Raw genomic sequence first — 72,089 nt, 5'->3', positions numbered from 1 at the left:
CTGAATTTTGAATTAGGGCAAAGCAAACACACAAGTCAACACAAGATCAGTGGTCCTCAACTGGTTTCAGTTCAGAATTCAAATTTAGCATTAGACATCAAGTGGCGACCCAACACAACAACTATCTTGAATAGTTTTGTTTTATAAAGGTAAGAACAGTTTTGAGTATGTCACTCATGCAGCCTTCTCATATTGGCATCTAATTTGTCAACCATGAATTTGTGCAAAAATAACGTAGAATTTAACTGAACCGACAGCTTTTGACATCCACAGCAAAATATATAAAATGTGCTTTCTACTTTCTCCAGTTAGATGCATTGCATTATTTTCAGTTAGCATTGTTAGTATTAGAAACCTGTGGGACCTACAATGGGTTGCAAACCCACCAGTGAGAGCCACAATACTTCATAAAATATTAAAATCTGAACATCCAAAAATGAAAACAACGGTTTAATTTCAACGTATTTTGACAAATGTAACATGTTTGAGGACTTAATATACAGATAACACCCGTTGATGAAAACATCAGTGTAACATGACACCATGACATATATTGAGTAAAAAACATGGTGAAAGACAGCATGTGCAGAAAGTGTACATAAATGCACTGAGGTCTACGGTCAGTATACATGAATCCAGTAGGAGTCAGTCTGTAGAGTATGTGCCCCATTGTGCCCCACTGCTGCTTGGCCAATCTGTCTGGCCTTTTCGCTTGGTTTTCAGGTCATAACACGCCATGGAGCCGGCTTTATTAGGTCACGCCGTGGCATCAGCCTGGCATCGCCTGCACAAGCAGGGTTGTCCTGGCAACCATCTGCCCTTTGTCACTGTGGCACCCGCTGCGCATGCCTTGATTTTCAAACCTGGTGACAAATGTTCTGGCTCAGAAGAAGAGAGAGCAAGTGGTATGTAGACAGAAAGAAAGAAAAACAGACGATATCATCTTTATTTATTTATATTTATTTATTTTGCACTTTTATGCTTTTGTGGTCTCATGCTGAAATATATTGTGCTTTAATTTCCTTACTAACTATCTCAATATTGATCTGATAATGAAAAAAAAAAATACAATGGTTTAAAATTATTAATATTGTTGTTTTCATTATTATTTAGGGCTTTAATTCATTTCATTTATCGATAACTATCTACAAACCTTTTGACTTATTTTTTTTTTCCTCCCTCAAAGGAATTTTATTATTATTATTTTTTTTTTAAGCTGCTGGATTTTGTGACATTTTTTTGGTGAGATGTACTGTAGTAATATTTAGGCCTTGCTCATGTTTATTATGGGAAACCTATGTTTGTTTCCTGAAATAGTTTAATTAAGATTTTATTATTTTTTTCAAAGACAAATTTTTATTTAGCATAAACGTAGAATAGAAAGCACATAAATAGTGACAATTATTCCATACATTTTTCAGAAGACTTTATATGGAAACTTATTCAGACAGAATCCATTAAAACAAACGTGCAGTTGTCATATAATTGTTCCTTGTAACTAACAACATGTCAGGGAGCCCCTTGCACCTCCTGACATTTTGGGAAACTGTCCACCGGTTATACGATCATAAAGGACATCTGGCTAGATCACAGGAAAATGCTCCATCTTTAATAGCCTAGATGTTTGTGGTACAATGTTTGTAAACAGCTGTTCTTGCCAAAATGTAATCGATGAACAAAGGTTATAAATGATGTAATCAGAGCTATACAAAATATCAAATAGAGAGGGATTTTTTTGGTTTGTTTGTTTGTATATTTGTTTTTTGCCTTGAATAAATAGGCTTTTAAGTCTGTTCAAATGTTAAACTGTGTTTATTGTAAACTCATTCAAATTGAACATTATTTTGATGCCAGCAAATTTAGCTGGAATTGATTGCTGGTAAATTGTAGCATCTGTCCTAAGTGAGCTACAAGGAAAATAAGTTGTAGAATGGGGTCACAAACAGCAGTACAAAAAAGCTCAGAAATATAGAGGTTATGTTTGAGATGCCAGCAAGAGTGTGTTTGAGTGTGTGCATTTGCAATACACTCATTACACATGCTGAATAAGTAATTGTTGTAAACTTAAAGGAATAGTTCCCACCCACAATAAAAATGTCGCCCCAAACATCCTGGTTACTTCCGTAACCTCCGTTCCCTGTTGGAGGGAATGAGGCATTGTGTCGATGAAGTGACACTAGATGTCACTCTTCGGAGCATGGGACACCTTCTGATTTTTGATAAAAGGCCAATGGGAATTGGCGAGTGGTATTTGCATGCCACTCCCCTGCAGATACGGGTATAAAGGAGCTGGCGTACGAACAGCTCATTCAGATTTTGTGCTGAGGAGCTGAGAGAGAAGGTCCAAGGGGAAGACACCGTGGAGACCACACCAAATCCAGAGAGGGGGATATTTTGAGTCACATGGTCTTGCCGACTCTTTTTCGTCAGAAGTGAGTCATGTGGAGAAGTCCAATGGTAGGTCCTTCCCAACAGGGGAGGAGATTCTACAAACATGGTGACTGGTGAAGAAGGTCCTCTGCCCAAGGAAGACTCAGTTTACCAACAGGGAAACGATTTAGCAGAAGATACACATCGCATGGGGTTACCTATTGGGAACCAGCACCTACCCAGTACAGGGCTTAGTTAGCACGTGTACTGAGCCGGCAGCAAGTTTCACCACAAACTCGTCTGCAACAGGGCTAGGAGGAAGTCATCCAGGGAACACATCTTGTGAACACTACTGGGAGTCTTCTGCTCAGTGGAGGTGAAAGGCGCTATGCGCAAGCGATACACTCGGCCAACTGTCCCGGACTTACCTGTTAGTTCCTGCTAAAACCGTCTCAACCCGGAGATTGTAGAACCTTGCAAAAGTGTTGGGTGTTGCCCAGCCCTCTGTTCTGCAAATGTCTGTTAGAGAGGCAACACTGGTCAAGGCCCAGGAGTCCGCCACACTCCTGGTAGAATGGGCTCGTAGCCCTGCTGGAGGCGGCACGTGCTGGGCATGGTATGCCATAGCTATGGTGTCAATGATCCAGTGGGCGATCTGCTGGTTGGAGACAGCGCTTCCTTTCCACTGTCCACCAAAGCAGAGCTGCTCAGAGACTCTAAAGCTATGCGTGCGATCCTAATAGATGCGTAAAGCGTGCACCAGACACAGCAACGTCAAGGCTGGGTCTGCCTCCTCCTGGGGCAGCGCTTGCAGGTTCACCACCCGATACCTGAATGGGGTCGTGGGAACCTCGGGCACATAGCCTGGTCGGGGTCTCAGGATCACGTGAGAGAAGGCAGACCAAACTCCAAGCATGTTTCACTGACAGAGAACACTTGCAGGTAACACGTTAAGGCATATAGGCGCCTCATAGATGGGCCCTAGCCTGAGTGACTGTGTCTACCATTGCGGGTGGTATGCCACCTAGGTCTTCTGTGTCCCATCCAGGGGACAGACATGGAGATTCCAGAGGTCTGATCGTGGATGCCAGATTGTGTCTGCCGCTCTTTTAGAATATACTCTTTTAGGAATTATACTATGTACGCATATGTGTGAGGGAGTGGCATGCAAATACCACTCGCCAATTCCCATTGGCCTTTTATCAAAGATCATAAGGTGTCTCAGACTTTGTGGCACTCATACCAGAAAGGGTCTGGGAGACCGATAAAAGCAGCTATGACTGAAGGATGCAAAGGGAGTTTTAACAACCTAAAAGCTTGTCTGACCACAGCACCAGTTTTGGCATATGTACACTTTTCTCTCCCTTTTATTCTGGAGATTGACACCAGTTATAGGGACCTGGGAGCAGTACTCTCCAATGAACAAGAAGGGAGAGTGAGGCCAGTCGCCTATACCAGTTGCCAGTTGAAACCCAGAATGGAATATGTCCAACTACTGCTCCATGAAGGTTGAGTTTTTGGCCTTGAAAGGAGCAATGACATAAAAGTTCTGTGAGTATCTGATTGGAAATAGATGTGTTGTTTGGACAGATAACCCGCTTTGTTATTTGAATACTTCATAGTTGGGGGCCACCAAGAAGGAATGGGCAGCCCAATTGGCTGCCTTTGATTTTACCATGCTATACCGTTCTGGCTGAACACATGACTGACCACAGCACCATACATCGAAAGTTTTCTGACAGCCCAGAGTCTTTTGAACTGAGATCAGTTGGTTTTAAAGAATTTAAATGATGTGTTTCGTATAGCAAGGCTAAAATACAATGTCCATGCATGTGTAAGCTGGGTCTCACAAGGTTAAAAATCATTGTTAGGTTCAGGTTTTGTGTTTAATAAAAGGTTAAACTTTGGAAAAACTGTAATAGCATCATTCGTTGGTTTGTTTATTTTTCGCTATGGTAATAAAAGTCGTATGCTTTTGTATGAGCCAACTCGTTACAGTTTCTTATGATTTTGCCATCTCATACTGATTATTACAACTTGTCATGAGATCAGGTTGAATGTAGTCTGCCTGATGTTTAAGCCCAATAAATGTATATTGACATAATTTGAGGAAAAAGTTCCTCTATCATAAATTAATCCCAAAACTACATACAAGACACTTCACTTATCATCTAAATTAAGCAAAACCCAGTTGTCATGACACTGCTCTCTGGACTCAGAGATAGACAGATTGGAACCCTCAATCATTTCTCAGTCCATCTATCACTCCCTATCATGCCTCCTCTATCATTTCCTCATCTCTCTCTTGCTGTCTCTGGCTACCGTGACAGCTTGAAAGGTGTAGACGATCAGAGCTTTGGCAGTTCGCTTCCCCACGCTTTTGCACAATGAAACATTACTCTCAGATACATCTTCCATGTTCAACACTCAGTCCCAGGGCAGGCTTATCGGCTCTTCCCAGAAAACCTCAAGTCAAGCCATGTTATGTTGTGGGGCTTCATGTCCAATGTCTTTTTTTTTTTATTCAAACACTCGCTTTGTCCAGTGTCTTTCACCAACCTTTTATTACAGATGCCTACATGCAACAAAAAGTAATGGTATGAAGTCTTGTATGAATATGACCTTGTCTTTTCCTCTTTGACCCTAATGGTAAAAATTTAAGAATTACCATATCAATAAATAGCATTTCAATATCAATACTGCCTTTCAAAGTTTCAAATGAATAAAGATTATAATAAATGTAAAGGACATTGTAACATTGTTTTTTAAAGTTAATAAATCTTACATAAGGCTTAGCATTATAGCTGTTGGGCAAATAATTGAACACAATAAAACCACAGTGGGATACATAAACACAAGGGCCAATTGTATGATGAAGGTATGTGTTAAGGTGTTGACACATTAATGTCAGGAAAAGTCATCACTTGTGTTTTATTTTTTGGAATTTTAAAAGTTGATTAATTAAAATATCTGTTGGCCAAAACAATGGTTTTATGTTTTTGTTTGTTACATTTTATACGTTTGCTATTTCATGAATAACTAAGTGCATCATAATTGCCTCACTGTTTGAATTTGGCTAAAAAGTCATTTAAATGTCTTATATGCTACATGAAGGTGCAGTATGTAAGATTCAGAAACCCTTGTTATTAATGACACCTGTGGCCATTAAGTGAACTGCAGCCAGCTACCTGTTGCTCGTGCTCGTGCTCGTGCATGCACTCCATAGGGACTAGAGCGAGTGACTCTCCAGTGCTGGAACAGGGCTAAAACAATATGTGGATATAGGTCTGACAATACGAGACTCTAGTTTGAAGTAATCACTTTTCTTTGCATGATTCATTGACTGCATTTATAAAATAGCCTATGTCAGCGTTAGTTAGCTAGCCAGCTTTAGCTGTTAGCTGTTAGCTAAATTTGGTGGATGATGACAGTAGCTGTTTTTACATTATAAATATGTTGGCACAATTTATTATTGATGTGATTTCCTCACAACTGTCATTTTGATATATTGATGCACTATTGTTTTATAATAATAGAATGTATCTATTTTCAGTATAACCAAGTTACGTTACAATAATAAATAGAGATTTTTGAATTATCTTGAAAATTGTCTAGCATTCATTTCATGTGTTATTGTAGTTTAGCTAAAATTACACAGATCAATCCTTATGGCACTATATTTTCACATGCTTTATTAGTTAACTGTCCAATTAAAAAGAATGCCAATTCAGGGACGGTTTGATCCCCAAAAACAAACAAATGTCTCTCCAGGAATCAAACGCCATGCCGATGTTCACTCTAGATTTCGCTCGACCACGATCATGGGACGGGATTCAGTAGATAAATGTTTTTTTTTTGTTTTTTTTTTTGGCTTACTCTGAGTTTGTGTAAGAGTCAGTGTTGTTCTGGGAGCTGGACGTTTGCTGGATTCCATCAACATTACCTAGTGTTGCAGTTTGTTGTTGTCGTTGAATAGTGGAAGAGAAGCACTGAGGAAATGCTCTCGGTAGCGCACACAAACGTCATATCGTCATATTTTCCCAGCAAAAGTGACCCACTCCTTTCGCATGTAAATCAGTCAACAGGCTTTAATAGACAACCTAGGAAGTCTGGGAAGGTCTCATTTTTTCAGTTGCATTACAAGCCGTTCATATGTTGGTAAAAAAAAAAGGGCGAATATGACATGAAAATTGTTACATATTGCACCTTTAAACTCCAAATAAAACCAACGTGTATTTAAAGGAATATTCTGGGTTTGTTACAAGTTAAGCTCAAGCAACAGCATTTGTGTCATAATGTTGATTACCAAAAAGAATAGATAATGGTAGCACTATACATTAAGGTTCCATTTCTTAACCTTAGTTAACCACATTAATTAACATGAACTAACAATGAACAATAATTTTACAGCATTTATTATTCTTGGTTAATGTTAATTTCAACATATACATTTTTTTCAATCAAAAGTTGTATATGTTTACATTAGTTAATACACTATGAGCTTACATGACCTATCAATGAAAATTTGTATTTGTATTAATGAACATTAGCAAAGGTTAATAAATGTTGTAAAAAATATATTGTTCATTGTTTGTTCATTATACCTAATGCATTATCCAATGTTAACAAATGGACCCTTATTGTATAAATTTAAGTGTTAACAAATGAATGCAGGTAAGTGCTTTTATAAAATTATAAGCTTCACATTTCTCCCTTTAAACCCTCCAGAAACTTTCATTGTTGGTGCATGCATTGAACCTGGAATATTCCTTTAATAAAATTTGATATTTCTTCCTGGATAATGGTGTTATTGTTAAATAACTTTAAATAAATAGCCAAGGCTTTAAAGTATGTACTGTACATATACAGGGAATGACCATTTTTTGGTCATGTCCAATATAGTTTCTCAGTGTGCAGGCTAACACTCATTCACACAGACAAGTGGATGCACCCACTCAAATCAACTTTCATGTACACACACACATACACATACACACACACAGCTCAAACAGTGTTGACTATGATGAAAGTGGTACACAGATGGCAACTCTGGATCATAAACTGGAAAGGAGCAGAAAAATAACTGTATGAATTGAACTGCTCTATTGCTTTGTGATCTATCTTAATGTCTTCAACACAATATTATATAAGCCGACTTAGCTTTTTAATACCACTATGGAAAAACAGTTATAGAGGTACAGATTTTAAAGCCAGGTAGAATTGAAAAGATGCAAGAGGGGGTTGAAAAAAGAGAGCAGTCGCCCACAGGAAGAAATTCATTTCCTGTGGAACATGGCGCAAAGAGTATCAGTACGAAAAACCTGGCAAGCCGATAAGAAAGATTCCCTCGTTACACTGATAACCATTTGTTCATTTCCTGACAACAACAAAAAAATTATAAATCTCTGAAAATGAAATGGGGAGGGGGGGGGCAGTTTTTTCTGCTTCTTTTCTTCCTTCTCTCCTTCACACTGGGCTCATTCCATCCGCAATATGGCAGAGGAATGATAATCAGAACATCAGTTATCGCCAAGGTATTTGTTCCTTGTGGGAAGAGGCGGTGACAGAAGGGGTGCATGGTTTGACTCTCTCACTTTTGTGTCAGGGCCCTGCACTCTGGACAAGGGTGGATTTGCATTTTAATGGATGCAATTTATAGAGTTCGCCATCGCATTCAGCACAGCACAAGTGGCATCATTAAGTTAGCTAAGCCGGATTAGTCCTGATAGGGGGGGTCAGATAACAGCAGTGCAGAGAGAGAGAGGAGTCACGTTTGAGATGCCAGCAAGTGTGTGTCTGTATTGATGTGTGTGCACTCGACTATGTATTTGAAGGCCACTTATTAGACATTTAAAAATATAATTAAGGGTAATTCAGTCTGATTCCTCGATTCAAAATGAGTTAAATCAACAGAATAAAGCGTATAGGGCTTAATACTGCATGTATAAGTGTAATGCCTTGTATCTTTAGGGTGAATATGGGTAAAGTGGGACAGTTAAGCTTGATCCCATTTATATCCATATGATGTTGTAAATCATTACTAAACGGGGCCAGTACTAAGATGCGTATATATATATATATATATATATATATATATATATATATATATATATATATATATATGTATGTATATTATACATTTCAAATGATTAATCATAATGGATTTATTTTTCAAATATTGAAGTGGACATTTTAATCTTTATGTAGGTCAATAAGTTGCAAACAAAATAAATACTTACAATGGTAACACTTTACAATAAGGTTCCATTTGATAACAACAACATTAGTTAACAGAACTAACAATGAACAATACTTTTACAGCATTTATTAATCTTAGTTAATGCTAACATTTAACATACACTAATGCAGTTATAAAATCAAAAGTTGTATTAGTTAACATTAGTTAACGCACTATGAACAAACATGAAATAAAAATTAACTATTGTATTTTTATTAACTGACATTCACAAAGATGAATACATGCCGGGGAAACAAATATTGTTAATTGTTTGTTCATGATGGTTTTTAGTTTGTGGTTTCTTTTTTTGCTTTTGACCAATGTAGACAGCTTAAGCGTTCTATAAAGGCATAATGTCAGGTTAAATGACATTTGGATGATAACCAAAAGTGCCAGGAAAATACAAATTTCCTAAAGTGTCCCACTTTACCCATATTCACCCTATATATTCACTTTGTCCATGCGCTGATTATCTTCTATTGCAAAGCAGTAAAAACTGTTCGCAAGTCTTGTAAGGAGAAAAGAGAGAGATTAACAGAGGAGACAGCTGCCTGGTTCTGAATTTACCACTGCATTGTGGGTAAAGAGGTTCAGCCTGTCAGTCGAAGAGTAACGGACTGTGGAGGACACACCTCAACGCCCTCGTAAATAAGAGATTATGCATCAGGCAATAAAACTGCAGCGTGTGTTTGGCTCTGTCTGTTTGTTTGTCTGGGTGAATGTGTGAGAGTATGTGTATTTGTGCAACTGTGCGTGTATGGTATTATTAGAAATGCAATATTCATGGCTGAGTTTGCACTTTCATAGAGGAGCCTCATAATTTGGGATGAGACTATGAAATTGTATGTGAGAATTTTGCAGCTTTTATTAAGTCATATTTATTTGTGGCTGTAGGTGTAGTTTGACTTTGAGAATGTCTAACACAAATAGATAAATACATAATAAATACAATTTCCTGAAATTAAACAACAATCACCCTTTAGCAGTGTTGGGCAAGTTACTTAAAAAGGTGATCCACTACAAATTACGAATTATTTATCTAAAATTGTAATTATATACCTATACTGATTACTATATCGATAAAGTAATCAGATTACCAATTAATTCATTTTTAAGTTACTTTCTAAAAAACATTTTCAGCTCAACGAATTCAAAATAATGTCTATATTTCCTCCATTGTCGCACATCCTTCAGCTGTCACAGAAATACAAACAGATCTACATATGAATTCAGGTTAAACCCCTTGAGGGGCAGTGGTGGCTCAGTGGTTGAGGCTCAGGGTTACTGACTAGAAGGACAGGGGTTCAAGCCCCAGCACCACCAGGATGCCACTGTTGGGCCCTTGAGCAAGGCCCTTAACCCTATCTGCTCCAGGGGTGCCGTATCATGGCTGACCCTGCACTCTGACCCCAGCTTAGCTGGGATATCTTAGCTGGGATAAAACTAATAAATTTCATTGTATATATGCAAAAAAAACTGTGTGTATAATGCGTGACCACAATAAAGGATTCTTCTTCTTCTTAAACTCTAACGAGGGAGCTATATGGCGAAACATTTTTATGCTTAAAATTATAAAGTCCCCGTATACATAAGTCAGGTATCATTTAAGAGCTGAGAATCTGAACTTTTCAGAGATAACCATCACTTCTGCACAGGCACTTCTGCAATATAACTAGCTGTATTCCACTACAGTTACAATTTAAATAATTGGCATTTAGAATACAGTTACATTCAAAAAGTATTTTAATTACTGAAGAGACTAATTAGCATTTTATTGTCATTTGTTTAATTTAATATTAAATCCTTTCAGATGGAAAACATTTATACATATAAATGGTGCGATCCAACATGCATTTGAACAGCAGTGAAACACTTTCTTATGATGTGTTACATTTATAAGAGCAGTCAGAGAATTTGGAGCACAATAAATATAACTAAACCTTGTGTTTTACGGTAAGCTAAACCTTTATGCTAAGCTAAAATGCTATTTCTAGACATTTTATATGCACATGTTACAAGGCACGATCATGTTTTTTTATCAAGAAAATTCACGTTGGATCACAATTTCTTTGATATTAGGGAAAACATCACATTCATGATAATATTTTTTGTATTGTTTTCCTGTATATATATCTAATAATCCTTCAATTTTATTTATCTTGTTTTAGGAATAACACTGCATAAGATATTTAAGTTTTTCAGAGAATGTGTTTTTAACGTGTATTTTGTCTTACTGTACTGGCAGCGTTTTTATAGTCAAAACAAGTGAAAAAAATCTACCAGTGCTGAAGAAGTAATCCAAAGTATTTAGAATACATTACTAAATGCAATTCCGACCTTCTAGCGGAATACATTACAAATTACATTTTACAGCATGTGTTCTGTAATCTGTACTGGAATACATTTCAAAAGCAACCCTCCCAACCCTGCTTCTGCATTTCTGTTACATAAAATAACAAAATAAGGCCTAAAATCATTCACGTCGGAAATGAGCGCCCCTAGAGGTAATGGGATAGAAATTTTTATGTAAAAATAAAAGTCTTTCACATAGTGCCTAAATGGACAAGTCATATATCTACTGAAATCCTGGAATGTGACAATACAGTTTATTTTGTTGCCCTATACCACAGTTCAAAAGAGTTTCAAAAGAATCACAGAGTGAAATATGATTTCTGTAAGTCAGCAAATATTAACGTCTCTTTTATGTGCCGATTATTGCTGTAGTAAGCCCCAAGCAGCCGAAAACTTAATATCTGCTCTTTTCTAAAAAAAAATTTTTTTTAAAAGAGAGCAATTTTAAACATTGAGCTTGCTTGTGGGAATAATCCAATGTCATATCTTAGATATCCAGAACAAAATATGCCATCGAGAAGGAAAAGCTTGCCTAGTAAATCATCAGGAGAAAATATGTTATCAACCATTGATCGAGGAGGATCAGGGGAACTCAGGTTTCAAATGACATTTAGATTGAGCTTCTAGTCCACTCAGATGCCAAGATTTTCAATGAAAAATGTAGAGTGGTGCATGAACTTAAAATTATACTGAATGTCTATGGACGGGCACATCTGCGAGGGTTAAAATGCATTAGAGTGCCACATATATTTTAGATCTGTATATTGTGATGGAATGTAATACAGAAAAAAAAATGTTTATCATAGTGCTTGCTGCCATTTAGTGGGATACAATTAGATTTTTCAATGTCAGTTAGTGCGAACAGAACCAGAATTACAGGTTTTTAAAGTTAGGATAACAATTTATTTATATATTTCAACAACAAAAAACAAGTTATGTGCTTAAAGGTAATCAGATTACATATTTCAAAATCATTTAGTTGCACAAATTTTTTACTTTAAAAAGTAATTAAATTAATCAGATTACACAAAACACTGTCCTTAATATGAATGGTATTTGTTTGGGTTTATAAACGTAACAGCTATGTCTGAAATCTGTCATAACTTAACACTATTGTACGATACAAAATCATTTTGGCAAAAGACAGAACTGGTTTAGTCTTCTCAAAATGTATAAAGCATATTTATGTATTGTTTGAGTTCATAGAGCTCATAAAATACACCACAAATTAAAACAGTTTTGTTCAATGAAAAAAAAGTCATACAGAGATCGCTAATGTTTTTTTTTGTTTTTTTCCAAAATCCAACTTACTGAACATAATAAATCAAAGTTTGAAGAGTTTGCATGCATCTGACCCCCATACTTTGGCAAATTAAAACCTTACACATCCCTCATTATGCTCATACAAATGCTGGACCCCTATATTCTAATTATATGTATTTTAAAAGCCATTTTCTGTTAGACTGCACAAATCCATTATATCTGTGACTTTAGCTGCAATAATGCGATTGTATTAATGCACCAAAACAGATTCTGCAGCCTGCAGAGGAAGACAATGACAGATGCCCTTATTGCGAGGACACCACCTCTCTTCCCCGTTATCAATACTATTAGTGCTGGTGTTAATAAGGGGGAAGTATTAGCCCTTGTGTGTGTCAGTCAGTGAGGAGATGTGGAGAGGGACTCATAGCTGCTGATAAACCCTGACACCTCACAGCAGGGTTAAAGTGTCAGACAAAGCATGTACAGAGAGACAGACAGGAGGGGGCCCTTATCAATGTGTTGGAAGGGCCCAGATTCCCTCTAGTTTTTCTAACAAATGGAGGGTCGCACTATTCAGCTTTTTTATTTACATGATTTTTGAACTGGCCTTTTTGACCAACGCAAGTTTTGGGATGCCAAAGTCTTTAAAGCATAGATATAACACAAACGATATTTACTCTGCAGCTATTTGCTATTTCGTAAACAGGCAAGATACCATAAACGATAGGCGTATATGTAAAACCAACTTGATTTATTTACAATATGAAAACATGTTTTATTAAAAAACTGTCTGTCTCCTTGCACTGACTGAACAAAGACAATCTATTCCAGAATATCAAAATAGGCAAGCTATCAAACACTGTGAAATTAATTTCATTACAATATCTCATAGCTATGTATAGGTCATTAATTTAATCTGTTTGGCCATTAATACTATTTGCATTTGTCTTACAGTAATATCCAGCAAGAACAACCAAACACACAAACAAACATGTAACAAACATTGCAATACTGTATTTCAGTAATTAATTAACAGTTATTTACCTATAATTCTATATTGTGGGAAAATAAAACGATTTAATGAAATAAAAAGACAGAAAGCATCTTAGTAAGACAGTATTTTAATCATGAATAGTTTTGGTTGACACAATAGTCAACACAAAGCAAAATGTGCTTAAAAATCAAGATTCATCACAGACTGCTACGGTTTTATGAAGCCACACAAAATTCTACCTATAACAAAATATACTTAAAAATCAAGATTTTTTAAATCTTGTAGGAAAAAATTAAATACATAATCGATCGCTTGGGTTGCTGAGGATTTAAGTAGATATATCCAAGTAAGTTCTGTATGCTCTTTTTGAAGAAAATTGTCTTTTCCCTTAAATTTAAAACAAGTATAATGAATTAAATTTTTCCTCCTTATCTTTTCTTTCTTTGTCATTGTGTTTTAATGTACTGTAAGCAAGCTTGACAAAGTATAAACAAAAGAAAAATTGGACAATTCTATAATCTTTAATCCACAAATGGCACAATTACTGTACAGCAATCAATCAGAGAATGTTTCCTGAACTTAAGTTTACCGTGATATTTAAAGGTTCTAAAATGTCCCTCCTCACGCAGAGAAGAAATTTCTAGTTAGTCAGCAGACATTAAAATAATTTTAATGCATGGACTGTTTTGACAGCCGCTGCGGCAAAGGGATTAATTTATGATTGTGCCAAATGAATATCAAACAACATGTTTATTCTAATAGCCAATCATGACTAATAACATTTCTCATCATGCCTATATGAATATTTAATGAAATGAATATATCTGTGACAGCATATTTAATTTTACCTATATTACAAATGTGTAAACACACTGACTGCTGCTGAATGTGTGTGTCTGTGTGTGAGTATGTGTGTGTGATATACCCGCCCCTCTCACAGGGCCCTTATCTCCAGGCTAGTGATCACAGAGTTTATCTTTTTAATTATGTGGCAGGTCTCTTCTAAAGACAGACGGTGTGTGTGTGTGTGTGTGTGTGTGTTGCGTGCATTTCCATTGTCAGCAGTAGCGTCCTGTTCCCTTCTCATTCAACATCAAAATCAGCCTATTCCCTTTGCACCCCCTTCACCTTTAAAGCAGGACCTCTGTGTTAGGGGAATCGAGGGTCCCTGTTCGGTTTGCACTGGGAGACAAAAAAACAGATAAGATTCCACCTTCTTCCCACCATCAGCCATGCTTTACATAATTTATTTCTTTATAAAATGCATTCACCACTATATACTGGCCACATATGTCTTAAACCACAGAACCTACTAATACACTATGAGCAATGCATCAATATTTTTTAAAAGGTTCGGTTTCGATATAATTTTGAGTCAAAAGTCCAATTGCACAAATAGAGTTCTCCCAGCAGTTGTTTTATATCTGTTTTGTATTTTTGTAATAGCTGCTGGATTAACAAAGAAACTAAATAAAACTACACTGAGATAAATACATTAGGGAAAGGTTCAACAATATAATGATAAAATATAAATTGTGTTCTCAGGACACAAATGTTCATAAATGTTGCTATACAATTCAATAATAACAATTTATGATGCACTGTTAGCAATTCCTGTAAATTTGACAGTATTTTACAGTAGTATGTACAGTTTGGGATTAGTTCAGTTTACTTATTAAAATGAACTATAGCATCACAATTCTAGAACGTTTTGTCACATCTTGATTTTATTGTTTTTATTTTCATGGCAAATACTTTAAGGTATGTGCCTGTACAGAAATATATTTTGATAAATATACTTACTCTGAGAAATAGTAAACAAAAAAAAAACAAAAAAAAGTGTGATACCTAGCAGCAGTTTCCCTTAATCAAAATTAAAATATTTGGTGTCTGTTTGTCTGTTTTTCATTACCTTACCATTTAGTCTCTAGACTCTAGACAGAAATATCAGTGGAAAAACATAATGTAGGAAGGTTTGCAGTGAGAAGCTAAAAGGAGCATTATTATCAGTCATCTTGATATCATGTGTCAAGACTACCTTTAAAATCTGTGCCTTTAAGGAAGGGGAGCTCTGCTGAGGTTTGTACCCTGACATCCACTCAATATATCGTCTAAGGTCAAGCCTATACATACTGCATCATGGAATGCTAAGACTGTGGATTTTGAAGCTTCTCTTGATTTAGCATTCAGGCTGGAGTTTTAACCTCTCCTCTTAGAGTAATGTCAGTTGTACACTACATTTAAGTCACAGGAACCCAGACAATGCTCAGACACTTGGTACCTCTGTAATCTCTAAACATGTTTCACACATACAGAGGATGCATGTACATGTCACGACAGGCAGTGCTGCATTAATTCAAGAAGTGTTCGCACTCTAGAAATGTCATTGTTTGCCACATGATCACAATGTGTCATGTTAAAATACTCAGTGTGTTTATTTTGATTTGGTATATTTTTTTTTAAATCCAGAATTTCCCACAATACACATTTTATGATAAATTGGTCGAATTGATACCACAATGAAGGTATAAATAAAATAAATTGCAGCTGGGGTTTTATCTATATAACGTATCTATGTATCTATGTATCTCTCTCTAGCTCTCTCTCTCTCTCTCTCTCTCTCTCTCTCTCTCTCTCTATATATATATAGGATGCTGTATATTAACAGTATTTCAAAGTCATAGCATCACACTGTAACAGTTGCCTTTAGGGTTTACATTACACCATTAACCACAAAATGGAAAGTTGAGAATTGTAACCCCAAATTGAGTCACTCAAATTAAATTAAATAAACAATTAGGGTTAATTTAAATAAACTGGGCCACCTCACAGGCAAAAGTGACCTAATTCACCCTATAGGCACAATGAAAACAATGCAAACACATATTCAAAGGTACAGTTTCAACAATTGCTTCAAGTAGGCAGACCAACTCATCTGAATAAATCAATTTTGTGGCCTCTCAAGGAGCTGTCAGCTGACCCTGTGTTGCAGGTTAAGGGTTAAACGGCTGTAAATGGTGATGACTAAAGGCGTAGGCGGTGGCTCATTGGAGATAACCTCCTGGTGATGCCTTCTACCTTAATATTAACCCTCACATTGAAGAGAGCCAAAACACCAGAAAACAGCCCCTAAGTAGCTAAATACCAAATAACATTGTAGTATGATAATATCTTATTAAACCAATGAATTCCCTTTATTAGTAAAAATTGTAATTCATGCACATGCTTGATGGATCGTAGAGGCATGTTCCAGGTTCAATACAAGTTAAGCTCAATTGACAGCATATGTTGCATAATGTTGATTACCACAGAAAAAATTATTCTGGCTCATCTGTCATTTTCTTTATAAAAAGCAGAGATCGAAGTTAGCGTTAGGCACTTACAATGGAAGTGAATGGGGCCAAATTTTGGAGGGTTTTAAGGCAGAAATGTGAAGCTTATTATTTTATATAATATAAAATTCTTCTGTTAAAACTGTTAAATATTTAAGCTGTAAAGTTGTCATTTTTACAATCATTTCAGGGTTTGTTGACTACATCGTCATGGCAACGAGGTTGCAAAATCGGCTATAACTTTACACAGAAAATGTTGGTAAGCGATTTTAATCACACTAAATTCATGTCAAAACGCATATTGTTTATATCTTGTGGCTATACTTTTGAAACAGTGAGTAAAACATATTTTAACGTTTACGAATTGGCCCCATTCACTCATATTGTAAGTGTCTCACTGGAACCAGATTTTAGCTTTTTTAAAGAAATTGAGGAGTGAATCAAAATAAATATGTGTGTTAATCAATATTATGCCACAAATGCTGTCGATTGAGCTTAACTTGTATTGAACCCGAAATATTCCTTTAAAGATAACATGAAGGGGCAGCAGTGGCTCAGGTGGTAGAGCGGGTCGGCCGCAAATCACAGGGTTGGTGGTTTGATTCCCGGCCCACATGACTCCACATGCCGAAGTGTCCTTGGGCAAGACACTAGAACCCCAAGTTGCTCCCAATGGCAGGCTAGTGCTTTGCATGGCAGCTCTGTCGCCATTGGTGTGTGAATCACAGTGTAAATGAGTCACAGTGTAAAGCGCTTTGGTAACCTCTAAGGTTAAAAAAGGCGCTATATAAGTGCAGACCATTTACCATTTTACCATGAATATGAGTCAATCTCACCACCATAGTGTGAATACATACAGTACATTTTGCCCCTAATCATAACAAATTGCACAATCCCCATGGACCCTTATTGAATATTGCCCCTAGTGTTTAAGGTCATAATGACCATACTGTATGATTTTGTTTCTCTATAAATAAACTTTTTATCTATATAAACTAAATTATGTTTATGTATGCAATTTATGTGCTTTAGGGTGCAGCGCTGAAGCACATACAGTATTGCATAAATAAATATATACTGTACATTTCATAAATATGAATTCTTATTTTGTAATTTAATGTGATAACTGAATTTAAGTGATCTTCTGGCATGACCACTGGCATAATTACTGTAAATATATTTACAAAATAAAATAGATACAAAAGCATAAGTGTGTTTTTCCAAACCTACAGTTATAAACTTCATGGCTAAAGAGAATTTCTGGACAGATGTGATATTTCTGCATAATCATAGTTACATACCTCTACATGGTCCCTGATAGTGAACTATCAAAAGGTTACACCGCCCTGGATTTTTCCCAGGGTGTGAAAGCTTTAATGATGGTTGTGGAGGTCTGGTACTGGAGTGGTTCACATTATCTATCCAGGACCTGAGTTTTTGATCTAACTCCCTCACTAGACCTCCATGACTGCAACATCATAGAGGTTATATGGATGTCAACACTGCAAATCATGCTATAATGACTATCCCACATGCTTCGCTCAAACTAAATGCTGAATCCATCCATTGTCTTTTAACTGTCCGTTTCCATCTCCCTAACCCCATTACGATGATGTGGTCCACATATGATAGAGTTTGGTCACAGCTGTCCTGCTTTGCAATAATAACCAAAAATATACAATGAAAGGCATATACTGGATCCAGCCACCAGGGTCAAGAAAACATAAGGGGATTTTGTGTAACAATATACTATTTGTCCATGAGTAGAATGCAAATTGTTGAAGGTGGCCCTAAATAATTTTTATTTATTTATTTTACTGTAAATGTAGAACCATGTTTAAAATTTACTCTCTATCTTTCTCTCTCTCATAACAACACTCAATGAAACATTAATAGGCTACAAAACGTCCTGGCATAATGTTGATAACTGAAAAAAATAAAAAAATATTTTCAAATCATCCCACGCTTCTTTAAAAAAATAAAAAATGTTGTGGTTACAGTATGCCATTTATAACAAAAGTGAAAGTAGCCAATAAATTCATGCTTTTTTGTATGCTTTTTTGTATAGTTTTTGAGTCTTGTGGCAATACTTTTGAAACAGTGTGTATTTTACTGTTTATGGACTGCTCCATTCACTTGATTATCAGTATTATGCCTCAACTGTAGTTGATTATGCTCAACTTTTTTGCTTAAACATGTGAAGTGAAGTGAAAAAATGGCTTCAGCAATAGTATGAAGCATAAAATAGAAATAATCTTTAAATATGTTTTTTTCAACTACTGAGATTCGCATTGTTTGCACAGTTAGACATGTATTTTTAACTTTTTAAATTGTAGATTACTGAAATTGCTCCAAGTGCTGAATTTGGAGATTAACTTTATTTATTTTTTTTATCACAATTAATGTTTTTATATCAAACATGATATTTTTAAATCTAAATATTTTGTACGACGTCTGTTTTTTCCAGTGTGTGTTCTTGTATTTATGCAGCATCTGTTTGTGTGATATCTCAGTGATTCTGAAGGCTGTGGGCCTCCCGGTGCACCCATGCTACAGTGATCAGCTTTCTGAAGTGTGACTGCAAGCATTGTTCTGCCAAACAAAGTCCTCACATTAATGTGTAGAACCTGCTTAGCAAACAGAACTTTTGAACTTTTTGCTATTAAGCTGCAAAACACAGATATCAAGATTTATGTTCAGCAACACATACAAGATCAACTGTACAATTCACCTTTGAATCAAAGACTACTTGCCACTTACTGTACATTTTGTGCATCATTAGGCCTAAACAAAATTAAAAAAAATCTATAATGTTATCTCATTATTGTATATATTCTATTGTTACATGCTGGTAAAATTTTCCTTAGCATGATGGGTTTTTTATGTGTATTCACTAGCTAAACTGTAATAAGTAATTAGATTGCCAGGGAGTGAGAGTTGACAACCCTTTTGGGGGACACCCTATAACATGTCCCTTATTGTTCTCTTCCTAAGGCAACATGACTCATGATCAAATCTTTGACTGGCAGGTCCATGGTATTAGTAGGTCTACAAAGGGAATAGGACAGCAATAGGAAGTCCATCTTTCTGCAATTACCAAACACTGTCTCTTAATGAGGTATTCTGCCTTTTACACTTGCCATTCAGTGATTTAATTGTATAGATTAATTACTAATATTTGAAACTAAAATGCAAAACCGTGCAGTTAGCAAAACAGTAGGAAAAGGGAGAGTTGTGCTTATTTCTGTGATGCGTATTTATTTTAATTTTCTTTTAAATTCAGAATTAAATTATAAATAGATGTTTTACAAAATGTTACGTTTAATTACCCTGTGCACCTAAAGGTCTTTTTGTCACGGGTATAAATACCAACAAAAACCTGCAACACAAACAACTACTAAGTTACAGTTTAGTTTAAAAATCAATAAATAAATAAATCCACTTGTTAATAAAGGAAAGCCAAAATGCGCATGTCAAACTTACCATTCAACGGCACCCCGCAACAACAGTGCAAATTCCAAATACTATCAAATGTGAGCGAAAATAAAATTCTGGCCTGATTGTAAAATTCACTGAATAGTGTCTGCCTGAGGCAAGACCACACACACAAAAAAAACCCTCCTCAGCTTGATCAGCCTATATGTAATTTAATTAGACCTTAACATGGCCGAGATCGTCAAAACAGAGCTCGTGAAAAACCCTTTTGACATATTAAATATAGTCTTGAGCTGACAAATATTTTAGCTTAGAGGTATTCTCCTTTGGAAACTGTGACAGTGAAATTTTAATTAACCAAACACGAAAAAATGGCATGCAAAATTTTTTTCATGACCAACTAAAATAATTATAATATTCTAAGAAGAGCCTATAAATATTTATGTGAACTTGTTACTTTTAAGAGATGTCGCAAATGTGGAACAAAGGCCAACTTACTGCATTAGGCTGCTTATCATTTGTAAATAAATACAATCATAATCCTACTAACAACAAAAACTTAGAGCAATACATAAACAATATGAGTAGCTTTTAATTATCTGGGAATTCGGATTCAATTCCCAGATAATCTACGTTTCAGGTTCTTGTGTGTACTATTCTTAACTCATATCGGCAAATAAAACTGATTTTAAGGTATTTTGAGACTGAAAATTGAAATTAAAAATAAAATGAACGCATTGTTTTTTACATTTTTTCCATTTTCGTGTTAAATTCCATGTTCATAAATGCCATATATTAGCAGTTTTTGACATTTTAGACAAATATATCATTTAAATAATATAAAATTGATTTATTTATTAGCCTATTTGTTTGTGATTCATTTAATTTATTTCACGAGGTCTCATCTTTTGCTTCAAATAAGATTATCAAACTGTATAACAACTTTGAGCAGCCTAAAAATGGTCGCAAAGCGATTGTGCAACTCAAATGCATGCGCTCCCTCTCAAAAACACGATTAAAGATACAGGCCTAACTGATCTGAGATCTGATGAATAAGGCATGCATTTGCACGTCACCTTCAACACACCTTTAGTTCCCATGAAACAGCACCGGTAAATCTGTTAAGGCAGAAATTATAACCGAATGTGTCCAGGACAGGGATCCGTACGGTTTTTTTGTAAATAAGTGACTTTGCGCCACCTCCTGGGCATCCAGAGAAAATGTAGTAGCTGAATTACATTAAATAGCCTATCTTAAAATTGGCTTTGTGGCCTTTTAAAACCTGTCTGTAGAGTGGCAAAGATTCCAGAAAGATTGTTGTCTTTCAATAAACTCCAGAAACATTTAGTGATTGGGATTAGCCTGCAAGAAACCAAAACACCACTAACGCTAGAGTGTACCCAACTGATAGGGCCTAATTTCATTTTCAGCAGGGGAATATATTGTATATTCCAGGGGCGATGGGGGCGAGGTGACCCCCATCCCCAATAATCAAAACAAGCAAGTACAATCCCCCCAATATTTATACCATGATCAATGGAACATGTGATAACGTAACAATGCTTCATGCTGCAACCACTCTAGTGTTCAAGACAAATTTACGCCCTTGAATTTCAGCGTTTAAATAACTACAATTTGTCGTCAAAACGCATCAAATTTTTTAACATTTGCTTCAGGAAATGTCTGTGTTGTGGTTTGAATTGAAAAAGCACGTCGAGTTGTAGCCTACCAGAAGGCCTTTTCCCTGGTTGAGCTGTGGCATCACAACTCATGGATAAAGATTGTAATTAGTGCTCTTTGACGTTGTGGGCTTCTAAAATGTGGCATGTTCATTACCACACTTCTACCGTGGCCACTCTGAATTTATCTCTTCTTATAGGTCTTTTTCACTGCAAAAGCTCATCCCATATGGTTGTTAAAATGAGAGAGAGTGGCTACGGACTATTCCAGTTACCTTGACACTGTAATAGACCGACTTTCCTCAACCGGCTAGTGCAATCGAGCAAACCAGTGGAGCAAAAATCATTAGTTAAGCAACATAATCACAATCGGATCACTTTCTACTTCCCTATTCCATCTGTGTACTTTTGGCCCCGACAAGGCATCGCTCTCTCAAGGATACCACTTTCGCTTAGTCCCCTTTTTTCTAAGCTGTATATTATTTTTTGCCTTTTGCGTCACTCTGCTCGCAATCTTGTCACTTTCCCTTCATATATTAGGCTACATCCTCCAGTTAAAAGAGATGCTGACTTCACCGCTGTTTAATCTACTCAAGGTAAATGACCTCTTGGATGAGCCCAGGTCCCTATCTCCGGCTATAGAAGTATGTTATCACCGTTATTAGAGCACGTTAAACAGTGGCTGAGAGTGTAGAGACACCGGGCGAAATTGGAAGCTTATTGTGATTGATGGGTTCCTATTAGGCGCTCGCTGTTATCGCGGCGGATGGAGGGGAACGGGGCACTGAGTTGTAACACAACAGATTACCTGAGCCTGTAGTCTCCCGAAGGATGTTTAAATAAAACATAGTCGGTCTTTTTCTCTTTCTTTTCATTTTTTTTTCTCTCCACACCTTCATTTTCACTTGCGGGCCACTCCACCTACCTAACGTCATGTGCAATTTGGCTGAGCCTCTCCACTCAATAAACTGACATCGTGGTCATATTACCTTTTATTTCCCCCACGATAAACGAGTAGTACGGGGAGGGAATCGTATTTTGGTCTACACGCCTTTCCACTAATATTTTTTTCTTCTCTTTTCCCCCTTTTTGTCTCACTGTGCCAACATGATTGATTGTGACTCACAAACCAGGTGTCCAGCTCTGCCCAACAAATGACTTTGGCCCCTACCAGTAGACCTTGACCAGACAGAAATCAATATTTCACCATTAAAATCTATCAAAGAAGAGTTAAGGCTGCAGCAGTCCAAGGCGCCCTTTTGGCGCACTCCGAACATTAAATCCGACACTTGTAGTACACGGGAAATCAATATATAGTGGTTCACAGATCATTTGTGGTCACCATTTTGGTCATGATGGATCCTTGGAGGAGTCGTGATTCATTTTGTCACCCTATTAAAGCGAACAGTGTCAATTCATTCCTTCATTTCATCTGGAAGAGATTCCTATTCCTCATACTATAGGCATGAGGAAAAGTACTGGGGGGCTAGATGAGGATGGTAAATGAAGAGCACTAGCCTCTAGGTAACCATTTCAATGAGAATCTATAGGGATTTTGTTTCTGGCAGAGTGTGAAAATATCTTTGAGCTAGAACAAGCACTTCTTTGATACCACACCACACAGCTGATATATCTAAAGGAGGTGACAATATATTTACAAGCCATTACAGATTAAGTTTAACCTGGTCAAACAGTATTTCAGATGTAAAAGAAGTTGAATTAAAAGGTAACATTCATATGTAAGTTTCAGCAGAGCTTATATGAAGTGCATACTTATTTAGTTGCCTTAGCAGATTTACAGACTTAAAAAAGAAGTATCGCATACTGAAAATGTAATCCACTACACATTAAGCATCTAAAATTGTAATCAGATTGCCTTGATACTGGCTTCATTGCAAAAGGAATCACATTACTCATAAATTTAGTTTTAAATTACTTACTAAAACACTTTTCGCCGAAATCTTTTTAGTTTTTTCCACTCAACAAATTCAAACTAATATCTATATTTCCTCTTCGTTCTTCGCTGCATGCCCTGCACCTGCTTAAATGTATTATACACTCACTGAGCACTTTATTAGGACCACCTGTTCACCTACTTATTTATGCGATTATCTAATTAGCCAATCGTGCGGAAGCAGTGGAATGTATAAAATCATGCAGATACGGATCAGGATATCAGTTAATGTTCACATCATCAGAACCATCAGAATTGGGAAAAATCTGATCTCAGTGATTTGGACCGTGGCATGATTGTTGGTGTCAGATGGGCTGGTTTGAGTTTTTCTGTAACTGGTGATCTCCTGGGATTGTCACACACAACAGTCCCTAGAGTTTACCCAGAATCGTGTCAAAAAACAAAAAACACCAAGTGAGAGGCAGTTTTGCAGATGGAAACACCTTGTTGATGAGAGGTCAACGGAGAATGGCCCGACTGGTTCGAGATGACAGAGAGGCTACGGTAACTCAGATCATGTCAAACCTTGAGGCGAACAGGCTACAACAGCAGAAGACCATGAATACATGATTATTTGTACATGAATATCAGAGACTGTGTCCTCTCTTAATTGTGGTCACTTTCTAAAAGCGGTACAATGGCTAGAGTGATCTTCCCAAGACATCTCAACTCATATGCTACATCTTGCCTGCTGTGGTGAAGATTATTATTTACAAGCAACTGTAATTAAAAATGGATTTATTCACCCACTGCAGGGAGCAGATCTGCCCTCCTGATCATGTGTGTGCCCTCACAGTATGATGGGTTTTCTCACAACAAACCCTGTTAAACACATATGCCACAATTTATCTCACGTTTGCTTAGTTCATACACACACTACTGTCAGAAACAGTCAATAACCATAATAATAAATAATAGAATGCTGCATCTGATTAACGCCAGCTGAGATGATGCTGATGAACCAAAGATGTCCAATATACTGAGGATCTTTCAATGTACCTTAATTGTTAATAATCTGTACTATTGATTTAGCAATTTTTTAAGATGATTCTTAAACATGTTTATTCTATACATTAGTATTATATACAGCTGGCCTGAATATTTATTTTCTCATTTATTGACATTTAAGACTGATAACTGGCTGTAACATCAGCAAAATAGTTAAACGCATATGGATATGATGCATTTTTAATTTTGCTTATTGATTCTTCTCTTTTTTGCAAAAACAGAAAGAGACGCAGACATATTTGGCACCATTTGTCAAATGAATGGAAGCGCAGCATAGTTCTAGCGGGAAGACTAGCAGCTGTACATCATCACATCATTAGCGGGGTAACTCCTAGCCAATGGCATGTAAGCCATTCCTTCAAAGCCATTGAAGTCTGCACACAATCTATCACATTGCTGTTTCAGTGCGCTAACCGGGAACCTCCACCACCCCACCACCACCAGTTGAGCCCCGTCTCACACGGGGTAGGCCCCTCGCCCCTGCCTGCTATCTCCGGCAGGATATGATGGTTCCGAGTACAACTCCCTCGGACCGCCAGACGGGGCCTACGCCAAAGAGAGACATTTCTTTTCTGTTTTACATTCATCAAATAAATGGCATCTTAAAACTCACTCAAGCCTTCGTGTCTTCCCGATAGAAATACATTTCTGGTTATACACAATTCTCCTAATTAACAGGTTAACTCCATGTTCATCATGCATGGAGGAAGATGACATCTCTGAATACAGTGCTTTTTCAACTCTCATACTCATTGTAAGATTCATTGCTGCCAAGATAAGGAGATCTTGAAGAGATGGTGAATATTTAGGCAGGACAGGGCAAAACGGCGATGGTACTCCTGTCAAATAGAGGAGGAGAAGAGGCTAAAACGATAAGTGATTATGGTCAGGCGCACCATTCATCATCTGCTGGTGTGTGCAGTTTCAGGGTCTTCACTGTTATCAGCGCTAAATAGACTGAATGTCAGTGCCCCTGAATAAATCTCCCTCTCAGCATCTACCTCAGACGGATCTACCATTGTGGGTCCTTGGTCCTGCTTGATAACCACATCAACCCCTTTTATGGAAACTAAACCTTAACCTTAACACATATGGTGACAAAAAAGGTAAAAAACAACAACAACAACAAAAAGAACAGTATGCAACTGTCCAGTGTTGGGGAGTAGTTAACTAAAAGAAGCGACGTTACCAACTTAACTAAAATTTTCAGTAGTGTGACAGTAACTCACATTTTATTCTTCTTTTTAAAATAAGTAAAATATTTTGTTTATTGTTGCATTTTATCACAATATTTTTATTCAGTTATTTCACCCTACTTGTTTAACCATTATGATAAATAACCATAGTTTTACTAATAGTGTAGTAAACTTGACTGTAGTGACACTATGTGTCAGTATTTTGTAGAATATTAATTTAAGCAATTTACAGAAAACAACTTACAAACAAGTTTTTTTCTTTTTTCTTCTTTTGACTTACAGATTAGTAGGCTAATAATGGACCAAGGCTGTCACACTTTCACACTGAAAGTAAAAACCACTACATGACTTAGTACTGCGGTCGCTTCATCTTTCACAATGTGTGTTTATATGCAATACGTTTAGGCTTGTTCAAGGTTACTGCCTTTACATGTGTTGTCAGCGACCCAGTGGATAAACTAATGAGCTAATACCGACTATGTCCTGGCTTTGTTGTTCCTCCGTGCTTTCTGCTCATTTCTCATGATGGACGATATGGTTTGCAAGCCCATTCATTGTTATAAAGTAGCTTAGTGTCCTGTCACTCTGCATCAGCAGTGCTGCATAATGATAGAGGTGCTAGCATGATGTATTTCTAAGCCTCATAAATCGTCTTCGGAAAACCACCATAACGGTAGCAAGAAAGAAGTATGTGCAATATTAATATATCAAGACTAATGGATAAACGCTATGGGAGAGAATAGACAGTTGCATATATTATCCACATGAAAACATGTTTTAAACAGTTTAGAGAGCATTGAACATGATGACCATCCTCATACATGGCAGTGCAAGAGGGGAAAGCTTGAACAAATACAAGTCTCATAGAATGAACGTTTGTATAACTACATTTTTGCAAACTGAGTTTTTTACACGACACGTTCTCAGTTTCTCCACAGTTTCCTGCTGAATATAACACTAGAGGCGCTACAACAACTGTGCAACTATGCATATTCACTTTCACACAAATCATGAGTACAACAGCTGATTATGACTTTATAAACACTTATTTCTCACACACTGCTATCTTATGATATTGAATATTTTAATGCATATATTACAGAGTCAGACCCACCAATATTTACCCCCTTATTCCATCGTGATTAGCTTGCGCAGCAGCTCACCTGATAGAGTGTTGGACTTTGGACTCAGAAGACCTACAATTGAGCTCAGCCAAACATGTAAGCTTAAACGTGAGTCAAAATCGTGCCAAAAGGGCGCCTTGGACTGCTGCAGCCTTAACTCTTCTTTGATAGATTTTAATGGTGAAATATTGATTTCTGTCTGGTCAAGGTCTACTGGTAGGGGCCAAAGTCAGTGTGCGCCATATTTGATTTTTGGCGGGAATGAAAACAAGGCTGTGAGGGATAGACTTGCAGAATATATAAGGAAAGCACATGAATTAGATGAAATCTAGGACCTTCATAGTATACAGTGCATATCATTGAAGAGACAGTATGCCTTTTCCTCACAGCCGCTTTTTCAAAGATGGCGCTACTCTGAATAGGTTTATAACAAGGATTTCGTATTACAGTTGTGTGAAAGCTAGGGTATTTTAGTCACTGCAAAAGAGGGTTCTGCTTGCCTGCGCATCCACTATCTGTTCATTAAGGTGAGGGAGAAAGCAGTTACAAGATCTGTCAGTGTTAATCAAGCCTCATCTCTTAACACAAGGCCCGCTTTGCAACGAGCTGAAGATTAATATTCCATCCGAAACAGATGATAAATCATTTGTACATAATTAGCGCTAGGCAAGGTTATAGCTGACACGAATTTTTATCTTAATTACGAGGGAAATTTGTTCCATTAATTTAATTTGTCGCGCACGGATGGGTCCGCGCCTAACAAAGTTAATCTTACACCTGTCAGCCCGTTGCTGAGGTAGGCTTGTGTGTCTCCAAACCTGATACTGTAACTCGCTTTCTACTGCATCCCAAACATCATCCTAATCGAGTTGGAACTTCATACTGTATGTGACTGATTTTAGAAGCTCAAGCTCGTCAGAAAGCAACTTCTGCAACCACTGCCGCCATAGCTTTGGGGGTAGTCATCTGGACTCTGTCTGTTGATTGGTCAAGAATCGCAACTGACTCCACCAATGGGATCACGCGTCGGCATTTCTTTACACCAGATTTAACAGTATGGGCTTCTGTATTTTGATAGGTCACAGCGTGGTGTTGTGCTGTTTGGCTTGTTAAAAAACATAATGGCACAGTGCCAAAAACGGCTTGTATCTAGACATTTCTTCACGCTGAAGCCATCTTTCAGCGTTCCTTGTGGGGCTTTCGTATTCGGGTCACAACAGCAATGTAATTATCAATATAACTGGCTTATAATCATTGAATCATGAATTTCGAAGACATTTCACTCGACAAATTCCTCGTAATCTTCGCAAGAGTATTAACATATTTTCACACCTCAATTGAAGATACTGTTCAATATTTTCTCAATTAAAAACAAAGTATGACTTGATCTTTTTAATAACTAATAACGTACGAGTTGTTCACCATCACGCTTGAAGTCAAAGTGTAGGTCAATACTGCCCCCTGCTGGACTTTCTTACTAGCGGTCTTTTTTTTTTTTTTTTTTACAAAAACTCCAAACATATTGTTCTGTTCTTACTTGTATCCATTTACTCTTTAAAGGAAAAAAAATTATAAAACTGTGTTGTGGTGCAAAAGCTCTAGACTTCAGTTTTCCGCGATTGGTAGAACCCCCTTCACCAACTGCTTTGCCCAGTTCTTCACGTATGCAATGTTGTGTCGCCCTCTCCTGGTGAATGTTGCGCTTTATGTTGCATTAAAGCTCTCGAATATAGTTGGACTTCTCGATGTTCAGTTTAATAGCAAGTTAGGTACATTACTTTACAAATCTTCCAAATACAGGGTCAAATGAGAAAAAAAGCAATTATGAAATAGTGCAATACAGATTTAGTACAAACATGAAATAATGGAAAAAATAAACACTATTTGTATTCAAAAATGCAGATTTATGTCTTTTCAAATACAAATGAAACCACATATATTATGAATATTATGTAGTAAATTAACACTTTACTACATATTGTAGTAACATATGGTAGAAAACATATGCTGTATGTAAATTATTGAACTTAAAATTGTTATTATTGTGAGTACTGCTAACATTGAAACTAATAATTTTTTATTAGTCTTGAGACAGAAAGAGATTTTCACCTTGAAATGAGGCTCTTGATAAGTGTAATTGTTCAGCAAGTATATATATATATATATATATATATATATATATATATATATATATATATATATATATATATATATATATGATATCAAATGTACATATGGAAACCATCAAGGATTTGAGCCAGCCGTTTGCTATTCATTTGAAATGATTCTGTATAAGACAATCTTTGAACTTGTAGAGATTTTATCCATTAGGAAAATGTGAAGTATCATAGACAAATAGTTTTTGTCTCAAACCTTTTCCATGAACCATGAAAGATAAGATATTTGTAGGGGGAAAAAACTCATTTGTGCCTTTTATGGAGGCCATTGCCATGTTTCTCATGTTTAGTGTGTTTTAATTGTTTGCTTGCTTTTATTATTATTATTATTATTATTATTATTATTATTAGGGTGAAATTAACACACTATGTTAAAATTTCATTTGCACTTTCATTTAAAAAAAACAAATTTGTTCCAGTATCAACAAGATTACGTGCCCAAAAACATTCCCCTTCAATATCATTGACATTCAAGAACCAACACCAAATTGTGAATGAGGTAAAGACAGAGATGTCAAACTGTCAATCTAAAGGGGAAAGAGTGCAGTGTTGTACAGGGCTGTAGTCGCTGAGAGGTCCTATAGTGTGCTTATTGTCCTGTCTCCAGTCTCAGCAAGAAAGACTCGCTGTCCTCCTCATATTTCGTCAAGGTAGTGTGTCACAATTGCAGCCTCTCTCTCAGCAGGAAGAGGCACTGATCTTGTCAGACACTTCAAGATCTGATTTGGCGACAAGAAACCGGAGACGTCCTCCCCCCAAACGAATCAAATCCACAGCACTGTCAGAGACAGACAAAGAGATTGTCAGGGTTAACAAAACAGATGGATCTAATGCATTTATGTTACCTAGTGAAAACATTACCTTGACATCAAACGTTTAGCACACTCTCCTAATAGCTGTGTAAAGTGTGTGAGACTCAGAAAGCTGATATATGGTGTATATAGAGCACTGACCTCTGGTAGTCTGCTCCAATGAGACTGGTCCCATTCACTGCCAGGATTCTGTCACCAATGCAAAGTCGCCCATCTGCAGCAGCTGGTCCATCTGGAATCAGTGTCCTAATGTAGATTCCAGGGGAGTTCAGAGGGGTATGCTGTATACAGAGAAAATGAGAAAAGAGAGACCTACTTGTTAATGGAATCATTGAGCATATTTACATGCAAAGTCTTATACCGATTAGGGTTAATATCCCAACAACATGTATGACCATATTATCCATTGTTTTCTAACCTTTTTTTGCCATACACCCACAGTGCCATCATTAAGGCTGAAGTATTCCTTCATCGACACAAAACCAAAGATGTGTAGCAAAGGCTAAACATCATTTAACAATATAATTAATGTTGTCATAGACCTTATTCATAGTAGCGCCATCTTTAATTTTTGCCAGGAATGAAAACGAGGCTGTGATACTTACCATTTCTTCTACAGAGCTGAGGTCAATTTTTAGGCGAACCCTTAAGTCTAATTCGCCATGGGTTCCCTCTGGATATTCCTATGGGTTTTTATAAAGGGTTTTTTGAACTTAAGCATAAAATCAGGCTTGTGATATGTGGACGTTTTGTTCTACAACATAAATTACACACTTTCATACAGAGAATGTGAATTTTGAAGCCGCCATGTGATTTAAAAAAAGTATGTAATTCAGTGTGGCTTTAAAATTCATGTTTGAGGAATGAAAGTGACTAATTTATGTTGTAGAACAAAACATCCATGTATCGTCAAATTATGTTTAACACTGACCATGTTTTACTCATAAATTAAAAAACCCTGTTATAAAAAACCCATAGGAAAATCCTGAGGGAACCCATGGTGAAAGCTGAAGAGCTCTATGACATGCAATGTAGCTATCAAAGCTATGACAAAATTTTCTTATTTATACTTGGATAAATAACTGTTTACTTGTTGACGTTAAAAACAGGGAATAGTCCCGTGATTTCAAATCTCATGTAAACGCAAGTTTCTTCCGTTGTCGTTTTCTAGAATTTTCTTTTTTGTAAAAGCAACACTTTTTAGGCTAGTTCTTGTTATAGCTCATGATATGAATCTGTATTTTTGGTCTTTTTTCACTTTTGTTTACAGAGATAGAACAGGAAATGATGTGTAGAAGAGCAGGGGATGAGACTAGTAAATTCACAAGCCAGATTTGAACTTGCACCGTGGCACAGTTTGTTTGCAGTTAATTTGAGTGCAGGAATAATACATGAGCTACAATTTGGCATTAAAGGAATATTCAGATTTTATTGTAATAACATTGCTTACTAACCTTATCTGTGTAAAGTAATTTAGTAAGCAATTTTATTACTTAATTTTATCACACTAAAATCATGTAAACATGTTTAATGTTTACATCTTGTGGCTATACAAAAACAAGTGCACAAAAACAAGTGAAACAGTGTGTATTTTAGCATTTATGGACTGGCTCCCATTCACTTACATTGTAAGTGCCTTACTGTAACCACGTTTTTGCTGCTTCTTTTTTTAATAAATTAATATTCCGTCAGGAGTTAGGATTCAGTACATAATGTAAAATGCTTATATGTTTGGAAGGGTTTTATAATAATATTAAGGGTTTGAGATAGAAGCTCTGTTCCAAAACCTACTGAGCTTTGCTATGTCAGGAAGACATGAAGACAGGAAGAGTCTGTTGCTTGTGTTTGGTTGGCGTAACGGATGCTTGTCCCATTTCTGTAGTGAATGCTATGTGGCAGTTTGTCTCTGGGTCATGCCAGCAGCCATATCACCCTGTAGCTCAAGACCAGTTGCCTACTGAAGCTAAGCAGGGTTGAGCCTGGTCAGTAGCTTGAAGGGAGACCTCCTGGGAAAACTAAGGTTGCTGCTTGAAGAGGTATTAGGGAGTCCAGCAGGGGGTGCTCACCATGTGGACTGTGAAGGTCATTATGCCGCAGTATTGAGATGGAGACACTCTACTGTAAAAAGGCACTGTCCTACAGATGAGATGTTAAACCGAGGTTCTGACACTCTGTGGTCAATAAAAATCCCAGGACACTGAAAAGAGTAGGGGTGTAACTATGATGTCCAGGCCAAATTCCCCCAATTGGCCCTTATCAATCATGACTTCCTAATACTCCCCATCCCTTAATTGGCTCTATCTCTCCTCTCCACCAATAGCTGGTGTGTGGTGAGCGTACTGGTGCACTATGGCTGCCGTCGCCTCATCCAGGTGGATGCTGCACACTGGTGGTGTTTGAGGAGAATCCCTTGTTCACTGTGTAAAGTACTTTGAGTGTAGTGTCAGAAAAGTGCTATATAAATGTATTGTTAATTCAACATTCATATGTCTATTACCTACTGTACATTGGCAGCTGCTTTCTAAGGCAGCATCCTAACTGAAATTTAAACAAATAATAGCAATCCGAATGCGAAGTGCATGGAAAAGTTGACTACTGAATAATTCCAAAAAATCTGAAGTGACTTTGATGCCTTTAAAAGCTGTCTAGGTAGGAAGTTCAGGTTTTCTAACAGAGCTATAGCGTTATGGGTATATGCATAGAACATTGACCACAAGGGTTGCATGTTAGATCAGTATTGGAGAGACTCACAAGTCCATCGATAAGTCCCATTCCCAGGCCGTATGGTCCTTTATCCAGGTCCACTACAAAGACGGAACAGATATCATCAGAGTTTGGGCCCATATTGTGAGAGACAGGGACAGGGAAAGGAAAGCCACAACCACTTATAGGGCCTGGAGTCGGGCAGGGATAAACAAACAAACACACAGACACAGGACTCAGTTCCCATTTGACACACACAGACCTAGAACATGTCCTATAAACACAAACAATATGTTTACAATAGACAAACACATGAGCTGCACATGCAAACAGATAGTTATTAAGCGATGCAAAGAATAAACACACAAAACTGACAGAAATATACAGAGACTACAGTGAATATGTTTAGTACTTGCGTAATAAACACATGTGTCTACACAGAAACTCATTCAAGTGAAATACAAGAAATTTACACAAATCAGGAATGATTACATGTCTGTCATCAAATAACAAAAACAGAACAGTCGCTGTGTAGACACTGAAACTTTGCAGACACTAACAGGGTCATGCAGTACATTTTGTCCACATAATAAATCTTAATCATATGTCTTAATATATTGGATAAAATATTAAACTAACAATATTTAAAGATGGAAAACAATAGTTTTCTTTTATCTCAATAACACAGATAAGTCAGAATAGTGTGCGTTTTAAATAATTTCACCACTTTTAATTAGAAAAAAGTAAAATAAAATGATAGATTTTTCAGATACCCTCAATACAACTTTCCATTCTGTGAGTCTTTTTTAATATCCATTTAACTAATTTAAAAGACAGTTTCCTAATTAATCCCTCTACAGAGAGTGACAGTATTTTGGTGGAACAAAGCACCGGCAATGGATTTTACCCCCTAAAATTTCTTCAGGTTAACAACCTCATGTAAGCTAACTCTCAAATCATTCAGAATAATTATAAGCCAATAATTTTTTAGCTGTTGCCTAATTCACATCAACTTATATCTTCTGAACTATTTGAAAATCCACTCAAATTTGACGAATTGTCATAGGAGTCCCTAGAAGATACATGCTAAATTTTGTGCGAATCAGACCATTGGTCTATGAGGAGTTTGGAAATATAAGTTTTGTTTTGCTTGACTCAGGAAATCAGAGGAAAAAATAGTTTAGATTATAGCCCTTACAAAGATTGTGTGTGTGTGTGTGTGTGTGTGTGTGTGTGTGTGTGTGTGTGTGTGTGTGTGTGCATCTGAGTAGTGGCAGGGATTTGGGACCATCCTGCCAAATTTGGTGTCTCTAGGATTTACGCTTTTTTGCTGCCCAGACATTTTTAAGGCAGAAGAAAAAGGAAATCAGCACGAATACAATACAATTCCAGCACCTTCATTGCTTGAACTCCATAAAAACCTTGACTTTTTATAGAAAGCATATTCCTTTTTTTTTTACATAAACTTACAGAGTTCAAAATGTACTGCATAACAGGAATGACCCAACTGACAAAATATAGGAGGAAAGAACACACACATCCACGACTCAAAAGAGCTTTCTTTGACTTGCCTTCAATGCCATTGCTGATAAAGCCATTGATTTTCTTGTGCTCTGGAGTGGAACGCATGCAACCATTGGACTTTGTGTGAGAGTGTGTATGTGTGTGCTCTTGTGAAGCATGCTCAGAATAGTGGGTTGCATTGGACTGTGTACTGGAGTGTATATACATGTGCTCAGGATAGAGGGGCGTGTTAGGTGGAGTCAGTATACAGGAAGAGTCTGTTGCTTGTGTTTGGTTGGCGTAACGGATGCTTGTTCCATTTCTGTAGTGAATGCTATGTGGCAGTTTGTCTCTGGGTCGTTCCTCGGCACCAGCCCCCTCTCCCTCCCCACGCAAAGGAGGTGCTGGGTGTGGACTGGTGTGAGGTTGAGGAGGGTCACGCTGAAGGACAGAAGTTTAATTTTAACATTAATAACAATGCTTACTAACACATTACCAATATCAGTATTTTATAACAGGCCAAGACGAACATGATTTCTAGCATGTTAAGGATACTTTCAAGTTTAAATCAGCCTCAAAAGAGCCACAATCTATTTGGGAGGTCAAACATTTTGAATAATTTCCATTTTAACTCCATGCTGACATTTGGCCTGTATATGGATGAAATGTCTTGATGAGAGAAAGAATGCTTTCTTAAGAATAGGTCAATTCTCATTTTAAAGGCACAGTGGCACCCAATAAATATATTGGTTATACAAGCTGAATCTGAAAGCTACCTTTGGAGGATGTATACGGAGGCAGGAAATAAGGCACATCCAAATCCAGTGTTTGTGATACCTTCATCTGATCAGTTTTGAAGGCAGCATAGATCGAGCCTTTGCTGACTTTGATATCCTAAAACGCTGTGCAACCGTTGATTGGTTGAAAGAATAAACATGGCGTCTGTATTAATTAGTTGATATAACTTCTTTTTTTTCTTTAGTTTTTGCCAGAGAGAAATAATTATTATAGTTTCAAAATATTTGTTTGATCATGTCTAAAGCTCACTTGAAATAGTTTTAGGTCATTAGACGTGACATTATGATGCCTTGGAAGGCTAAGAATGGCCAGCATATGCAAACTGATGCCTGAGAAGTCATTGACTGACTGGGCAGTGAGGCATCAAGGCATAAAGCCATGTTAACTATATGGACAGAATTTTTAAACTTCTCTATTTCTATGGTCAGAACCATATACATTGATAGGACTGGTTTCCCTGCTATAGGAACTGAAACGAATATAGAGTGGTAGGCCTATACAAATATCTAAAAAAAAAAAAAAAAATTCAACCAATTGATTCAATTCTGAATCTTTTAGCTTTTTACACTTCGTTTGTAGATTAATTCGGAGTGGAAAGCGATTGCAAATACATAGGCAAAAAGGTCAATGACAATGAAAGGATGAAAAAATATTTATATATTATTTATTATAGAAGGCTTTGCTGGCCCTGAGAAATCGGAATTAGCACAGATGGAATCAACAAGAACATAGCTGGTTTATAGTCAAGCAGTCAAAATGATCAAAATGCACATCCCCATTACAAACCTTTATTTTATATATATATATATATATATATATATATATATATATATATATATATATATATATATATATATATATATATATATATAATATAGCTTATATAAGCTATATTTATTTGTATAAGCTTTTCACAATATACTTCATTTCAAAGAAGCTTTACAGAAAATCATGAGATAGTTTTTTTTTTTTTATATATTTGTATATCATTCTATATTCGTTTCAGTTCTTATAGTAGGGCAACCAGTCCTATCAATTTATATGGTCTAGACCATAGAAATAGAGAAGTTTAAAAATGCAGTCCATATAGTTAACATGGCTTTATGCCTTGATGCCTCACTGCCCAGTCAGTCAATGACTTCACAGGCATCAATTTGCATATGAAGGCATCTTGTAAGAATGCTGGCCTTTCTTAGCCTTCCAAGACATCATAACGCCAGGAGGCGGTGGCCGTTCCCAATGCCGACCGCCATGAGCTGCCAGTATCCACGGCCACAGAGGCTATTCCCCAGTCTTTGCCAATGCTCAAGGCGACGGAGGCTGTTCCCCTGTCTCTACCAGTGCTCACGGCCACGGAGGCCGTTCCCCAATCTTTGCCAGTGCCCACGGCCATGGAGGCCGTTCCCCATCACTGCCAGTGCTCACGGCCATGTAGGTCATTCCCCAGTCACTGCCAGTGCCCACAGCCACAGAGGCTGTTCCCCTGTCATAGCCTGTGCTCACAACCATGGAGGCCATTCCCTGTCACAGCCTGTGCTCACAGACACGAAGGTCATTCCCCTGCCACTACTAGTGCCCACGGCCACAGAGGCTAGTCCCCTGTCACTGCCAATGCTCTTGGCCTAGGAAGTCATTTCCCGGGTTGATTCTGCTCCCGTCCTGGAGCTGTCTGTCCTTGCTCCCATCCTAAAGCTGCCTGTCCTCACTCCTGTCCTGGAGCCATCTGTCCTCACTCCCATACCGGAGCCGTCTGTCCTCGCTCCCGTACCGGAGCCGTCTGTCCTCTCTCCTGTCCTGGAGCCTTCTGTCCTTGCTCCCATTCTGGAGTTGTCTGTCCTCGCTCCCATCAAGACACTTGATCCGCTCATTCAAGCTATCTTCTGGAGCCTGCTCACCAAATCAAGCCGTCACGTCTAGTCGTACCGTCATTACATCAAGTCAAACTGCTACACATAGCCTAGAAACCACATCAAGTCAAGCAGCCCAGTCAAGACAACAACCCAGTCAAGTCAAGCAGTCAGTCAAATCAAGCAGCCACTTCAAGCCAAACCTTCATACCTAATCAAGCCACCACGTCAAGTCAAGCAGCCCAGTCAAATCTTCACACCTAATCAAGTCACCAGGTCAAGTCAAGCCTGCTGGCCCAGTCAAGTTACTAAGCCTAGCCAAGTCAAGTAACTTAGTCAAGCCACTAAGCCTAGATGTTCCACTGTGGTCTATCCTGCAATCCTATCCTGGACCATCCCACCAGCACCACCTTGGGCTGTCATATGGTTTTGCCCACTTCCTTCCTGCTGGCGCCACCCTGGTCTATCCCACCGGTGCCACCCTGGTCTGTTCTGCCCTGGTCCTTACCTTTGTTTTCAGATTTTTTTGACATTTGTTTCTCTGTCTTGTCTATTCTGTGATTTGTAGTACACTGCTCCCTACCTGGATTCATTTCCCTGGCCGCTAGACCCCATTTCATAATCTGTCTTGCCGGCACCACCCTGTCTGTCCCTCCGGTCCTGCCCTGAACCATACCCTAGTTTTCTGTTTGTTTGGACTTTTGTGTCTTTTTCTTGTCTGTTGTGTGTTGTAGTGCCATCCACTCCATGAGCGGTGATTATTGGCAGCACCTCCCCTTCATCTTGTCTTCCCAGTCAGGTTGTTGTGTTATGTTCAGTTTACATTTCCAGTTCTGTTGTTTGTATCATGTCCAGTTATCCAGTTGGTTTGTTCTCAGTTCCTTTTTCTTGTTGTTTTGTTTTTATTTATTTATTTATTTTGTTGCAAAAACAAATAAAAAATAAAATAAGCCTTGCGTAAACTTTAAACAGTGTTGCTAGTAGATTTTTTATTTTATTTATTTATTTATTTTTGCAAGAGACTGACACATGGCCCATAATTTAGCCAGCAGTGATGCTTGTAACTACAGAGATAATCTTGTAATCAGATTAAGAATGACTCTCATGTCTAGAATTTAAATCTGAGTGTTATAAACTACAGTCCATGAAGACCCAATGACTTTAAGGACTGTAGCGCAGTTTTCTTTCTGTGCTGATGTATTGAAAATTTAATGTCTTAACCTTAGTTTTAAAATTCAACAGCCACAAACCATGAATTGCTGGGGGAAGGACATTCCCAATCTAGAGAGCATTTGTTTGGACAAAAATATGTGTAGTGCAAGATGAGTCATAGTATTTTTGGTCCATTTTTACAGAAGAGAAAAACTGTTTTAAATGTAAATCTGCCAAAAGTGAATTTTGTTAACATTTAGGAGGATACTAGAAAATAGTTGGCCTACAAGCTAACACACGGACTAAACATGCATGCCTCATTTTGATTTCCTGGGGTATTCAAGGTACAAGTTCATATTTTGTAATGAATGAGTTGCAAAAGCCAAATGCTGAGTACTATAATATAAATTCTAAAAACAGTGAAGATAATTTTGAATGGGGCTCTGAAATACAATCCTTTGCCTACTGCACACCCTTGTGTATGATAGAAATCAATGTTACCTGGGCTTCCTGCCTGTCTGCGCAGCCATTTGAAGGATGGGTCTTGGAGCGTAGACCCCACAGAAAGTGACGAACATAAAGTAGCTGGCGGTATATACTGTCCTCCACACAATCACTCTCCAGGTCCACCTTAAATCCAGCACTCGGCAGTACAATAGGTGGATGGTTCTCAAAACTTTCCAGTAGATCAACTATTGAAAAGAAAATAATACTGACCAATATACATCTACATGTACAGGTCTATGGATATGCTATTAAACAAAAGCCAACTAACATATGAACAAAGGAAGATACACAAACAATGTTAATAGCCTATAGCATTTTCATAGTAATTGGTGGGTATTTTTCAAATGTCAGACACAGGACACCTATTCACACGCCTACCTGTTCTGTAGATATAGGCTTCATCTTCACTGCTTGGTTGCCAGATTGGGAGAGGACCCAGTTCAGCCATCAGCTGGTACTGTGTGAGGATTCTGTGTAGCTGGACAGGCTTCAGAGAGGGGTGTTCTGCACACAAAGCTTTCCAACTCATCTACAGACCAACACAAATGCAAGAAAAGAGCATTTAAGGATTTAGCCTGATAATACAAACAGAAGGTCATTTCCACACATGGAAAGTGCAGATATATGCAGTGCAGCATACAGAGCGCAAAGTACACAACAAACAATGTACATTTTAGATGTACATTTAAATTAAATAATAAGGGACATTTTTTGAATACTTTAAAGGAATTTAGCAGGTTCAATTCAAGTTATACTCAATCGACAGCATTTGTGGCTGTGTTTGATTACCACAAACAATAATCGTCCCTCGTTTATTGAAAAAAAAAGCAGAAATCGTGATTACTGTAAGGCACTTAAAATAGTGAATGGGCCAGTCTATAAACGATAAAATACATATTGTATCAAAAGTATTGTCACAAGACATAAACATTCTTCATGTTAACATGATTTTAGTCTGATAAAATCAGGGATTTACTGTTGTCACGGCATTTACCAGATTATAGGGTTTTGACAACAAAGTTGCAATATTGGATGTAACTTTACAAAGATATGGTTAGTAAGCAAGTATCCGTGAAGTATATACAAAGTATTTGCTTCACCTGTGAGAGTTGTTGTGGGGGCGTGGCCAGGATGCTCACAGTGCTGCAGAATTTTGCGAAAAATTTCTGAGCGAGATGATTATGCCCCACCCCTTTAGACCAGTCCAGTAGCATCTTCACACAAGCCTGGATCTGCAAGACCCGAGAACGCTGAAACCAACCCCGTGCAGGACCTACAAACACAATTCCACATACTTGTCATCCTATGCAGTGTTGGGTAAATTAACCAAAGTACTCCATTACAAGTTACTAATCACTTTTCAAATAACTGTTATCAGAATACTTTACTGACTACTTTATTTATATTCAGTAACAGTAATCTGATTACACTCTTTTTGACTAAAGCCAAAATATGATTACAGTAATTAATCTTACACCCAACACTGATGCTAAGCACAAGCACACTAAATCGTTTTCAGAATCATAGTATATAATGCTAGTAATACAATTTATTACCATTGGGTTAACATCAATTATTAAACTTTCGTACATAAATAGTCACTGAACATGCAGTATTTATTGCAGGACTACAAGTAAATGTCACTATTCACACATTGTGTGAGTGTAAGTGGATGTCTGTGTGTAAGACCAGCTCTGATCCTCTGTCTGTTATGACATAAAGAGGATTATGAGTGTCTGGAGAAATAATCTTCACCTGACTATGAGTAATGTACACATGTACACACAAAAATGACATATGTCTCTTGCTGCCCTTTAAAAAAGGAAACTGGAGGTGGATTTACAACATTGTGCAATACTCATTGTGAAAATGGACACAAAAAATAAATATATAAATTTTTAAAAAAAAACATATATATATATATATATATATATATATATATATATATATATATTCACACAATTGAATCAGAAATACATTTCAGCCAATTATCAATTGCATTTAACATTAATTTAACCGTCAGTTTGAAAAATCAAGCCAAACTCCTCAATGACCAACAGTGTGCATCATCCACTTAGATGATGGGAAGGCAGCCAAAGCTGGTTCTTTTTTACAGTACAGTGTCCCTGTCACTATACTGGGGCATTAGAACCCACACAGACCGCAGGGTGAGCACCCTCTGCTGGCCTCACTAACGCCTCTTCCAGCAGCTACCATAGTTTCCCCAAGGTCTCCAATCCAGGTACTGACCAGGCTCAACCTTACTTAGCTTCAGAGGGTAACCAAGCGAGAGCTGCAGAGTGATGTGCTGCAGGCATTTGCTGCTTTTTAAGGCTTTTCAGAAAATCTTAACTTAAAATGTTTCTATTCATAATGAATTTCAAAATGTTTAAGGGTTATCATTTAAAAAAATTGCCATCTTTGTTTGTTGTAAACACCATGATGTACAGCAACAAGAGTAAGGCTGTATTCCTACTGTACTTTGGTACTTAACTTGAAATGTGGAAAGCAATATCAAACCTACAGCTCAATCCTTCAGTTTGTATGCAATTCTGTATAACATATTAACAGAGTGTCTTATATCTACATCACCATTTGCATCTGCACCGATCCACCTTGGATCATATATAGTAAATGGCACAGCAAATACAAAACTGAAGATTCTGAGGACTGAAAATTGAATGGGATAGTTCACCCCAAAATTATGTCTTCGTCTACTTTATGGAGGCTGACAGTTGCCAACCTCTTTTGTTGAATGGAAAAGAGCAATGTGATCATTCTGCTATATAACTCCTTTTCTGTTCCACATAAAAATATGCAGCATAAGTGTGAATATATGATTATAGAATTTTTGTTTTTGAATGTGAACTATCCCTTTAAAAACTGATGCTAAGAATTTTGATGATCTTCATTTAAAACACTAAACACTACAGGGCAAAATAAACATATCCTCCATTTCATCAGTCTCCATCCTGATCTCTTTATCAATTCTTAATATATCTCCTTCACCTCGCTTGCTCTCGCCCATCTTCTTTCTATATCAATTCCTGACACACTATACCTGTGCCCTGGTGTTGCTATAGCAGCAGTGCCTGGGTACATGCTTAATGAAAATATATGGCAGGGTATGTCAGCGTGACTCTGAGTGTGTGCAATGTGTGAAAAATGACAAACTGTAGACGTAAAATGATTCTAAAAGCACCAGCAAGAAAGAGAGGGTAAAAATGCTCTAAAAAGCATAAAGAAAAAACATTTATTGTGTACAGGGCCCCAAAAGTATCTGGACAATTAAGCCACACTTAAAGATATAGTTAGTATATACACTCACTGAGCACTTTATTAGAAACACCATGGTCCAAATAAAGTGCCAGAGGTGGTCTTCTACTGTTGTGGCCCATCCGCTTCAAGGTTTGACATGTTGTGCATTCTGAGATGCTATTCTGCTCACTACAATTGTACAGAGGGGTTCTCTTCTCAAAATCACTGACATTTTTCCCCATTCTGATGGTTGATGTGAACATTAAATGAAGCTCCTGAACTGTATCTGACTGATTGCATGCATTACACTGCTGCCACATGATTGGCTGATTAGGTAATCGCATCTATAAGTAGGTGTACAGGTGTTACTAATAAAGTGTCAGTGAGAGTATATTTACCGTATATCTATATATATATACAAGGACGGATTAAGAACTGAGAGGCCCTTGGGCCAGTACACAGTGGAGACTACATTCACCTTTATGCGCTAGGCCTACAGGATGCTTGGCAGATTTTTCAAATTGATGGAAGAAAAGTTTGGAGCAATTTTTCATTCTGAAACAATCCAAAATCATGCATTATTAATAGGGATGTGCACAGTATTCAAATACCAAATTCTGTTATTCTGTATGTGTTTAGAGGTCTTCAACTCAATCTGAGTTCGGTGGTACCCGACAGTCCTTCAGATTTTGGGCCAGGATCGGGTCTGTTTTTCAAGTAGGCTATAGGGTGAATCACGGGCTGTTCACACATGCATCGAGGTCATGTAAACACGCACTGGACGGACTTCTTCACTCATTGTTCCACAACTCACTGTAAAGTTTAAAAGAACTTTAATATTTGTAGATGCATCTCGAGACACCTGTGTTCTATTTCACCATTGGTAGCAATGTATCAAGCTTTTTCAGCGCTGCTGTCACAAATCAACATTCTGATGAAGTTCAGGTTGAATTCAGGTTGCATAGAGGACTGTTGTGACTGTTACACATTATTCCAGATTGTTTTTCAACTGGCAAAGTTTCAGCGCTTGATAAATGGTGAGCCAATGTATTTTTCCCCACTTTTGCTCTGGTGTGCAGATAATAATTACACATGTTAAATGCTGAATCATTTAAAAATAAGCATCCCAAAGAAGCCCTATTAACCGTAGTGTTCGCTGTCTCATGGAAAGTGAACCTGCCCGGGCAAAATTATTCATTTTTCATTGATGAAGAATAGGCCTTTGTTGCAGGCAGTGACAGAGATTCTTTTTGTTCAACTTTGATGTGATTTTAGCATTTGAAGATTATGTATTGTGCTATTTAGGCTGATAGCTCACTGTGCACTTTATTCCCTGCTAATCTGAGATTGTGTTTGATAAACGTTCTTTATTTTCGTGTCCTGACTCCCAACAAATAACAGAATAACCATTTGTGAACTCTTGCAGTTAACCAAATATTACAAAGTGTTACCGTGCGCATATTTAGGGTATTAAGGCACTTTTGTTTTATCATTAAACATTAAATGCATACAGGACTTAAACATTTGAAAGTCCTCTAAACTGTTGCACAAGTTCTGTCGCTTATATGAATTTAAACCATCAGCTTTATACACAGCCAGGGTAAACTGCACCTTATCTTTGTGTTTGGAAGCGTTTTGTAAATTAAATGCTATTCTCTGTAGTCAGAGTCACTTCAAATAAACTGCACCTGTGAGACGCAAACTACCTGAGAGCGCAATCTAGTGCCTGTGCTCATGCTGCTGGATTCCAGCAAAAATGTAGCCGAACAAACAGTATCTCACATAAGGCTGACATTTACATTGATTTATAATAAATGTCTCAAAATAAATAAATAATTGATTTAGAGCATGTGGCCCTTTTATGTTTATATATATATATATATATATATATATATATATATATATATATATATATATATATATATATATATAATGTAATGATGAATGTGGCTTAAGTGTCCAAATATTTTTTGGGACCACTGTATATGCAGAGAGACATGATTTGAGCTTGATCACACCTTTATCGATGAGTTGATTGAAGAGAGAGACGTTGGTAAAGAAGAAGAGGTAGGCGAACATTTGACTCTGAATCTCTGTGTGAACCTGGTACTGCTGCAGCAGATCTGATGTAGTCTGAAACACACTCACCACACTCCGCACAGCCTCCGGCATCACACACACAGCACACACACACACTCCCACCGCTCGTCGACACTGTTCCGATGAAGGCTCTGCCCCAAATGGGTTGCAGTCCAACAGGCCGGGCAACACAACGTACAAAGTCTAGAAAAGTTAACAAAAGCCATTTTTAAAGATACAGTTCAGCCAAAAAAATATTATTCTGCCTTTTGCTTACCCTCATATAGTTTCAAACCTGTATGACTTTTTTTAATTATACAGAACACAAAATTAGATTTTTCATGAATATTATGGTCCGTCGTTTCAATACAATGGCATATTTAAACAGCTCTTGAAACAAAAAGCACACATGCCACTCTGCACAAGTATTTTTTGAGCACTCATGAACGTGCAACTGACATTAGATTGTCACTGAATAGTGATGGGATGTTCACACTGGAACTTGTACTGTCGTATGCCTTTAGAAAACTTGGAATATGATGCTTGATTGGCTTGAACTACTTTTATGATACTTTTGGATAATTTTTTAAGCTTTAAAGTATGCCACTTGTATTGCAAAGACGGCTATCCAATATTTTCATTTAGAGATCTCCTTTTGCATTCTGTATGAGTAAGAAAGTCATATGGGTTTGGAGCAACATGAGGGTGAGTAAATTATGACCAAAAAAAAAACATTTTTGGAAGAACTATTCCTTAAAGCCATGAACAAATTTTTACGAACTTCTGTAATGTGAAAAAGGGAAGAAAAAGAAGATAACTAATGAGGCAGTTGACCAGTTTAAAAGATGACCACGAAGAGCATTTTGTCTTGCAACATACAAGAAAGCAGCATCACTCACACTGAATAATTAATTCACAGTAGCTCTGGTAACATCTTAAATGGGTGGCGCCACACATATCACTTAATCCTACCCTTTTCCTTTACCTTAGTGATGTAGTAGACACACTGCTGAAAGGTGTACATGATCACTTCCTCTAGTATGGTCATGGCTTCTTCGTTAGCTGATATTGTTGCTGAGAGAAGTGATTCTTTGGATCCCGCTACAATAAATATCAGGGGGAAAAAAATCAAACAAGACCAAATGCACCAAGCCAGATAAAAACTATTTTCAACTGAAAATACATGTGGCATATTATAGAGATCAATTCCAAACTATAAGATTTTAGGCTTTGTTTGGGTCAGCTTTTTTTATGAATAACTTTGGGTTTAGTCGTGTTAGGGTAATGAGTCGGGTCCATTTTCCACGAGATGTATTTTGAATGTTTTGCATGAATGAGATGTAAACTGTGGCAGAGGAGGAAGATTATCCAGCCTAGTCTCATGAAAATTATGTGACCAAGGCAATTTTTTTGCAGAACTAAATTACATGCCTTCTTACACGTTTAGCTGCCGTTTCCCAGTGAAATGTCCAGCAGGGGCACCAAAAGCGAGTGAAAAGGTGATGAGGTTTTAAGGTAAGTATTAGAAGGAGGTTTTAATGAGTAAAGCATATCTTCCTAAACTAAAACTTTAACCTAAACCTAACCGATAGTGTCAAAAAAACAAAATGAGAAATGAAAATAAAATTTTCTGAAGCAACCACGTTATCTTGTGTTGCTTGTATGACACACTCTTCTCATGTTACAGCTTGCAAGCTTGACTGGTCTTGAACCACAGTCTTCCTTGTCCAAAGTCCAACACTCTATCAGGGAAGCTATTGTAGATGCTAGTCACATGGGGTTAAGTGTGTAAATGTAGGTGGGTCTGTAATACAACAGTTAAAATGTATAGTTTGTCAAATGATGCTTTGCAGTTAACATTTTTTTATATCTTAACATAGCAGTGTGTGAGTAATAGAGTGAAAAATAAGTGTTTACAAAGTCATAAGCAGCCAATGTAGTCATGATTTGTGTGAAATAAATAAAACGTACAGTTGTGGTTGCACCTCTATTGTTAATTTCACCAGGAAACTGTGGCAAAATGTAGAACGCGGCACATAAAACTAGATTGCGATTATCAATGAACAACAAATTAAATTTCGGTCTGTACCTCACTCAAAGATATCACTTCTTTTTGTCCAGTTTAGGCATATCACCTAACATCTATTTTTGTGTTTCACAGAAGAGAAGAAATAATTTGACTGATATGGGGGTGAATAAATGATTACAAAATAATTACAATTTCTAGATACATTTTTTTCTTGTACATTTTGAGTGTATCTTTTGATATTTCATACCTTTGTTGTCCATGAGCTCAATAGTCTGCATATATGTGGGTGATTTCTGCTGAATAAAATACAGTATTTCGATGGCATTGGACATCCAGAAGAAAATGAACTGAAGATCAGGAACTAGGTCTGATATGCTGAGCAAAAACAGGGAGGGAGGATCCTGGCTGTACAACCACAAATAAGCACACACATTTCCATTTGATTCAATGGCTTGACTCAATGATAATCATTCAGAATTGCAATGGCCTATTCAGCAACATATGACCTTTGAGTGTCACACATGCAAAGACACACAAGTGCACACATGTGCACATGACAAGGTGAAACATGATACTTACTGCTGAGCTTGCTTCTGTGCCAATTCCTTTGTCTTCTCCTACGAGACACACACATGGGTGGCAATTAGCATCATCAAACTTTGAATAGCCTAACGTGGGAGGTATAATAGGTATCAAACTTTTGGCTCATTATTTCCCCCTCTGTTGCTTTCCTGTTCTCTTCGTTAATATTCGGGCTGACGGTTGACCTTCTATAATTGGATTTTAATAATTCATGATTTTAATGAGAGAGTCATTAAATGATTCAGCATGGTTTAATTGGTGCTGGATTAATGCAACATTCCAAAATTGCACATTTTGTCTCATTTGTTAGTGTTTCAATCTATAAAAGTAAATTAATTAGTCAAAAAAGACAGTAGGCCATGTAAATTGGCTTACTGACCATCACAGCAGAGATTCGTCTTCGTTGATCATCTTCATTCAAATGCTGTTACTGTGCATTATGTAAATGGTTTGAAGAAACATACGTTCTTTTAAAGCAATGTTTCTTCATCTAACATGTGCAGCTGTGCAAATGTAAGAAAACTTAACATTTTGCAGTATAACAATAGATATCAGTGTCATTTTTTCTGTTGGAGATGCAATTTGCGGCGTTAGCTGTTCCATCACTGTCTTCTCCCTTTTCAAAACAAAATTATTCTTTGTCACATGGAATCTACTCAAAAGTAAAGCTGCCTTCAAGTCATTTCATAATTATTGAATGCACATGAATGCCACCACGATGTTGTAATTACTAGTGAGAAACTTGGGATTTTATTCAAGCCCAGACTTTCTGGAGTTGGGGTCAAGTCGATTAAAAAATCATGGAGGAAGCAAATAATTAAGTTTCAATTGTAAATGATGACTGTGCAATAATTTTTGTACACATTTTGTGAATTGTTGATTAAGAATAGCAATAATACTTGCCAGAAAATACTACTTATTTAGCCTGTTTAGAAGCTGACAGGCTTGTGTGACAAAACTACATTTCCCATCATTCTTTGTGGCTGTACTTGAATAATAAAATACATAGATAAAGAATTATTTACACACCTTATGTACATTATTTGCTCTTTATTTTGATGCACTAGCACTAAAAAACAATAGGTTACTCACGTAACCCCGGTTCTCTGAAACATCGAGTGGAGAGATCCACCTATGGGAAGGGCATCCGTACCTGACCTCTGCAGAAGCATCCAATTGCACCAAGTCTGGCTAGACAGACAGAAGCGCGTGTCCTATGCTCGGTAAGGTCCCGCCCCTTACCTAAGGGCATATAACAATCTGCGCAGCTGCTGCTCCTCAGTAAGAATATTAAGCTTCTCGTGCAGCAAGCGGGGCAAGCTAGTGGATCTCTCCACTCGATGTTTCAGAGAGCCGAGGTTACGTGAGTAACCTATTGTTCTCTTTCATCATCTCGTGTTCGAGATCCACCTATGGGAGACATGGACAGCTCCCGATTGCCCAATACACTCACAGTGAGGTCCTGCAAGCCAGAAAAGGGAGCGAGTAAGCCCCAAGGAGGCGGTGCTTGACACGTCCGTAATTACACACATGGCAACCCTGAAGCACACAAGTGAGAACTGTGTACTGGCAGAGCTGAAGAAACATGTTAGTGGCACAAACATAAATATCAGCCCAGCAGCACCCAGTAAAGACAACACCCAGCAGGAATGTTAATGCATGCTCGGTGACATGAATGTGTACAGCCAACCGGCCCATTACCCCTTTTTCCCTACTTCATATATGTATATATATATATATATATATAAAATATATTACATATATAAAGAAAAAAGGAACCAACAGGGGAGGGGCTATGAAGAACCCACCCCAGGACAGAATGAGCTACCGGGGTCCTGGTTACATCCAGTCGGTAGTAGCGTACAAAAGTATGGGGAGAAGCCCAGCTGGCAGCAGAACAGATGTCCTGCAATGAAACTCCCCTGAACAGAGCCCAAGAGGCGGCCATGCCCCTCGATTGAGTGGGCTCTGATGCCTTCTGGAGGCAGCACTCCTGAAGATTCATAAGCCAAAATTATAGCTTCCACAAGCCAATGTGAGGCGTTGCTTAGAAATGGGATTCCCGAGTGAGGAGGAGCCCAAGAGATAAAGAGCTGATTGCTCTTCCGAAAAGCACTGGTCCTATCCAAGTAAGCCCGCGGGACACGGACCGGACACAGACCATTCAGCCTCTGATCCTCTTCAGATGAAAAAGGAGGAGGGTGAAAAGCGGAAAGCTCCATTACCTCACTACGAGAATGCTGGGAAGCATTTAGGCATAAAGGCAGGGTTAGGCTTAAGAAAAACCTTATCTCCACTAAGAGAATTTAGTGCACGAGGAATGAACAGAGAGTGCATGTAGGTCACTGACACGTTTAGCTGATGCTAAGGCCAGGAGCAACGCTGTCTTAAAAGACAGAATTTTCATGGAAGCGCCTCCCAGGGGCTCAAAAGGTGGCTGACATAAAGCCTCCAGCACCATGGAGAGGTCCCATTCAGGGACAGTCCTTCTAGTAACTGGGAGAGAGCAGCGGGCACCCTTCATAAATCTCTGAATGAGGGGTGCTGCCCTGCCGTTAAGCCATCAAACCCAACATGACAAGCGGAAATAGCTGCCAGGTAGACCTTAATAGTGGAAAAAGTCCTGCCTTTATCCATAAGGTCTTGTAAAAAACATAAAATATCAGAGACTGAACACTGATATGATGTTGAACCAGCTCATCACACCACCCTTCAAACACTTGCCACTTACAGTCATATAGGGACCTTGTGGAGGAAGCCCTAGCGTTCTGTATAGTTGCAACCACCCGTGGGGGAGCCCCATCGAGCTTAAGTTTGTCCTCTCACGGGCCAAGCCCACAGAGCCACCCTGTCCGGGTGTGGGTGATATATTTCCCGTTAAGCCTGAGACAGCAGGTCTGTGCTGAAGAGGGAGGGGCCACGGTTGGGCATGCAGAAGAGGAATTATCTCTGCCAACCATGGTGCCTTGGGCCACCTGGGTGCTATCAAAATTAGGGACAGGCCCTGCTCTCTCACCCTGGCCAGGGTAGGAATTAACAGGCACAGGGGAAGCGGCGTGAGAGCAGCACTTTGGGCCCGCGGGTGGGCAAGTGCGTCCACGCCCGGTGGCGTCCTGGATCGCTTAGCGAGAAGAACATAAGACAGTGGGAGTTTTGGCGGCGAAGAGATCTACGTTCAGCCTTCGAATTTCTCCCACAACATGCCCACTATCTGGGGGTGGAGTCAGCCAGTCTCCGTGGAGCGGGTTCCCCTCGACAGAAGGTCCGCGCCCTGTTCAGGACACCTGGAACATGGGTTGCGCGTAGCGACAGGAAGTGCCGCCTGCTCCACACCAAAAGCCTGTGAGCTAGGGCATGAAGCTTGGGCGGCGCATGCCGCCCTGGCGATTGATGTGTGCCACTGCAGTGGTATTGTCGCAGTGAACGAGCACATGATGCCCCTGCAGGCGGGGAAGAAAATGATTCAGAGCTTTCCATACGGTCATGAGCTCCAGATAATTTATGTGGGCTGAGCGAAGTTAGCTCGGCCCGCGAACCGTTCACCGTCCTGCCCTCCTGAGTAGCTCCCCAGCCTGTTAAGGGCAGCGTCTGTCGTTACCACTTTTCGCAACATAACAGCCCGAGAGGGGTCCCATGTCGCGTACATGTCTGCACTCCTCCAGTGGCGCCAAGGCTGCTGTGCACGCGGCGTCACTGTGACAGAGCGGCAGAGGTGCGTAATGGGCTGAAGTGGAGGATAAAACCCACTTCATGAATGCCCTCATACGCAGAAGGCCCAAAGGCAAAACTTGAATAGCTGATGCCATAAGACCCTGTAATCTGAGACACTTGCGATATGGCACATTAGTCCCCTCCTTGAATTGTGATAGACAATTCATTAGAGAGCAGCAGCGTTCTTGTGAAAAGCGTAGCGCATTGAGATTGAATTCAGCTCCAGACCCAGGAATATAACACTCTGGGCAGGTGTGAAATTGCTCTTGCTCACATTCACTCTGAACCCGAGTGATGTGATGTGCGTGAGCACACGGCGAGTGTCTTGCACCACCTCTTCCCTGGAATTGGCTATGATTAACCAATGCGTCTATGTATGTTAGGATCCTGAGACCCGTTATTCTCAGCGGCTAAGCCCGCTTCCGCACATAGACAGAACACCCTCGGACTCAGCGAGAGGCGAAAGGGAGGACTGTGAATTCAGTAGCATATGCCCTGATAGGCAAAGCGAAGAAATTTCCTGTCTTGAGCGTACATATTGATGTGGAAAAAGGCATCTTTCAGATCGACTGATGTGAACCAGTCGTTCTGATGAATTGAGCGTGAGTGTGCGTGTGTTAACATTCTGAAATTGTATTTCCTCAAATGTTTGTTTAACACTCTGAGATCCATAATAGGGCCGGAGAGAGCCGTCCTTCTTTGGAACTAGGAAATAGCGGGAGTAAAACCCCTGATTGCATTGATCTCGGGGTACTACTTGAATACGCCCCCTTCACGAGGAGGGAGGAAATTTCTTCTTTCAGAATGTGTGCAGCTCTTTTCTGTGTGAGAAAAGATAACGCCGCCCGAAAGGTGGAGGTCTCCTGGCAAACTGGAGCCTGTACCCTTTCGTTATGGTTCGAATCACCCACTCGGGAGCCGACACAGCCTGCCAAGCTGTTGTGTGGCTCGCAAGTGAGACCCACCTGAGCGGGGAAGCGCTTATTGCTGCGTTTATGCCCGAGTTGCTCATTTGAAATACAATGGCGCCATCTAGTGGACAACATAGGGGCGACATAAGGGGTTGATGGAGAGATGTTCTCTCTCTGTGCTGGATTTTTGTGATTTTTTGTGTTCTTTTTCTTTTTTGAAACACTTGGGCCGAAGCCTTTATTGAGTGTGTGGGAGAGATGTAATAGGGGCTGTGTGGTGACACTGCTCTCATACTGTTTCTCACTGTAAACACTTCCAGCACATGGAAGTTCCCTGATATGGGCTGAACAGGGGAACACACATGGTTCTGAACCGAACACACAGGGTGGGCACCCACTGGTAGGGGGGCTGACCCCACCGAGTGAAACCCTCCTTTTCTTGAGAACTTGGAGGGTCGAACAAGAGTCCGGGGGCTGGTGGCCCGAGCGTGGACTCAAAGCCCCTGAGGCCATGGATCAGGCCGGCGCTTCCGTTTAGAATCGGGAGGGTAGAGTGGGGGGTTTCTTGGCGCAGCCATGCGAAAGACATTCTACCCCAAGGCTTAGCAGAAGGCGGGTTACCCTGCTGATGAGGTGGCTTATTCCGAGGCTTTGCCTTACGGGGTAATGGAAAGGGCGCCCTGAAGCAGGAGGGTTGGGTGGTCGCGTGGTGGTGCCTGGCGCGGTGCAGCTCTCCTCGGGAGGCATAATTTTAGCGCTCGTCCTCCTTCCTCTTGTCGTCGCATACGCTGTTGCATTAAAGCGACGGCAGGGCCAAATAGAGCCTGGCCAGGCTCTACAGGGGCATCCGCATGTCGCCGTTTCTCACTGTCAGGGAGGCCCGACAAGTTAAGCCAAAGAGCACGTTCTCCAGCCACTGAGAGCGCCATAGACGCCCGCGAGGCTGGACGACCTGGCGGGCATTCACGGAGAACAAGGTCATTCACCGTAACAATCTCCTTCCACAGAGAGGGTGTGGGGGTCCCTTTTTCCAATTGTTGCCCCATATCGACCAGGAGTTCAGCCTGGTATGCAGACAGAAGAGAGGAGACATTGAGGGCTCTGGCGGCCAAGGCCGAGGCTTTGTAAGAGGCCTGGTGTATAGAGGCAGAAAACCGGTCCATTTTGTTCGGGAGAACAGGTTTGGGGGGCAAGTAGACCACCTTGAGATGGATTAAGGTGTCTGGCGACAGAGGGCTCGATGGCGGGGGTCACCCATCCCAAGGGCCGTCATGTCCTTTACTTCAAGGCCCGTGAGACCGTGTTTTAGGTCCAGCGGGTCCCCCAAAAGTACCTCATATGCTTTGCGCATGCAGGAAGGACGGGGAGAAGTTGTTTTCTCGAGCCTGGAGGAGGTCCCAGGAGTTTCCGTCATACACGTCCCTCTCTTGGTCAGTGGCACTTTGTAAAGCTGGCCATTCGATATTGAGGCGGCGGCGCTCGCTCACAAACCTCGATGAGGACAGACTGGGTGAGGGCTGCAGGGGCGTTAGCCTGAGTCACAGAAGGCGGGATGGCATCCTCGTCCTCCGAACCTTCAAGAAGGCCCGCATCGTCGTAGTCACCAGAACCAGCCGGCTCATTGGCGAACGAGGGGTCCACTGAGAGAATCTCCTCAGGAAATTCCGGGTTGTGTTGATCAGCCCAGCTGGCGAGGCCGCGCCCGGGAGGAAACCAGGAGCGCGTCGTCATCACCGTTACCCCCATCGAGTCGGAGAGTTCGAGGTCGGTGCACTGGGTAGCGGCGACCTTGAGCCTCGGCGGCGGAGTTTTTAGGCAGCGCCAGGCAGTGGCTACAGTTTTCCGGAAACTCTAGAGCCTCCTCCGCATGTTTGAGACCCATGCACACAACACATAAAGGATGGGAATCCTTGGCTGCGATGAGGGCACCGCACGCGGCCGGGCAGGCACGCGATAGGCTGCCCCAGAGGAGGCCGTGAGGCTTAGAAAATGCCATAAATGTTCGAAAACTCCGAAAAATCCTTGCGTGGAGCAGGAGAGAGAAAAGGCGGGCAGCCTGGTGGTAGTTTAGAGCGAGCTTGGCGACTTGCAATAAACAATAAACAGCTAAGTTGGCTGAAAAAAGGTTAATCACGTCAGGCGGAGGCTGATCTGTGCGATGTATCCTCCTGTAGACGGGTGAGTGAAAAACTCTAATTTCAACCGAGCTGAGTACAAAACAGAGGTCGCGAGAAGCGAATGTCAACTGAGGAGCAGCAGCGCGTGCAGATTGTTATATGCCCTTAGGTAAGGGGCGGGACCTTACCGAGCATAGGACACGCGCTTCTGTCTGTCTAGCCAGACTTGGTGCAATTGGATGCTTCTGCAGAGGTCAGGTACGGATGCCCTTCCCATAGGTGGATCTCGAACACGAGATGATGAAAGAGAACCTTCCTGTCTTTTTTCAAGAAGTGAAAATGTCAGTATGAAATTGCTCAAAATGTCAATTTTTTTCCAAATGAAAACATTTGAATACACAACACATTGGAACTGCAACTTCTGAACTTGTAAGTAGGCACTTTCAAGAAGGACTTGAAGACAGTATAACAATAAGAAGGAGCAGATGTGTTGTAGGAAGTGTAATTTGATAGGTTACATTAAGTGGGCAAAAACGGTGCAAGTCAGGCATTCAGATCTTACTTAAAACTTTTTGAGGCTTTTAGTCCATGACTATTAGCTCTTAAGCCATCTACGTATATGCTAGCATACTCTTATGAAAATAACCTTGAGCATTTGAAACTTACTGTCTGGGAACACAGATAGGAAATATGTCAACACAAGAAAGAAAACTGTTCATCACTGATTTCATGGTGTTTTTAAACATATCTAAACACAGACTGCAGTAATGACTATAATACTAACCCATGCTATGGTTTGAATCCTCTTGGAAATTTTCAGCAATAGTTTACCGAAGCTGCCAGGTGGAAATGTATTAGCTGAGTGCTTGATGCATAGACAAAGCAGATATGCTGGAGTCAGCTTGTGGTCATCCCCGCTCGGCTCAATAAGTGTCATCACACGGTTCACCAGCGCGTCCTCGTGAGCCCGTTCAAATTCCAGCACAAGCTTTCGTTTCTGTGAACTTCGAATTGAAGCCTTTGAGCTGCGCCGAGACGCCACTGGTTCATTCAATACGGCCCCACACATACGACACGCCTCTCCCTTCTCAGGCACACCCCCCAACTCACCATCACAAAGTCTTGCAAGTGCCCGAAGTCGTGTTAGTGTTTGGGCAGGTAGAGGTTTTGCACTCAGTGGGTCTTTGTACAGGAAGATGTAATGAGCGCCAAAGGACAGTAAATCACCATGACGTAGTGGAGTGGGCCGCTCAATGCGCATGAAGTTAACCAGCACATTGCCATGGGTAACGGGTTCTAGAAGTAATCGCTGATCTGAGGAAGAGCGCCGTTGTGGAGCCCGACGTATTCGGCAGTGAAGTGGGAGTACATCTGGAGAGGACAGGCAGATATTTGGCCGTGCTGATGCTGTTTCCTGACCAACTGTGTGTTGCTCCTTGTTCAACAGGTAAACCAGGCAATCCTGACAACCAAAAATAAATCAAAGCAATAAACAAGCTGAAAACTATAGTTCAAGGGATCCTGTAAGAGAGGGTAACTAGGTTTTTTAAGCTTTGACAGTCTTGTTTTGATCATTCTCCTCTTTAATTGAGAGATTGTTACTCACCTGTTGGTTGTACCCTTGAAGGAGCAGCAAGTGTGGTGATTGGTAAAGAGAGTGTTTAACTCCACCCCCATCACGTTCTTTACGGATCTCAGTGTTTTGTGCCGAGCGTGTTCTGATTGGCCCTGGAAGGGTGGAGTAGTACCGTTTAGGTTCCTCGCCAGGCAGGCCAACCAAGTTAAGGCTGGTTTCACTGAGACTGCGGCAAAATGACGTGCCATGCTGGAGTGTCATTGTTCCTTTAGCACGGTTTCTCTGCAACTTCCTTGCTTGAGCATTTATATCTGTCACAGAGAGAAAAACACTTATAAATCTTTACAAATAGTTGTATCTCATTGTCTTCAGCCAATAACTAACCTGGCCTAAAGTATAACGTGAGGTTACCTAAAGAAATGTACTCATAAGTAGGGCTGGGTATTAATACAGATTTCCAGATTCGATTCTGATTTTGATCTGATTAATTTGGTATGTTTCCAATAAAATGGCCATTTTGCTTACATTTGAAGAAAAAAAAAAGATCTCTCAGCTAATGCTATTAATTATACAGGCTACCTTCTAACTTGTTTCATTACGAAACTATTACATTTACACATTTTAATGTATCACTATTTTTTCATCATTTTAGATTTTTAAAAATTTACAAATCCATGTATTCCATCAATAAATACAATATCTTATATATATTATATTGCTAAAATATTTTTTGTTACATGTTTATTGTTTAAATGCATAATTTGTACAATTTACATTGTGCAAACCAGTGCTAAACCAGACAAGTGCTAAACTGGCACTGTCTTATTAAGAATAGCAGCAGTTCAGGGCATCACACAGAAGTGAGTTTCTTGTTGTTGTTTTTGGTCATCAACTTACTGAAAAGAACAGAAAAGGGTATTAAAAGAGACATCAATGACAAATGTATTGTGTGGATCTCATCTTTGGACACTTTACACAGAACGAGTAAAACCAAATTTTATTCTCAACACACAGTGAAAGGATCTCGCTGCTGAACTTTGCCTATATATTACTCAATCACAGGTGAGTGAAGTCTTATCAGCCAGTGGTTAATCACAGACATTTATAGTTGCATAGCGCAAAATTTTACTTGCATTGTAGTGGGTTGGTGTAAAGAGTAAACGATTGATCTTGGGATTTAAGAATCAATATTGTGATTGTTCAACTGAAGATTGCGATTCATCGGAAAATCTTTTTTTTTACCCATCCCTGCTGATAAGCAACTCATTTTATCATAACTTGTGTGCTATCTAGGGGTCCATTTATAATAGATCATGATGATATAACCAAAATGAACACACATAAATACATTTCAAACATTGATGAACAATAATGCAGAGCTTGAACAAAGGCTGGTGTGGTCATGGATGTGATATGCAAAGCATAATAGCAAAATGTAAAATGTAAATAATGTAAATTATTTAATGAATATTACATGCAATGCTGGTGTCACGATTTATGTCAACATCCATTCAGCTATTGACAATTTGCACTGCAGGGCTTTAGCAATCACTTTAACTGTATACTATACCTTACACAACTAACAGAACATACAGTATTTATAGCGTACATATGCCAAGAAAATGTATCATTACCTCAGTTGTTTAGTGATTTATCCTTCATTATTTTTAACCCAGAAGCATTATTTGGACATGATTCTGGATTAATTGATATATCAATTAACCCAGAAGCATGTCCAAATTCTTTGGCATATCAATCCTAGTTCTAATGCTTTGTTGATCTTATAGAGTTCAAAACATCTTGATTGACCAAATGTAAAATTGGTGAAATTTAGATATTGTTGGAGACTTGTCGGTACTTAATGTCCCATCTAGTAATATGAGGATAGCAGTGATCACCTATGAATTGCATAGGGTAAGCATTTGCTGACATACTGGGAAGGTGAAGAGTACTGCTGTAGAGTGTCATGTAATGAGGGATAATGATTAATTATTGTATTGCCGGTGGTATATGGTGGTATTATGCTTGGTAAACAGTAGAAGGGCAACACTTGACTGGTACATGGAGTAATACAAAAAATGATGGGTCAGTAAAATAATGAAGGTGGGGTTGGTGGTTTACACCATACCTGAGGACAGTCCCCACCTTTTACAATAGTTGTACTGGGCTGTAACATACGCCAGCCCCGAGGGGAACTCCGATGGCATCTACCATGCCCGCCTCTACTCAGGGTTGAAGACAGCACAGGGGAGTTTGTGTGGGTCCCTGGGCATGGGTAAACACCACAGCACTACATATATAAATCATCAACAAAACCATGAAAATACATATACATTTGTGTTCATTCAATTAGGTGAGATGTTTCACAATTTTATTCATCCTTTTTCTTGAATTTCTTGAGATTCATTGCAGAAGTCAGTTATTATTTTCTTGTGTTTTACATTACCATGCTAAATTTACATGCAATTATATGACAGTAGTGATTATGTTTTGCCTTTTTTGAAATCTACATGAATTTTCAAGTGGCGATAGCTAAAAGGAATGTTTCATGTTTCAGTTAAATTCTATGGACCGCATTTGTGGCAAGTCACCTTTGGCTTGCTCTCTATGGGTGCTTAATACAAATATTATTTACTTATTTTTTTGTTTCGATTTCATTACATGTTTTTCTGTTTTAGCATAATTTTCTGTAAAGCTTCTTTGAAACGATGTGTGTTATTAAATGTGCTATGACTTGACATGTTCTCGATTCATTTCATTCATCCCTTAGTTTGTAAAAAACATACAAAAGTGTTGTAATGTACTTCCAATGGAAGTGTAGGGGGAAATGCATAAAAACCTGGTATCATAGATTCATGTTAATATACAGTGGGTACGGAAAGTATTCAGACCCCCTTACATTTTTCACTCTTTGTTATATTGCAGCCATTTGCTAAAATCATTTAAGTTCATTTTTTTCCTCATTATTGTACACACAGCACCCCATATTGACAGAAAAACACAGAATTGTTGACATTTTTGCACATTTATTAAAAAAGAAAAACTGAAATATCACAGCAAAATTCCAGCTCCTTTGAAATATAGACAAGAACTGCAAAAATAAGCATATATTGTATAACATGCACCCCTTGAGAAATTATGCACCACATAGCAATGTACCAAGCCCAAGGAAATATTCCCAAGAGTCCTATACTCATTACTTGAGTAGATTGTTTTCTTTTACACCAATAACTCAAGACTAACTAGACTTTCTAACTAACTTTGTTCTGCTAGAGTGTAGAGTTTAGAAGTGAGGCTACACATAGTTATCAGGTGCACACAAACACACACACAACACCAGGAAGAAAAGCAGTTCAAACTTAGAATAAATTATCCTGTTTAATGCGCCTGCTGATATTGATTTAACTTCTGCCAAGTGTTTTGGCTCAGTGGCCACCTTGTTGAATTTGTAATTTAGTACAACAGCATCTAGGCACAAATACGACAAGAGAGAGAAAGAAAGAGAGGGACAGATGCATAACAGTGTTATGACTACTCTGCAATAAAATTGCATGAATGACACAGTGAAACTGAGACCTCAATCCAACTATTGGAGGCCGGCCATCCAACGGCAGACCCAATCAAGCAATTATCTCTGACACCTGCTCTGACATCTGCGTGTTGGCATTAGTGAACCTGAGCAGCCCTGAACAACAGCAGACATCAAAACTCCTTTACTTCAGTGTTGATAGTTTCAACACTTTTATCTCCAGCTAGCAGCACTTAAAAGAGTTGTGGAACAGCACATAATCAGCTTTTAATTGCAAATGTGAAGCAAACAAATATTTAGCAACATGATTATTAATAAACTGAATAAATAAAAGCTTATAATTAGCTTAATGCTAATCACAACAGTCATTCTAAACAACTTATAATATTGAACTGTGATTTTAGCCATTTTAGCCACCCATTCCGCTTTCTTATATATCTATTAATCAAAAACAGTGTCAAAATGAACGGTTTTCGTTTCTGCTCTAAAGTGATGTCACGTTAGAGCAGGCCTTGCCCATGACTGGTGATGGACTCTACCCTCCTCCCCCGAGTGATCTATACACAGTCCTGCATTTTTTTTCCCGTGCTGGAGCTGATACAGTGAGAAGAATAATGTCTCAGCTTCATAAGCATCATAGGTGTTCTGCAGCTGAACATAATAGTCTTCATGTACTCCCTGCATCAGAGCCACTTAAGACACAGTGGACATGTTTTGTTTTTGAAGGAAATGTGCCCCAAAACATACAAATAATTGTGTATGTGCAGTGCAAAACATTCTACACCAGAATGCTTTGTGAATGAGTGTCAATATAAAGCAGGATTTTCAAAAATTTGGATTCTCAAGCATGGATCAGTACCAACTGTTCGTGTTCCAGCTTTATATACTGAAGATGTAAGGATCGCACTTTATATTTTGTGAATGTTTGCAAATCGCCTTTCCTTATGTGCTTGTTAGCTGATTCCACGGCTAATACAGCTAAAGTTACCATTTTCTCTGTATTCACGGATACCAGATATACATATATATCTACATAGTAAGTAACCGACGCAGGAGGTGTAAAGGCACAGCCCTCTTCCGGAAAGGGGGTGGGGAACAGCAGCTCATTCGCATTTAATTAGACACACACAATTAGCATGTTTTTGATTCCACCCAAAAAAGGCATTTATAACATGGTATAATAAATTATCTGTGGGGTATTTTGAGCTGAAACTTCACAGACACATTCTGGGGACACCTGAGATTAATATTACATCTTGTAAAAAGGGGCATAATAGGTCTCCTTTAAGCTGTGGTCAAACTACACTTTGCGCTCCATTCACTTCCATTCAAACACATCCGAACGCAGGAAACATTTTGCACTCTGCTGCAGAGGAAAATTCAAGTTTGGTGAACTCTGACCTGTGAATCTGGATGACGAGAGAAAATGTGTGACCAATAGAAGATAAAGGATACACACTGTCCTCTTGGCTCAATTTAAAGGATATATATATTTCAAAGCTGCATGTTTTTTCTTTTCTTTTTTTTTTTTGGAAAGTGTGTAGAAATTATACTCTAATATTTTATTTATTTGTCATTTTTTAATGATTATTTATAAATATCAAAAGCCCTTGTGCCTGACATCATTTTCCACTGGGGTGTCTGGAATAATTTTGCATGCTTAAGACTAGTGTGACCTAACCTTTAGGCCCTGACCTATACCATCCACCAAAAACCATGCCCTCCAAAAACATGTCAGTAAACACAAACGTGTAAAATTAAACATTTGATATTGGCTGGTTTTCTGTTGTTAAATCAATGATCTTTCAAGAAAATGTCCTGGTCCTATTTTACTGCAAAATCAAAAGAAACAATTTTGTTGTATTTTGCATAAAGAAAATAAAGCCAATTTGTAAGGCAACTAATATTTGTTACATTATGACATTAACTATGAAGAGTAACTGTAATCTGCCTGCACAAATTTAAAATGTGTTACATTACTTTTTTAATTGACAATTATGACCATTCTTAAAAAAAGTAGTGTAACACATTTTAAATTTGTGCAGTCAGATTACAATTACGCTTTTTTAAATAAGTTAATTACTTTTAAGAATTTCACTTCGGTAACACATATTTTTAAAATAAGATTATTTATGTAAATGCATATAAAACATGATTTATGTCAATATGTATGTCTGTTTGCATTTCTGTGACAGCTGAATTGTCACACACGAGTCATTGTAAGGGAGAAACGTGTGATGCTGAGAGTGAATTAATAAAGACATTATTTTTTATTTGTTGAGTGGAAAAACAAAAATTTGGAAAAGCTCTGAAAATAATGTCACAATTTAAAAAAAATCTGAAAAATCCTAAATATAAGCTTAATTTGCATTATGCAAAATATTATTTATTCTTTTCAACAAATTTTTTTTTTTTATTGATTTGAGACGAAATATGACCAGGACATTTTCTTGACATGTTTTGTGAGAATCACCCAGAATCAGATTTCATTTTAAAAGCATGGCCTGCTCTCCTGGTATTTATCCCATTAAAAGAGTCTAGGGCTGTCACAGAGAGAGTGTGATTTGTCATGGCACATACTGTATTCCAGTGATATCTGTCAGGTAGCAGGGACATGTTATGCATGGTATTCCTAACTTAAGAAAATCCTTGAATTGACTTGAATTGAAAAACCCTTGGAAATACAATCACATGACAATACATTTATTTCCTGAGCACCTCTTTGTCAATGACTAAGTTTGTGCATTACCTGCAGTAACTGTGTCCTTTTCTTTTGTTGCCAGTTCCTCTACCTCAGCTCTCCGTCTCAGCTCAAAGCGGCGAGAGTACCCCTCCTTAGGCTTCCACAAGTCCTGCAGGAGAAGAGGCTTTTCGTTGTTCCCTAGTGCCCGAAGGCACTCGGTCCTCCACCGTCGCTCTGGACCCTCAAACCGACCAATGACGTCACATAACACATAGCTACAGGCCGAGGTCTTCTTTAGAGAATAGCGCTCAAGTGCCTCTTTGATCAGCTCTTGCGCACTGGAACGAGGTGTAGCAAGAACACTTTTGTAGTTCGCACCAGCGCAAATATCATCACCAAATATCTTCAGCACACCTGGCGCGGATGACTGTGTGGAAAGCTCAGCCGGATCATCCCGCACCTGCTCAGGTAGGTCAGTCACAGATCGACGGTCACGATAACTCAGTGTCCGGTACAGAACCTGTGTAAAGGTGCGACTCTGACGCTTTAAGCGGTTCTTGGAAGGCAGAGACATGCTGGCAGATGAGGAACCGTAGAACATGGTGCCGGAACTTGCATTAGTCGAAAAACTCCTAAAACTGAGAGAACAGTGAATTGTAACATATGCCAACACAAAGACATTACAAATCTTTTGAGTTCTGTTCTCAACCTTACAAATTAGAACAAAAAGGAGATAGGACAGAAAATAAGACATGCAACAAGATCCATACAGTAAGATCGTCATCTAATTGAAGTTCTGAGATATTCAGTTATCTTACATTAGTTGCAATCAGAGGCACATGTAAGATACAACTCAGTAAGATACAACCAGAGAGGTTTACCGTAATACACACACACACAGACACACAGTATCAAATAATAATGGCACAGAGAGAGAGACCTAGACAAAAAGAGAGAAATAGACAAGATGGGCAAGGCTGAATTTTGTGTTAAGCAACAGGGATGTTGGCAAGTATCTGTTGGAACTTGATGGAAACTAATTGAATAACTGTTCTGTTCTGATGAAATACAGAAAATTCAATAGCCCACTGAAAAACAATATAATTCACATTACTAAGTTCCTGTAGCTCAACTGGTACAGCATGGTGCTAGCAAAGACCCAGTCGCCAAGACCAGCACCATAACTTCAAATTAGACAACATGAACTTAGAACACACTCAGAACTACACATACCTTGGTACAAACATCAGCAACACAGGAAACTTCAAAAAGGCTGTGAACGACCTGAGAGACAAGGCACGAAGAGCTTTTTATGCTATTAAGAAAAATATAAAAACATCCCAATTAGAGTCTGGCTAAAAATAATTCAATCAGTTATAGAACCCATCACGCTCTATGGATGTGAGGTCTGGGGCCCACTCAAAAACCAAGAGTTCAATAAATGGGACAAAACCCAATAGAGACACTGCAGGCAGAATTCTGCAAAAAATATACTACGAGTCAGAGTATATTTCATTACGAGTCATATCATGTTTGGGGAGGCATTTGGCTTGTTTGGGGGACAACATATACAATTGAAAAGATTGGTGCAAAATTAAGCTATACTACACACAATCTGTTTTAGTGCATATATTTTTCTAAGCCAGGAACCCAGAGATAGGCACAGGGCCCCTATTAGACTATAGGGCTTATAGGGATTTTTGTTGTGTCAGACCTCACTCATCTGCTAGCGATGGAAAAATATGCACAAAACAATCCACTTTTAAATTGTAATTTATCATCAGATGTAGAGGCGTTTCCAGCATTGAAGGACATCCGGGGCTTAGCCCAGACAATTTTATTTTCACACTAGCAACCACTTCCCTGTAGTCCAAAGCTGGTGAGTGGTTATTCTTTGAGTTTTGCTCTGGCTGGGCCTGTTTCTACAGTTCCTAAATCTTCCACTCTAGTGCTATCCTCAACATCCTCTCTCCTCCCTGAATCATCTGTGATGCAAAAGAACAGATACAGCACATAACTTATTGCAATCAGCTTCAAACAACTAATTCATCAAGTGCTACATATGTCAAATTGTGGACCAATACCATTGAAGAAAATGTGTTGGGAAGAGCAGATCAGTGGGATTGCCCTTAGATCTATCATGATTCTTGAATTTCCATGTACATTAACATAAAGTCATCACAAAAGAGTTATATTATAGTGAGTAAAGTGAGGTAAAAAAAAATATTGAATATAAATAATTTATATTTTTTGACATAAATAGTCAAAATGATGTATAAGATCCTAAGTTAAAGCAATACATGAATGACTTTAGTCTAAGTTCATTGACACACTATGGCATCGAACTGTATATAATTCTCATCATCTCTATGAGAATAATTCATCTGTCAAAATCCTTTCATTAGGATCATTGAGATAAACAATGTTTCACTTTTAACTTTCTCTAAAGTAAAGTGACTTATTAATTGTTACCAGTTTCCATGCCTGATTCTGGCACAGCTGCTGCTGCTGCTCCTCAGTCTGTTGCTCATCTTTGCTACACTCTACAAAACCATTTAATCAAATCAAAGTGTATATTTCCTACAAACTAATATCACAAAACAAGACACACATACATTTTATGTTAATGCTTATTGGTTATCCTTAGTGAAAACAACACCTGATAAACAAGAAAAGTACACTCCGAACGGGGCTCGAGCCGCAGTCTCCGGTGTGAGAGGCAACTACGTTAACTCGGAGCTATCAAGCTGCGTCAATCTAAACAAGGAGGTTAGAGGCTACAACTCTTGAGGTTTAGTCTACTGTGGGTGAAAGCCAGCTAGATGATGATCTTAAGACTTTAAGGACAAAAACAAATGTGAATTCTTACCCACTGACTTCTTTCGGAAAAATCCCCAAAGCCTCATTTGCTTAATTTTTGCTGCTAATTGCCGTTAACTCGCCACTAAGTAACATTAGTTGATGTCAACGACTGTGCAAGCTCCTCCTCTACCTGCTGCATATTCAACAGAGAGGAAGAAACCCATAGGCTACCGAGAGGAACTTATTCTATAGGCTAGATTATGCCTATGTCTATTTTTACAGGCTGTATGCAGTATGTGCAAAGCCAAAGCACAGTGAAATAAGGCAACTTGTGATTTCGGGGGATTACATAGGCTTTTGTCTCATATTTGTCAGTCAACTTTTCAAAATACATTCGGGGCTACACTCAAAACATTCGGGGCTGAAGCCCCAGCAAAATCGGCTGCCGCCGCCTCTGATCAGATGGACGGATTATTTCTCAAATTCTCAGGGGAGGCAGAGCTTATCCTAGGGGAGGCACTGCCTCCCCCAGCCTCCCCCTAGACATGCCCCTGGTACGAGTACAATGAAAAACACCAAATAATGCATGCAGAGCAGAATTAGGACTGTACCCACCAATGATAAAAATAATAATAATAATAATTTAAAAAATAATTCCATGCCCACCTAAAAATAGTTATAAACAGACCCTTCATCACAAAGACCAATCTACAGTTTTTTCCCCACTTCACAGCCCATCACAAAGACTTAAATGTATTTCAATATTGCTTATGGATAGATGGATAGATGATAGATAGATAGATAGATAGATAGATAGATAGATAGATAGATAGATAGATAGATAGATAGATAGATAGATAGATAGATAGATAGATAGATAATTCCAGAGACACTGCAGTGAGTGTTTTCATTGCTGCAGGCATAAGAATCACTTACTAAGTGTGTGTGTGTGTGTGTGAGAGAGAGAGAGAGAGAGAGAGAGAGAGAGAGAGAGAGAGAGAGAGAGAGAGAGAGAGAGAGAGAGAGAGAGAGACTGCATCAGCTAAAATCCCCACTACTCGGCAGTCTGAACAGAGACATCTGCTCGTGCGTGAAAATACTTCACCGTAAACTCGTGAAGACTATTCACAAACTACATGTAGTTGACATGCTGCGCCGTATTTACATTATCTACAAATCTACAGGTAGCCTACAGCAAACATCTATAATGTCTATTGGCCACTTGTTTAAATCGTCGTGTCGTCCGCGACGTTATTTAAACAATCCGTCGTATGCAAATTGAAGGTACAGGACATTAAATAATTTAGCGTTCAGAATAATTTTCACACAACAACGGGTGACGACTATTAAACTAAACGCACACTACATAATGACCGTGTTTAGACTAAGTTTCGTATCTTTATACTTAACATTAAATACATACAAAAACGCCAGACACAAGGTTGTAAAATAGTTCTTACCTGTTAGTCCTCCCTGTGATGAATACAGACTCATTTGGAGGCATTCATTTTAAACAAGCGTCTCCTCTCGCGCGTCAGGCTACTGCGGGTCTCCACTAGCAACGGCGCGAGCCAACAAAGGCACCTGCTCACGAGTCCTAATCCGCTTGTGCGTCTTAACGGGGCACCGCCAGCCAGTCTCAGAGCGCTGATCCCTCACAAGCCGCTCGCTTGACTCTTATTATTGACATTTGCCATTATTTCTGATTGTGCATATGTTAAATTATATTAACGGGCCGGTGGGATACAGACAGTTTTAGGTCCGCCCAGTCACTGTCATGGAATGCGGCATTAATGTCTACCTGTATAGAAATAATGAGGTGTCAGACACATTATTATAGAGGCTCGTATAGGCTATACATTACTCAGCTATGCAAGTGCTTTCCCCGTTTTAAATGCACTCGTTTGCATCTATGTGTTCATAAAGGTTATACTCACGCTTATTCAAGTAGGAACGGAGCTCATTCCAGTGTGCTCTGCCAGTTATTTGCAGCAGTAATCCCAATAGTATAAAATCCATAAACTATCGAAATCTGTTGTCCGTATGTTCACTATGGGTCACCGGCTGTTTTGCTTTTATTTATTTATTTTCACCGATACTCTTGGGCAGGCGTCATGGCTGTTTATCCCTTTTCTCCGCTGGCTAAACTGTAGTCTGCATGCTTCGGCTTCTGCATTACCTCAGCCGACTGCTGCCGGAGAAAGCCGAACCGGAAACTTCAAGCCATCTCGTATTTCTGCATCATCCGATGCATTATGTTGGATCTTTTGGGAAATTATAAGCAAGTTTGTGTGTATATATATATTGGTGGCCAAAAGTTTGGAATAATGTAGAGATTTTTATATTTCGCAAGGATATTGTTACTTTACTTCACCAAAGTGGCATTCAACTGATCACAATGTATAGTCAGGACATTACTGATGTAAAAAAAACAGCACCATCACTATTCAAAATAGTAATTTTTGATCAAATCTAGACAGGCCCCATTTCAGCAGCCATCAATCCAACACCTTATCCTTGAGTAATCATGCTAAATGTTTTATTTGGTACTTGAATCACTTACCATTATATCAAACAACAGTTGAAAGCTTTTTGGTTCATTAAATGAACCTTAACGTTGTCTTTGTGTTTGTTTTTTAGTTGCCACGGTATGCAATAGACTGGCATGGCTTATGGTCAATATTACATCAAAAATAGCACACAAAAACAGTAACGGCTTTCTCTGGAATTTCATCAGTCAATCAATGTTTTGAGGAATGAAGGCTATACAATGCTTGAAGTTGCCAAAAAACTGATGATTTCATACAAAGGTGTACACTACAGACTTCAAAGACAAAGGACAACTGGCACTAACAAGGACAGAAAGAGATGTGGAAGGTCAGATGTACAACTAAACAAGTGGTAAGTACATCAGAGTCTGCTAGTTTGAGAAATAGATGCCTCACAGGACCTCAGCTGATAGCTCCATTGAATTCTACCCACTCAACACCAGTTTCATGTACAACAGTAAAGAGAAGACTTAGGGGTGCAGGTCTTATGGGAAGAATTGCAAAGAAAAACAGAAAAAACACTTTTGAAACAGAAAAACAAAAAGAAATGGTTAGAGTGGGCAAAGAAACACAGACATTGGACAACAGATAATTGGAAAAGAGTGTTATGGATCTTAATCCCATTGAGCTTTTTGTGGGATCATGAATCTAAATCTGTAAAAATAGAAATGTTTCAATAAATTTGTATTTTTCGAAATGTATAAATTATTGGTTAAATCCTCCAATTATTAACCCCCAATCCACAGCACCCCCTGTTTTAAAATCGTTCCCGCAGCTATGATCATAGCTTTTCCATTCATCAACAATTACGCCATCCAGCCAGAAATCTTGGGTTTGTGTTTGATGATCAGTTGAAGAGTCGGGTCATGCAGATTTGTGCTGTATAACATAATTAAGATCAGACCCTTCCTATCTGTGCATGCAACACAAATCCTTGTCCAGGCTCTTGTTATATCTAGACTGTACTACTGTAATGCTCCTCTGGCAGGACTTCCTACATGTACAGTCAAACCTCTACAACTGATCCAGAACGCAGCAGCATGATAGGTCTGTAACGAACCTAAGAGAGTGCATTGCATGCCTCTTTTCATCAAACTGCACTGGTTGACAATGGTTGCTCGAATCAAATTCAATTAAAATATTGTACAAATTTATATTTTCAACATTTTAATATATACATATATAAATAATCAGGCTGTTAACTGCATATACCCTTTACATCAAGTATTTATTGAACAACCCACAAACATACAAAATGTATAGAAATGCCGGATTCATAATTATTTAGAATGGAGAATGTTTCCTGAATGAAAAGCATTGGTATTAAATAACATACAGTAGTCTTGTGGGATATAAATACAAAATCAGGGAATACAAACATTGCAGAAAAATCACAATCACAAATACCTTCATGTGAAAGGTACAAAAGACATATTTGAATGCAGAATAAATCAGCAGAATGGCTAACTATACAAAGCTTTGAACTGTTCTGAAACACCCAAACAAGAAAAGGCACAAATGATATTTACACTGAGGTCAGGGTTACGTTTCAAGTGGATTCAGTTTAAATATAGGCTTTAGTTTCAACCAATTTCATACTAAATTCAGATCTGGAGAAATAGTTTTTCAATCAGAATGAGCTAAATTAGTTTTTTTTTAGAGATCAAATCTAAGATTTTCTCATACAGTTACCAAACATCAAGGATAGGTGACAGCATGTGTCGTCAGCATTTATTTTTTTGGCACCATTTAGCATTAAATAGTGCTGCAATTTTGTCTCATGTTTTTTAACCTCCTGAGACCCCGCGTCCACATGCGTGGACATTATGCTTTGGCTTCGCTACACACAACGCATAATTTCATTTCATTTAAATCAACTGATCTCAGTTCAGGAGACTCTGAGCTGTCAGTAAAGGGTTATAGTTTCGACGTACAGAGTCATGTGATCAAACAATATGGTGTCGATCACAGAGGAGTTTATGTTTGGATGTTCGAAGAAGTTTTTACATTGAAACCTGTTTGAGTCAAAAGATTATAGTCTCTAGTTTCATCCGAAATGCCATTTTGTTTTTTACATTTGAGCATTTTATCGTGAACAGCATACAGACACAGTAACCCAAAAAAAAAATACTTTCTATAGCTTGGTATTATTTAAAATTTCACAACTCATTCCAGCTGTCCACATACTGTATGGACATACATTTTTAAAACTATTTGGTATGTATATATATGTTTCTTAGGGGCTAATAGTTACAAATAAAAAAAAAAAAGCAATGGTAAAAGCACAATCCAGTCACACAGGTGTCTCAGGAGGTTAAAAAATGCAATGCCTTTCAAACTGTTTATAAATAGGTGAGTTTACCTTTCCAACTTTTTCAATTACTAATTGAATATTCCTAAAAATGTTAAGACCCCATAATCAATCACTGCACATATCAAACGTCAGCCATTCAGCACTGACTCAAAAGCCAGAGTGAACAGATTTACATTCACAGTTATTCAGTGTGCATCCTTGCCTCTGAATAACTAACATACAACACCTTAAGCATCATACAAATTTCAAAATATTGTGGTTTTTCTACATTTAAGGTCAATAGAAAAATCTGAATTTACATTAACATCAGAATGTGTGGCAGTAAAAGCTGAATCATGCAGTGTAAACGTTATATGCAGGAATTGCACCCTCATAATGTACATTAGCAACTGGGTTCAAGACAGTCACAAGTAAACACATTTGTCATGAACCAGAATGCACAAAACAAAAAAAAAGATAAATAAAGAGATACAAAAAATTCTGCACAGAAGAAATTGTCACAATATGTAATGCAAAGGCTATTAAAATTAATTATAAATAATTAAAAAATATGTTTAAATATATCAAACTTATTCTACATTTGGGTAAATGTATGAATTTAAGTATTTTACATGAATATAATCATTAATCATCTACTTCACAGCAATAATATAACACTTATTACTGGGTTAGTATCTACAGAAAGGTGTAACATGAGTGCAACTGATTATACATAGAACATTGGCTACGTTTACATGTACACCTATACTCTGATTATTGCAATAATAAAAGTATAAAGAATAATTCAATTAAGATGTTTACATGATATGGGCCAACCACTTCAATCCCGTTTACATGATACTTGCCATTATTCTGATTATTTGCGAGACATGAGACATTTTAATGCTTTTTTTATACATATTCATATTCAACTTGTTGAAAATATGTCTCTTTAAATATAGCTTGGCATAAGGAAAATTAGTCAGCCAGTCTTTGAGTCTTTTTGAACGATTTATTTAAAGAACCACTTCATAAGAGTAATTTTCTACACAGGATGCGCTTTCTGTTTTCATTCACTAAAAAGAATCGGTTCATAAGAGTCATTTGTCTGTGAACCTGGAATACACATGATGGATGTTGTTGTGTTTCATCCGCAAGCACAAACTCATTTCAAAGACGTGTTTCCTTCCTATTATTTTGCAGAATATGGTCTTTTTATCTCCCCAACATTCAATTCAGACAGCAAACGGACATTCACAACTTGAGAAAATATGTTTTCTTTTAACATGGGGTTGCTGAAAATGGTGCACGGAACTGTTGTTATGCATGAAGCTGAAAAGTAAGTGCAGCTTTGTCATTTTCTCCATGTTTTAGAACCTGTGCTTGAGTTTAACATGATCCGTCTGCAGCACTGGTGCAGCACTGGTGCAGGCGCACTTTGGTCAGAGTGGAAGAAACGTGATTAAAGCATTTACATGCCAGTATAAAGCGATTAAAATAGGAGTACTCCACATATCTTACTGCGATTATCATTACTCTGATTATAAGCGTAATCACAATATTCTGTTTACATAAGCTACAGTTTAGTTTACAGTTTACGTATAGTTTTATCGTCTGTTAATGCCTGATCTTCTGTAAAGCTGCTTTGAAACGATGTGTGTTGTGAAAGGTGCTATACAAATAAAATTGACTTGACTTGAGTTTAATCACAGTATTGCCTTAATCGCATTATAATCGCATTATGAGGGTGCATGTTAACGTAGCCATTGTTTGTACAAGCACACATTTAGGGCAGAAGCAATTTACAAGACTGAGTTAAGTCTGAAACCTCATTTAATGCAACATGATTAGTAAAATTTGGTCCAGCAAGCACACAATGCATTTTCTTGACTTAAAAATGTAATCACAAGAAGCCCTTCATATTACCTAAAGCCTTTTAAGGGGGCAAAATGTGTCCCAGACAGAGTGTTGCAACACTAAAACTCTATAAATGTTTTTTTTCTCCATATAGAATATCTTAACAGTTGTATGATACACTTAATCGATTAAATAATTTAACTAAAATAAATACTGTGTGCTTTTTTGTTCTATATTTAACCTGATAATATCAGAAAGCTGTCTGCCGGGAACTGGGCATTCCAAATTGGGGAAAAAAGAAAAGAGAAAAAGAAAGAAAGATGTCTGCCAATTTTAATCTGGTGCTAATTATACATTTGAACAAATACTAAATATCCAAAAGATCACTAATAAATCTACACAATTTGTTTGTCATATCCATAAGCAAAGTGAAATTATTCAAAACAACAATCACATAATCATTATTACATATTTGTGACTATACGTATACTGTATATGTTTGTGTGTACACATGGATTACATGACTCTTGAAACCACTATTGATCAAACACATTCTCTATTCATAGTACATTAAATATTAGTTTCATTTTCATTAGATTCAGTTTCCATTAAGAGTTTTAGATTCTTACATGAAGTCCATACACATTTAAATACTTGTTTAATGGACTTTGGTTTGAGGAACTGGAAACTGCAGATATTAACTTTAACCTGATCAACTGCCCGGATCACAGATCTTTTGTTATTGTAGTTAAAGTTACAAGTTACATTTTCAAAGTTCAAAGTTTAACTACTACAGTCAAACTACAAAAAAAATATATTTAATGGTTAAACAGCTATTGAAATACATATGGCCTTAAAGAGCTCAACAAAATGGAATGTTTGAGAAATGTTGAGGTAACCCTGAGAGCAAAACTTTGGCTGATCAGTCCAATAACAGATGGCTAATGGACAAACTTTTAGTGTTGAGCTGTAGTAAACCAATGATGAATCTGAGATGGCAATAAAACCCATTTTATCATAGAATTGTGATAAATGTTGATTATAGCTCTCTAGGAGTAAAAGGACAGTTCAACCAAGACTTTAATCTCCTGAGACCCCACGTCCACATGCGTGGACATAACCCATTGGCTTCGCTATCGACTATGCATCATTTCATTTAAACTGACTGATCTCAGTTCAGGAGACTCTAGGGTGTCATTAAAGGGTTAAACTTTTACGAACCAAGTCATGTGACAAAACAACATGGTTCCAATCTCAGCTGAGTTTGTCTTTGGGAGAAACGGCAACAAAACTACATCTGGAAAGAAACCCATTGAAGTTTTTACATTGAAACCTGTTTGAGTCAAAAGATAAGAATCTCTAGTTTCATCGATATGCCATTTAAAATATTTAATCGATTTATCGTGAAATTGCCAAGCTGTTAAACATGATTTCCATGTATGTGGACAACAGGCTCATTTTCCTTCAAATATCCTATATTCACTGTACTTATCACTTTAAGAATCAATGGATGCATCCAAAAGCTGGACAATGTTGCTTTCAGAGGCTGTATACTGAGTTAGGATGAAAAACAGTGCAGTCAGAATGAAAAATGCACACTGCAGTAACGCTTGGGTCTCAGGAGGTTCAATTAAAATATCATATACTCACGCTGTTGTCATTCCAAACC

General features: G+C 38.4%; 1 protein-coding gene across 1 annotated transcript; it reads right to left on the bottom strand.

The window, feature by feature from the left end:
• Positions 1-29,185: 29,185 nt before the first annotated feature.
• On the bottom strand, positions 29,186-65,269 carry LOC127643600 (ras-associating and dilute domain-containing protein-like). The gene is made up of 16 exons (XM_052126390.1): positions 65,182-65,269; positions 60,986-61,557; positions 56,853-56,972; positions 54,738-55,018; positions 53,916-54,593; positions 46,390-46,427; positions 46,058-46,215; positions 44,767-44,882; positions 43,721-43,985; positions 39,545-39,717; positions 38,823-38,973; positions 38,439-38,629; positions 34,209-34,581; positions 32,686-32,828; positions 30,076-30,215; positions 29,186-29,900 (listed from the first exon to the last, which is right to left on the bottom strand). Exons 1-16 carry the CDS (start codon positions 65,223-65,225, stop codon positions 29,801-29,803), a joined length of 3,543 nt encoding a protein of 1,180 aa, XP_051982350.1. The 5' UTR covers positions 65,226-65,269; the 3' UTR covers positions 29,186-29,800.
• Positions 65,270-72,089: the final 6,820 nt, after the last annotated feature.

Source organism: Xyrauchen texanus, chromosome 5 (genome assembly GCF_025860055.1).
Source record: "Xyrauchen texanus isolate HMW12.3.18 chromosome 5, RBS_HiC_50CHRs, whole genome shotgun sequence".
NCBI lineage: Eukaryota > Metazoa > Chordata > Actinopteri > Cypriniformes > Catostomidae > Xyrauchen > Xyrauchen texanus.
The sequence above is the reverse complement of the archived record's forward strand: the minus strand, read 5'-3'. Positions and strand labels throughout refer to the sequence as shown.

Bases quoted from the DNA above. Each gene is read 5' to 3' on its own strand.
- LOC127643600 (XM_052126390.1), bottom strand. From the start codon at position 65,225: ATGCCTCCAAATGAGTCTGTATTCATCACAGGGAGGACTAACAG. The intron at 43,986-44,766 runs GTAAAGGAAAAG...TAACTTTTCTAG, and splicing joins GTGTCTACTACATCACTAAG to ACTTTGTACGTTGTGTTGCC. The intron at 39,718-43,720 runs GTGTGATCAAGC...TTGTGTTTGTAG, and splicing joins CAATCAACTCATCGATAAAG to GTCCTGCACGGGGTTGGTTT.